At 44.0% G+C, this 71848-nt stretch overlaps 3 protein-coding genes across 5 annotated transcripts; 1 reads left to right on the top strand and 2 right to left on the bottom strand.

The window, feature by feature from the left end:
- Positions 1–586: 586 nt before the first annotated feature.
- On the top strand, positions 587–21280 carry LOC146174912 (uncharacterized). Of its 3 annotated transcripts, XR_014702017.1 has the most exons (4): positions 650–1361; positions 3645–3708; positions 7386–7519; positions 21092–21280. XR_014702017.1 is itself a non-coding variant. In XM_084584141.1 (3 exons), the coding sequence occupies exons 1-3, from the start codon at positions 1098–1100 to the stop codon at positions 5148–5150; spliced, it is 384 nt and encodes a 127-aa protein (XP_084440267.1). In that variant the 5' UTR covers positions 587–1097; the 3' UTR covers positions 5151–5214. The 3 variants fall into 3 exon arrangements, 2 of the variants coding, with proteins under 2 accessions (XP_084440267.1, XP_084440266.1); XM_084584141.1 differs by lacking the exons at positions 7386–7519; positions 21092–21280 and adding an exon at positions 5095–5214 and having other exon boundaries at positions 587–1361; XM_084584140.1 differs by lacking the exon at positions 7386–7519 and having other exon boundaries at positions 695–1361.
- Positions 21281–22053: 773 nt separating this feature from the next.
- Positions 22054–25665, bottom strand: LOC146174913 (uncharacterized). The gene is made up of 2 exons (XM_084584142.1): positions 25313–25665; positions 22054–22391 (listed from the first exon to the last, which is right to left on the bottom strand). The coding sequence occupies exons 1-2, from the start codon at positions 25345–25347 to the stop codon at positions 22073–22075; spliced, it is 354 nt and encodes a 117-aa protein (XP_084440268.1). The 5' UTR covers positions 25348–25665; the 3' UTR covers positions 22054–22072.
- A 98-nt stretch (positions 25666–25763) lies between these two features.
- LOC146174914 (uncharacterized) lies at positions 25764–27754 on the bottom strand. Its single transcript, XM_084584143.1, has 2 exons — positions 26168–27754; positions 25764–26103 (listed from the first exon to the last, which is right to left on the bottom strand). The coding sequence occupies exons 1-2, from the start codon at positions 26479–26481 to the stop codon at positions 25812–25814; spliced, it is 606 nt and encodes a 201-aa protein (XP_084440269.1). The 5' UTR covers positions 26482–27754; the 3' UTR covers positions 25764–25811.
- Between the last annotated feature and the right edge of the window lie 44094 nt (positions 27755–71848).

The raw sequence follows: 71848 nt of genomic DNA on the forward strand, positions 1-71848 counted from the left end.
AGAGGAAACCTATGGTAAAAAATGTGTGCTAATATAATCGGGCATACAGGGCTTGATATGGCTTCAAACTTTCATTTTTGTGCAGCTGTATGAATCAAGTCATATATCAAGTGGCAGTCTGCAAGTCGGACTTGAACATAGCAGCATTGCATGCAAATAAAGCTATATATTAAAGGCATGAAACGCGACAACTCTTCGTCTCCGCGCCTCGTTACAGTTTGCGCCATTCTGTGACCATGCTGGGGACCAACCCTTCGATTTTAGCTGTGATGGTATTGGACTGTGCATTTAATGCAGGGATACTGAACTTAACATATGCTGGGGCACTTAGATTTACTGCAAAATTACGCTGGTAACGACGTTGGATCGACGTACTGTGCTGCTACAGTAGTACGTGGTTATTTATCATTAGATATCAAAAAGGAAGGAAAAGATGTTTGCTATCCCCTGCAGCACCTGGCTGAGGCGGCGAAAATAAAAGGATAGTGAGGAAGCGGTAGAGGAGATCAAAGAAGAGCGACAGAGAGAAAGGACAGGGTAGGCAAAAATAAGAAAATAGAGATATATACACTATATATGGTATAATATACAGTAGAATCGCGACCGCGCCTTTCGTAGTAATGTGGTGGTCACAAAAAAAAAAAAAAAAAAAATTAATAGCACAAAATTTGCATCACGTGATATAATAATACCGCGGTAGTATGTATGCTGCTATGAATGCACACGTTAATGAGCAACACGTCCTCCACCAAAGCGCATAGAAAATGGGGTAATGTGAACGCGCGGTTATGTTAACCTCCGTGATTATGAGAGTGTATATTTGTTTCCTTTGGCCATATGACCACGGTGGACATCAGTAATAAAATGATAATTTTCTTTACTTTAAATAGCAGCAAGTGCTTCCTATCTGTTAAAACTACATGACAAATATCTGACCTAACCGGTTTTCCTGTCTGAAGACGATAATTTACTAGCAGACGATATCACGTCGCAAAACGAACGAAGCCAGAGCCATCCAAAGCTTTAGGCATTCCTGTAGCCAAGAGAGTCTGGGAGGCTGCGTTAATGGCGGTGTTTGTGCGCGGTCATGGTGTGCGATGCTCTTGTTGTACGCAAGTATTCATTGTTTCATATCTGCCAGTCACTGCCTGCAGGCAGTTTGTCGCGTGGCATGGAAGCTCCACAATAGCCTATGCGGTATGCGACGACAGGGGAAAGTTTTCGTGAACGTATCGCCTGTGAAAGCATACAAGCCACAGACTACAAAGAATGCTGCGAAAGGCAGGCTTACTGGTGTTGGCATGCCAGGAGATGACCGCAAGAGAAGAAATTTTATCATGGAAATGGTGAAGAATTGGCAGGTAAGTGCTGTAACTATGTTTGCATGAGCGTACCTTTTCCCTATTCCTGTTTCTTATTGCAATGGCAGTAGGGCTAGCAGTAGCAGTAACAGCAGTTGCGCGTCACTAGAGAAACAAAACTTTATTGTCGGAAGCTGAGTTACTGGGTTCCCTAGTGGAAGAGCCAAGTAGCCGTCAGCTGGTGGCTAGCTGTTTACGGCGCCTAGTTGTATGTATCGGGACGCACGTTACGTAGCACTGGGGGGCAAGTGGCCGTCAGCTGGTGGCTTGCGGCGACTTTTTCAGAGCGGTGAGCACGGCTCCCAGTTGTATGTACCTATCAGGGTTTGTGCTAAGGCAGCAGTAGGGGGGGGGGGGGGGGAGGTTGGAGTCTCCAACAATTTACAGCCCACGGCATCATCAGATGTGCCACCAGCTTTGCATTTGATGCGGCCATCTTCAGTGAATAGAGGCTTTGTCTGTGTACATTCATATTTCATGGCTTTAATATTTAAATTGCCTGCACACCTCAAAGGGCAGTGAGACATTTCCAGTAATGCTGAGGATGACGCTTAAATCAGTTGCGCAAATTCAAGCAAGGTATGAAACTATTGCAAAGATGCATTCAAAAGACGTATTGCTTCATTGCTTCAAAGAGTACAGCCTGATTCACTCCTGTGAATGCGTTCCGAAGTTGCGTCCTGCGAGGGAAAATCAAGAGGTTCACATTCCAAAAAAAAAAAAAAAAAGCACCTAGCACGCAGGTGATAAATTCCCATTTTAGTTTTTGATCAATTCCATTTGGCATGCATGGGTTCAAGTCATTGAAAAAAAAACAACAGCAGCAGGATTGGCTGAAAATACATTTTATCCGTGTTGCGTCAACAGACGCTTTGGCAAGAAAAAAGGAAATTCGTGTCCCATAGATGTAAATACCTCAGTATTTTTTCCTAGTGACAATGAAGCAAAAAAAAAAAAAGGAATGGTGCACTTGTAAATTTCGCTGACCTTCCTGTGCTCCACTGTAACCTGGCGCTGACAATCCATGCAGCCGATAGTAATGCAATATTATAAATAATTCAAAGGGATGTAAGCTCTCAATAAGTGTGCTCATGTGCGTTAATCTGACTGAAAACTAAGCCGACAGGCGAGAGCACAGTGAGCTGCTTCCAGGGACGTTACTCTTGATGGTGAGTTTTTGAGAAAAGAACAGCAGTGAAAACATTGCAAACTCTATTATGTACGAACATCGATAGGCTCCGATCGGAACGAGCTTTCACTGCTCAGCTAATGCGCACGATAGTTACTTTTTTCAATCGATGTTTTGTGTGAGTGCCTGCCACCGCCAGCACCGCGTCGCATCGTTGCCGCCGTTGCTTGTAGCCAGCGAATGCCAAATCTTTGGTGAACCTTCAAAGTAGTTTCGAGGGCGTGCTCGGGTGAAATGTGCCGAGCACACCCGCCGCGTCAGGCTCGTGAATGCCAAGAGCTTCCATCCATATTTTTTTCACTCATTCTGAGAGTGAAATATATGAAAAGATATTTTTCCACTGCCTTCGCTGCTCGATTAGCATGGTGCTGCCTAGTTTTCGTTCTCATGGCAGCGCAGAATTCAGCAAGATATCACCTGCGAGAAACCAGCTGTTTAGGCAAGAGTTTGCATGTGCATAGAGGGTAGCTATACTTGCCAAAGCCATTTATGTAGAGAGACGCAAAGTTCCCCAAGGCAGAATAGCCAGAGCCTGTAGCAATGATTACTTTTTTGTAATACTTTGGAGTACTTTGACGAAAGCAAGCATGCTGGTTTTGTAGATACTATAGAAAATACAAAAATATGACAGAACATATATTTACTTATGAGCCCTTTTAGCTGTGAATTTATTGTTCGTCCAATCATCAAACCCCTACCCAATGATAACACATCCGCTGCCAAAAACGGCCATTGTGTGCCAGCACCCTCAGTGGCCCAAACTCATTTTTCGGGAGCAACTTAAAGCATTAAACGCTGGATAATACACAAAACAACCACCAGTTATAGTGTCACTATCTACGTAACCAAGAGGCAGAACAATGTGCTTAACAAGCATTTTGAAGCTCTTTTAAGGCTTTCTCTTTGCTGTAAACAATGTTTTTCATTGTAGCTTGCATGCAAGGAGTTGTCAAATGTGGGTCACTTGTAAAAAGTGTTTGGCAGTGATGCAGTGCAGTGCATGACGTAAGCTTGCAAACATCAGCTTCTTGTTAATTACCTATAACGAGGTTGCAAACTCTACTTGAATTGTTTCTGTTTGCATGTGTTCACAGAGAATATTGAATTGGAATTGGATACCCACCTTGCACATGGCGGAAGGGCAGGGAGAAGCAAGAGGTAAGTGCACTGAGGATTGAAACCCCTGTGTTTATCTCTGAATATTGCCTTCTGCTTTTGCTGTTATGTAAGAAGTGGTACCTGCAGCAGTCCCAAAGTGAGCTGCTTGGCAGCTGGCTTAGCCATGATGTTGTACAGCTGGAATACCTCTTTTGAAGGGCTTTTGGGGCCCCAGTGTTGAGTTTTACCTGTCTCTAAAGATTAGAAAAACATTGTTGCAGGATGGGAAGCTAGTGAAGAAAGAGCATGACCAATGGTGATGGGATGGGATGTTTTTTAATAATGGGAGCAGGCCTGGAGCAAGTGCTTATGCCTGTGCCACAGCTCGCTTCATCTTCATTGTCCTTAGCAATATTTAGTGTCGAAAAGAAATTGAAGATGTTGGTTACTTTCCTAAACTTTACTTGCTGCTCATTAATTAGATGTCTGCACATACTCTAACAGTGAGACGCCTTGTGACAAGGCCAATGTTGGGAGCATGGCCAATCCTTCCCTTAAAGCATACCAATTTTCATGCTTCGGGTTGCTTCTTATTGGTCGTCAAGAATGTGCTTCTAGGTTCTTGTTGCACTACTGGCACCCCGCTGACTAATTGGCATGGTCAGGCGCGTCTCATGCACTTACCCGGGAGCTTTTATGCAATTATGATTATGCTTGCCTTCAGCACTTTTAACCGCATCTTATTAAAAGGCCATATTAGGAAAATAAAACAACAAATGCAGTGCTGTAAACAGCGCATTTCTGAAATGGTAATTTACTGTCTCCTTACATTTTAAGGGCCAGGTGAGAACTGTGGTCTCGATTTAGTACTTGGGATCTATATACAAGCAGAAACCATAAGTTAGTGTAACGTTGAGAACAATAGGAAATTCTCTGAACATTGCACCCACATTCCTTTCCCCGCTCTCCCCTTCCGGTTGGTCTGTTTTGTCTGTTGTATTCTGTTGTATAAGACCCCCGAAAAATATTTCTGGCTAGGCCACTGGTACCAAGAATACTGTCACCAACTTGCCCAAGCTTCCTTATCTGCTAATTTGATTCAAATGTCGCAAAAAGCAGTTGTGCCTCTATGAGCCACCACACTCCATGCGTATCAATATGAATGGACACTGCCACAGTTCTCATGAATGTAGTTTTGCAATAGAGCTACATATTAAATGATCTACCAACAAGGAAAATGGTTGGTATTTTTATTGCATCAGTTAAGGGGTCGTCACCAAACATACAGCACCTTAGAGAATTCGGCACCAGGTGTTTGCATAAGTGATAACTCATGGACAGATGCAATTGATATCTTGAGCAATTATGAGCAATACCCACACAGCTAGTTTTCTATATTTTGTTTTTATCTACAATATTACCCTGATTCATTGGTATTGTGTATAGGTGCTCCCCAGTGCATGCTCAAGTTTGCAACATCTTGTCTGCCTGTGCAAATATAAAGAAGCAGCGACGTGCAGACTGGAACTTTTTGTAATGAATGCGTTGCATGCGGCAGTGTATTTATGCTAATACACAGTACCGAAGATGTGCATTATCACAATGGTGTGCAAGTGGCCAAGCAAGGGAACAATAGGCACCTGCTCGCACTGGTGAGTCAGCAGAATGCCACTGCTGCAACAGTGCCTTGCAGCATGCCCCTGGCAATCAATAAGCAGCTACTCAGTGACAGAAAAAAAGCATGCTTGTTGGTAACGAAGGACATGCATGGTCCTAGAGCCAGTCTCGTCACCTGGTGTGTTACCATGAGTGTGTGCATGATATGCTGCTGTGGAGTGGTCCAGTAAATTTTGTCCTTGATGGCAGACTTCTGTCCATAACACTTAAAAAGCCAGAAGGTAGACATGGACAGTATCTTTGTACATAGTGTAGGCACATGAAGTAAACATTCCACTGCATATTTTGTGCACAGTCTGCTACGCATAAGCATAGGGCATTTCCTTCACTTCCTTTTATTACATGTTTATATAGCTTGTGGTCATGGAAGTAAAAATATCATTACCAAGAGTATTTTCTTTTGCATTGCACGGCCAAATAAACCAACAGAAATAGGAAATGAGAGCTTCACTTCTTAATTCCAGTGTTGTAAATAGCGGCTAGTGACTCTATTTGCTAAAAATGCATTCTTAGTGTGCCATTTGCATGGCTGATTTTTGGGGTGCTCAGCTCTTGATCTGAAGTTTTTCTAACTGCATTCAACTTTCTGGTTGGCTGTTAACTATTTGTATAACAATGTTCAAGTAACTGTGTTCTAGTGCTTCTTTTTGCACCCCAGATTTTTATGTAACCCCCCCTCACATAATACTCCAGTTGGAGCCTGTGAGGTATGTGAGCAAAAAAAAATACAGTACACCCTCGTTAACACGAACTCGCTTATCTCGAAAAATCGGTTAAGTTAAAATTTTCCACGTTGCGCTTTCACCTCCCATAGGTACTATGTATTAACTCCCGTTTATCTCGAAGCATTTTTCGGGCATAATGCGGATATGTCGAAATTTTGACCGCAAAGATCGAAGACAGAGGTCATTACCGAAAAGTGATAGGGGCTCCAAGCGAGCACTTTGTTCTTATATTAAGTGCCGAACGCAGTCACGTTCAAAGAGCGAATACAAAACTCCCGCAGACGCAGCCGTTTTTCACCTTGTAAGCAATCACGTAAGCACCGATCGCACGCGGGGGCTGATGGGTCTTATTGGGCGTGGTTCGGTCAGCTGCCCTCCGCACGTACATACCGGCAAGAGCAATTTAGTGATTGTGTGGTTCTGTTTGGTCGCGCCATATTCACGAAGCGTTGACTGATTTTTGTTGACTGATTTTTGTTGTGTATGTGGTGTCTGCAACAAAGTTGAATGCACCAGTGGCGACCAATGGCTTATGCGATGCGTTTAGCAGCTAGAGGACGCTTTTGTCGGGCAGAATGCCAACGCGAAGCGGGCAAGCATTACTCAGTTCTTCCTTCAAAAATCAAAGTTTAGTTTTTCCTGAGAGTTCTTTTCCGTTTATTACAAAAGCTCCCTTAGTGCAGTGGAGCGTTGACAGGCGTGACGGGCCGAGGGCCGCCAAAGAATTCCGCTCGGCGCTGTCGCGCTCAGGTTCTGGGTTTGTAGAAAATTTTGCATATCACCCAGAAGCAGCTCGCTAGGCAGCCAATCACAGAAGGCTTTGGGCTGCTCAATTTCTGTCCTAGGTTTTGACCGATTTGAGCAAAGAACCTGCAGACGCTCACTTCGTCTGATCCGTGCATATATGAGCGCATCGAGACAATTTAGTAAAAGCTTGGTAGGGTAGTAAAGCAAAATAAATACGCTAGTGTGGGTAGATATTACTTTTCTAGTCATTGCTTCCATCGCAGTGTAGTAGCGCACCGCTGAGCTGTGACCTTTTTTTTTTTTTTTTTTTTTTTTTTTACACGCGATGCGTTACAAAAACATTCATCACCGTTTTACCATACGTCATGCTGTTTAGTGTTGAAAGCTGGATATAGCATAATTGTACTCCCCCTGACTGGCCCAATTGACCTTCATTTTCCCAGCTAGGGAACTGGAGATTGCGGACGCTTTATTAATGTGTGGAGCTTTCCACGGTAGCTAAGGAGTTCAGCTCGGCTCTGCTCTCCTTGTCCGAGTTTTTCTTCCTGTTTTGACATGTTAATAGTGTATATAAAACTTCTTTGCCAGCTCTACCTGCTGCTCCTCGTCCGATGTCTTGTCCGCCTGGTCACGCTACCCAGAAGCCTTGGCCCCGAACCTGATCGCATCAAGTGGATGGCTGCGGTGTAATGGTCTCCGCCTCCAGTCCTGACTCTGGTACAGTAAGTGCACGGTCCTTCTCTTGGAACATTGCCAGGTTTTACAACTTGTAGATATTTGTAAGCTTCGGCAAGTGAAGGGTGGTTTTAGAGGCAGATTGGTTTCCTTTAACCACATAGTGCAGGGACTTGCCATTGCTGCAGTAGTCATAGACTGAAAAAAGTTGCACAAACCGGAGCTGGTTTTATTCTTTGGGGAATTGGGCATTGACTGTGGGCCCATCCGCAGAAAATCGGAACTTATTAGGGCAATTCAAGACATCGGTGCGGACGCGGAGGAGATAACAGAATGTTGGGAGCTTATTCAAGAAGAGTTAAAGAAGGCTGAGGAACAGGAGAAGCTCAAAAAGAATCTTGAAGACGAATAGAATGAAAGGGGGATCGAGAAAAAAACAGCTTGATCTGCAGTTAGCACAGGCAGAACACACTGGGAGACACACCAAGCTCCGTTGTGAGTCAGGAAGCATCAAGTGTTAAAATAAAAAAACCTCTTGCTAGGAGAAGACAGGGCTTTTTCTCGTAAAGTTTGAGTGGGCGTGTGAAAATGTTGAGTTATCATCCGAGTTTTGGCCCCAGAAACTGCTGACCATCCTCCCATGTGAGGCAGCCCAAGTGCTTGCTCGGCTGACAAAAGACAGAGCGGCCGTTTATGCTAAAACAAAGGCAGCGCTTCTCAAAAAGTTCTGCCTATCCCTCAGATGCGTTATGCCGCCGTTTCAGGGAAACCAGGTAACATGGAATCAGTCGTTTCCGTATTTCGCTTACAATCTGAAGGCAGACCTGACAGAATGGTAAAAGAGGAGAACAGGCTTTCGGAACTCATGACAAAGTATTAGAAGTGGTCTGCCTGGAACAATTCTATAGCTGTCTAGGAGCGGAAACGTGTGTGTGGGTGCAAGACAGGCCGGGAAAAAAAAGCTTAGAATGTGCAGCAGAGCTGGCCGAAGAATGTCATTCTAGGTGGGAAACAGAGTGATCGTGTTCTCGAGGAAACCCTAAACAAACTAAAAGTTTCTGCGAACCCAGACAGGAAACCTAGCAAGCGGCACCTTGGAGCGAGACGAAAGCCACAGGGCAGAGTCGAGTAACTACCCTAAAGTGACAGCCGACAAAGGGAAGGAAGCCGAGAGAAAAATCAGTCTGTGTCCTATGCAACGAGCCCGTTCACTTTGCCAACACATGCAGGAAGTTGAAGGTTTTGTTCTCTTTGGCAGATATGAAAAAAACATGCGCCTGCTAGAGCCATGCCTAAAAGATGCAGGTTAATGGGATGTGTTGTCGGGTTCTGAGAAATTCCGCGGCCATCATGGACGTAATCCACCCCACATACTTGAAGGCAGCTGGCTTAACGGGGGATTGTGCATGTATTAAATAGGTTCCCGTAGAGAATAGCACATGTGTGCCGGTCGCACGTGTCAGAATAGGCCCATTTGGCATGCTGGAAATCAAGGCAGCGGTATCAAGGAACCTGCGAGAGAAGTTTCCATACCTCTTTTCGAACAGGTCAGAGCAGATGCTGTAGGAGGAAGGTCGTAGCTTCGGTGACCGAGCCGTCTAAGCGCTCACTTGATTGAAAGCCCGCGAAATTGCAGCTGAACTAAGCCGAAAGAAGAATGAGCTTTCTCTCGTGATGGGCCAGGCAGTGGTGGCTCAGGTCAGTGACAGAGAGGACTTAGAAGGCAGGGAATCGGGCACCGTGTCCCCGAATGAATCAAGGGAGATAGCGTCTATTGTAGTGCAGCCACGTGTGGAACCTTTGTTAGCTCTGGCAAAAGTCGATAGACGATAGCAGCCGAGCCGTAAAAGACATGGTAAATGAAGATAAATACAAAAAACATTTGTGGCGAACATCCTTCCTCCCAAGCGTGGCACAGATTCACAAAGGCCAACCTAGAACGCCCCAAGCTAGGGTGGCTGCGGGAAAAAAAAAAAAAAAAAAGCTGCGGGGAATTGAGCGGCCGAGAAGGATAGAATGAGTATGGGCGAAGAATAGGAATTAATGAACATACTGTAGGCATGAAGTGCACGTCATAGCCATCGTACAAAAATTTGAAACCGAAGCAGCAGTCTACGTATTCTAATTCTATAGGAAATCATTTGGGAGTAGAAAAGAGCAACTTAATAAGATGTGCGTGGTTCTTAAATGAACAATATGTATACAAATGGACGGTTGAATAGTCACAGTAATGGTGTGTTGTGCTAGAATTCTTTACAGCCGTGAGACCACAATAAATATTACTCATATTGCTCTTAGCTTTAAGCTCAGGCATTGACAACTCTATCCAAAGAACCGACTGGTAGTGACAGGTTGTTTACAGCTGTTGATGAAAACATAGGCCATCATGATATTATTGCAAGCATATTTGCTCCTTTTTGTACTTGTTTATTGCAAGCAAAACTTAATTTTGGTCCCTATTCCTAGGGACGCTGCACCTCTTACAACACCCACTGTTCAGTCGCTTTCATTTAAGGCACAAACGCGCCACTGCTGCTCGGTACCTTGGATGAGGTTTTCAATGGGGTTACCTCTGATATCTAGCAATTGCTGTAATATTTATACCAACTACTGCAGTGAAAAAAAAAGGTAACACTGCATCACTGTAACTGCTGCATGCACCTTTAAACGTGCCTTAATTTTATTTCCTATTCTTATAGACACATGACCTCTTGCTATTGCTTTGTTCAGTAAGCGATCATCTTTCATTGCTTCAATTTCTATCTCTCCAACCCTTTCTTGTTGCTCCGGGTGTGATCATTTGATTTCATTCTTCAAATCATACTGGTTTATCACATGTGAAGGATTTAGCCTATACATAGATGCTTTTTTTTTAGATGCGCATCGGGACTGTTTTCTACATAGAAATGAATCGATTGAGTTGTATGACTGGCGCGAAAACCGACAGTTTGGCACCCCCAAAAGATCTGTGTCCTGTGGTTGGAAGGGGAATAAAGAGGAGGATAATCAGCGGAAAAGCCTGCCTAACAAAAGGTAGCACTGCATCACTGTAACTGCTGCATGCACCTTTAAATGTGCCTTGTATTTGTTGCCTATTCTTATAGACGGTGGACCTCTTGCTATTGTTGCAGTAGGCAACCGCCTTTCATTGCTTTAATTCCTATCTCTCCACTACTTTCTTGTTGTTTTGGGTGTGTTCATTCGATTTTATTGTTCAAATCATATTTTATCACGGGTGAATGATTTCGCCTACACATGCATGCTTTCATTTTTTTTAGGTGCGCATCGAGAGTGTTGTCTACGTAGAAGTGGATCGATTGAGTTGTATCACTGATGCGGAAACCAACAGTTCGCTACCCCCAGAAGATTTGTATCCTGTGGTTAGAAGGGGAATAAAGAAGAGGATAATCAGTGGAAAAGCCTGCTTAAAAACTTACAAAGATGGTGCAAAAGCGAAATGCGGATCAGGGTGAGGGTCTGATTACTTCTGTTATCCCACTTCACTAGCTAGGTGATGTGACTGTATGTGAAGTACCTTAGTGTATTTTGTGGTATGCTCGCTGAAAATTGTGTATACACTAAATTTTTCCTCGTTCGATTATTTTGAGTGATGCACGAATTGGAATAAAACGGAGTCATCCACACATCTAATGCCCATAGACATTAGATGCGTGGATGAGCTCATTTATTGTGTTCCGATGTAAACATGCCATAGTTTGTCTAATATATTAACATGCTAAAGTCGACTTTTTTACTGTTAATGGAGTAATACATATGCTCTATATCATAGCATTATTTGCCTATAGTTTGTAACTGCTCTTTCTTAAATTGTATTCTACAGAGTATGCATGTGTCATCTCGTACGTCTGTTTAACTAGCGAAAAATTTGTCCCTTTTGTGATGTTGTTTCAGCTGCAAATAACTAATGAGTTGTGACAATATAGGTGGCTTTAGGTATAACGCGTAGCGCAGAAATCTTTAATATATGCTATATTTTTATTCACCGCATTGCCTAAACGAGCCTGTTTAAAGAGACGAAATGAAAACAAATATGCATGTCTTCGGACAGGAACAGTAATTGTGGTGCCATCACCATTTTATTTTAAATAAATTTTCCAATGTCGTCGGCTAATGTCTCGACACAAAGGAAAGGCCCTTAGGTTTGCAAGATGCGGCGTAGTTTTCCCGAAAAAAAAAAAAAGAAACACGCCTATCACTTAAGAAAACACAGTTTTTTGTCATCTCAAAAAGTTGCACGTTTGGAGGCCTGCTGCTTGCGCACTAATTTTTGTCTTCCATTGTTTTTTACTCACCAAATCAACGTAACTTTTATTTGTATAAGAAGTATTAAAAGCTTGTTTCATTAATTCAATTGATTTAGTAAAAAATCGTAAACTTTGCTTCAGGAACAACGCGCTACAAAAATGTTAATTTTCAACCTTACATACTGGCGTAATGCGTTATGTTATTTGCACTAAAACATTCTGTGTTTATTACGCAGGTTATACTGTTAATTTAAGGCAGAATCTGGAGCTCTATGCTGGTATGTGTGTTCTCCGTAACACCACCAAAATTATTATGATGAAAAGCGATTTGCTTATGATTATAATTATAAAAAATTACAATTACACAGTCTTGAAGCCATAGGTAGCGTAAGAGGGTTCTAGCACAGCTTTCGTCCTCGCTCTTGATCACGTTCTACGTGACGCTGGCAGTAACAAAGGACGTTCCACGTCCGCCGCTATGGTTGAGGGTGGCGCTGGTGAACAGTCTCAAGGTTCGTATACAGAAAACATAAATACCCAAGAAAGTAGCAGGGGGGACAGCGGCCGATGTAGCTCAGTTGGAAGAGCACCGGACGCGATATTCGGAGGTCGTGGGTTCGGTTCCCACCATCGGCCCATTGTTTTTGCTTCTACTTTGCATTTAATAACCTTTCCCCTAATCAGATTACATTAATAATTTCTGTGATTATCTAAGTAAACAATAAAAAAAAGACGTAAAAGTGCCATCCTCAACGCTTTCCTCGGCCTCGCCGACTGTTGGCTTCTTTCCTTTATAAATTACGTTGATTTGGTGAGTAAAAAACAATGGATGACAAAAATTAGTGCGCAAGCAGCAGGCCTCCAAACGTGCAACTTTTTGAGATGACAAAAAACTGCTTTCTTAAGTGATAGGCGTGTTTTTTAAAGAGCAGTTACAAACTATAGTCAAATAATGCTATGATATAGAGCATATGTATTACTCCATTTAACAGTAAAAAAGTCGACTTTAGCATATTACTATATTCGACAAACTATGGCATGTTTACATCGAAACACAATAAATGAGCTCATCCATGCATCTAATGTCTATGGGCATTAGATGTGTGGATGACTTCGTTTTATTCCAATTCGTGCATCACTCAAAATAATCGAACAAGGAAAAATTTAGTGTATACACAATTTTCAGCGAGTATACCACAAAATACACTAAGGTACTTCATATACAGTCACATTACCTAGCAAGTGAAGTGGGATAACAGAAGTAATCTGACCCTCACCCTGATCAGCATTTCGCTTTTGCACCATCTTTGTAAGTTTTTAAGCAGGCTTTTCCACTGATTATCTTCTTCTTTATTCCCCTTCTAACCACAAGATACAAATCTTCTGGAGGTAGCGAACTGTTTGTTTTCGCATCAGTGATACAACTCAATCGATCCAGTTCTACGTAGACAACACTCTCGATGCGCACCTAAAAAAAAATGTAAGCATGTATGTGTAGGTGAAATCATTCACCCGTGATAAAATATGATTTGAACAATAAAATCAAATGATCACACTCGAAACAACAAGAAAGTGGTGGAGAGATAAGAATTAAAGCAATGAAAGGCGGTTGCCTACTGCAACAATAGCAAGAGGTCCACCGTCTATAAGAATAGGCAATAAATATAAGGCACATTTAAAGTGCATGCAGCAGTTACAGTGATGCAGTGCTACCTTTTGTTAGGCAGGCTTTTCCGCTGATTATCCTCCTCTTTATTCCCCTTCCAACCACAGGACACAGATCTTTTGGGGGTGCCAAACTGTATGTTTTCGCGCCAGTCAAACAACTCAATAGATTCATTTCTATGTAGAAAACACATCCGATGCGCATCTAAAAAAAAAAAGCATCTATGTATAGGCTAAATCCTTCACATGTGATAAACCAATATGATTTGAAGAATGATATCAAATGATCACACCAGGAGCAACAAGAAAGTGGTAGAGAGATAGAAATTGAAGCAATGAAAGACGATTGCTTACTGAACAAAGCAATAGCAAGAGGTCATGTGTCTATAAGAATAGGAAATAAAATTAAGGCACGTTTAAAGGTGCATGCAGCAGTTACAGTGATGCAGTGTTGCCTTTTGTTTTCACTGCAGTAGTTGATATAAATATTACAGCAATTGCTAGGTATCAGAGGTAACCCCTTTGAAAACCTCATCCAAGGTACCGAGCAGCAGTGGCGCGTTTGTGCCTTAGATGAAAGCGACTGAACAGTGGGTGTTGTAAGAGGTGCAGCGTCCCTAGGAATAGGGACCAAATTTAAGTTTTGCTTGTAATAAACAAGTACAAAAAGGAGAAAATATGCTTGCAATAATATCATGATGGCCTATGTTTTCATCAAGAGCTGTAAACAACCTGTCACTGCCAGTCGGTTCTTTGGATAGAGTTGTCAATGCCAGAGCTTAAAGCAAAGAGCAATATGAGTAATATTTATTGCGGTCTCACGGCTGTAAAGAATTGTAGCACAACACTCAGTTACTGTGACTATTCAACCGTCCATTTGTATACATATTGTTCATTTAAGAACCATGCACATCTTATTAAGTTGCTGTTTTCTACTCCCAAATGATTTCTTATAGAATTAGAATACGTAGATTGCTGCTTCGGTTTCAAAATTTTTGTATGATGGCTATGACGTGCACTTCATGCCTACAGTATGTTCATTAATTCCTATTCTTCTCCCATACTCATTCTATCCTTCTCGGCCGCTCAATCCCCCGCAGCATTCTTATTTTTTTTTCCCGCAGCCACCCTAGCTTGGTGCGTTCTAGGTTGGCCTTTGTGAAGCTGTGCCACACTTGAGAGGAAGGGTGTTCACCACAAATGTTTTTTGTATTTATCTTCATTTTTACCATGTCTTTTACGGCTCGGCTGCTATCGTCTATCGACTTTTGCCAGAGCTAACAAAGGTTCCACACGTGGCTGCACTACAATAGACGCTATCTCCCTTGATTCATTCGGGGACATGGTGACCGATTCCCTGCCTTCTAAGTCCTCTCTGTCACTGACCTGAGCCACTTCGCCAGAACCTGACGCTACCTTGGTTTGCTACTGCCTGGCCCATCGCGAGAGAAAGCTCATTCTTCTTTCGGCTTAGTTCAGCTGCAATTTTGCGGGCTTTCAATCAAGTGAGCGCTTGGACGGCTCGGTCACCGAAGCTACGACCTTCCTCCTGCAGCATCTGTTCTGACCTGTTTGAAAAGAGGTACAGAAACTGCTCTCGCAGGTTCCGTGATACCACTGCCTCTATTTCCAGAATGCCAAATGGGCCTTATCTGACACGTGCGACCGGCACACATGCGCTACTCTTTACCGGAACCTGTTTAATACATGCACAATCCCCCGTTAAGTCAGCTGCCTTCACGTATGTGGGGTGGATTACGTCCATGATGGCCGCGGAATCTCTCAGAACCCTACAATGCTTCCCATTAACCTGCATCTTTTAGGTATGGCTCTAGCAGGCGCATGTTTTTTTCATCTGAGAACAAAAGAGAACACATGCAGGAGCATGTGTTGGCAAAGTGAACGGGCTCGTTGCATAGGACACAGACTGATTTTTCTATCGGCTTCCTTCCCTTTGTCGGCTGTCACTTTAGGGTAGTTACTCGACTCTGCCCTGTGGCTTTCGTCTCGTTCCAAGGTGCCGCTTGCTAGGTTTCCTGTCTGGGTTCGCAGAAACTTTTAGTTTGCTTTAGGGTTTCCTCGAGAACGCGATCACTCTGTTTCCCACCTAGCATGACATTCTTCGGCCAGCTCTGCTGCACATTCTAAGCTTTTTTTCCCGGCCTGTCTTGCACCCACACACACGTTTCTGCTCCTAGACAGCTATAGAATTGTTCCAGGCAGACCACTTCTAATACTTTGTCATGAGTTCCGAAAGCCTGTTCTCCTCTCTTACCATTCTGTCAGGTCTGCCTTCAGATTGTAAGCGAAATACGAAAACGACTGATTCCATGTTACCTGGTTTCCCTGAAACGGCGGCAAAACGCATCTGAGGGATAGGCGGAACTTTTTGAGAAGCGCTGCCTTTGTTTTAGCATAAACGGCCGCTCGGTCTTTTGTCAGCCGAGCAAGCACTTGGGCTGCCTCACATGGGAGGATGGTCAGCAATTTCTGGGGCCAAAACTCGGATGATAACTCAACATTTTCACACGCCCACTCAAACTTTACGAGAAAAAGCCCTGTCTTCTCCTAGCAAGAGGTTTTTTTATTTTAACACTTGATGCTTCCTGACTCACAACGGAGCTTGGTGTGTCTCCCAGTGTGTTCTGCCTGTGCTAACTGCAGATCAAGCTGTTTTTTTCTCGATCCCCCTTTCATTCTATTCGTCTTCAAGATTCTTTTTGAGCTTCTCCTGTTCCTCAGCCTTCTTTAACTCTTCTTGAATAAGCTCCCAACATTCTGTTATCTCCTCCGCGTCCGCACCGATGTCTTCAATTGCCCTAATAAGTTCCGATTTTCTGCGGATGGGCCCACAGTCAATGCCCAATTCCCCAAAGAATAAAACCAGCTCCGGTTTGTGCAACTTTTTTCAGTCTATGACTACTGCAGCAATGGCAAGTCCCTGCACTATGTGGTTAAAGGAAACCAATCTGCCTCTAAAACCACCCTTTACTTGCCGAAGCTTACAAATATCTACAAGTTGTAAAACCTGGCAATGTTCCAAGAGAAGGACCGTGCACTTACTGTACCAGAGTCAGGACTGGAGGCGGAGACCATTACACCGCAGCCATCCACTTGATGCGATCAGGTTCGGGGCCAAGGCTTCTGGGTAGCGTGACCAGGCGGACAAGACATCGGACGAGGAGCAGCAGGTAGAGCTGGCAAAGAAGTTTTATATACACTATTTACATGTCAAAACAGGAAGAAAAACTCGGACAAGGAGAGCAGAGCCGAGCTGAACTCCTTAGCTACCGTGGAAAGCTCCACACATTAATAAAGCGTCCGCAATCTCCAGTTCCCTAGCTGGGAAAATGAAGGTCAATTGGGCCAGTCAGGGGGAGTACAATTATGCTATATCCAGCTTTCAACACTAAACAGCATGACGTATGGTAAAACGGTGATGAATGTTTTTGTAACGCATCGCGTGTAAAAAAAAAAAAAAGGTCACAGCTCAGCGGTGCGCTACTACATTGCGATGGAAGCAATGACTTCCTCTTGCTCCTTTAGAAAATTAATATCTACCCACACTAGCATATTTATTTTTCTTTACTACCCTACCAAGCTTTGCGCTCATATATGCACGGATCAGAAGAAGTGAACGTCTGCAGGTTCTTCACTCAAATCGGACTAGGAAAACCAACTTCGCTCACGAAAAAAAAAAAAAAAACTAGGACGGCAAGCTGCTTCTGGGTGATATGCAAAATTTTCTACAAACCCAGAACCTGAGCGCGACAGCGCCGAGCGGAATGCTTTGGCGGCCCTCGGCCCGTTACGCCCGTTAACGCTCCACTGCACTAAGGGAGCTTTTGTAATAAACGTGAAAGAACTCTCAGAAAACACTAAACTTTGATTTTTGAAGGAAGAACTGGGTAATGCTTGCCCGCTTCGCGTTGGCATTCTGCCCGACAAAAGCGTCCTCTAGCTGCTAAACGCATCGCATAAGCCGTTGGTCACTGCTTCTGCATTCAACTTTGTTGCGGACACCACATACACAACAAAAATCAGTCAACGCTTCGTGAATATGGCGAGACAAAACAGAACCACACAATCACTAAATTGCTCTTGCCCCGGTATGCACATGTGGAGGGCAGCTGACCGAACCACGCCCAATAAGACCCATCAGCCTCCGTGTGCGATCGGTGCTTACGTGACTGCTCACAGAAATTAATGGAATCTGATTAGGGGAAACATGATTAAACACAAAGTAGAAGAAAAAAACGTGGCGATGGTGGGAACCGAACCCACGACCTCGGAATATCGCGATTATCCAAGTAAACATTAAAAAAAAGACATAAAAGTGCCATCCCCAACGCTTTCCTCGGCCTCGCCGACTGGTGGCTTCTTTTCTTCATGTATTATAACGAGCACCCTGATTTCCCCTTAATTGATCTGCTTGTAGCGTACGGGGGTCTCGGTTCTGGCAGTCTTGAAGCCATAGGTAGCATAAGAGGGTTCTAGCACAGCTTTCGCCCTCGCTCTTGATTGATCACGTTCTACGTGACGCTGGCGGTAACAAAGGACGTTCCACGTCCGCCGCTATAGTTGAGGGTGGCACTGGTGAACACTCTCAAGGTTCGTATACAGACAACATAAATACCCAAGAAAGTAGCGGGGGGACAGCGGCCGATGTAGCTCAGTTGTAAGAGCACCGGACGCGATATACGGAGGTCGTGGGATCGGTTTCCACCATCAGCACGTTTTTTCTTCTACTTTGTGTTTAATTATCTTTCCCCTAATCAGATTACATTAATAATTTCTGTGATTATCCAAGTAAACGTTAAAAAAAAGACATAAAAGTACCATCCCCAACGCTTTCCTCGGCCTCGCCGACTGTTGGCTTCTTTCATGTATTATAACGAGCACCCTCATTTCCCCTTCAAATTTATAGTATTGTTAGTTATGGTCAAAGCTGAGGAATGGAATACAATATTAATAAACTTGATTGAATACTACTGCACCTAGCAATAAAAAAGTGCAGAACAGAGAAAAAGTTCAGTTCACTTGCGTTCTGTCATGAAATTGACAGAAATAGCGAATTCCATTTTAAGCTATATTCAGTCTTTGCCGACAAGCAGAAAAAGGGTTTATAAGCTCTGACAAGGCTTTAAATTTTACTTAAGGTAAAATGTAACTAAATTCAGCAAATACTAAATTGAAGATTTGATGCCTACTCCATAAGGTGGAGCCATATAGCACATCTATAGAATAAAAACAGGCATTTTTATGTTTCTAATATTTCATTTTGCAGAATTGAATATATTTACTGACTCGTATTAACAAAGTACTTCGCATTGTTTCCAGAGATTTTGATACAAATCGATGTTGCGGCAGTTTCTTTAATTCTAATCAGTTTTCCTTATTTTACCATTTTTTAAAATTTTGCCCGATTTCAATATAATATACAGAAGAAAAACATCTAGAGCTTGAAATTTTTTTTAGAAATAAAGAATGGAACTTAGATAATCTAGAGATAGTTTCAGTGCCACAATATTATTGGATCTTGCAAGAATGCAGGCTGAGTTTGGCCATTATCAGGACAAGCACTCGGTTTAATATTCAACGTTATATTTTTAAACAATATAACGCAACACATTTTAGTCTGTAATATTTTTGAGGCACTGAAGATTCTTGACCGGGATTTGAATGAAAATCGAAGATGATCCTTTTTTTATTTGCAGCAAATTTACCGTTTACTGCTGTTTTCGAATTTTGGGCAATTTTGATGAGTTGTGGAGAACACACCTAGCGGTCTGGAGCTACAAAAATTGCTTGGAATTAAGAACATGCATTAGGAAGTGAAAACATATTTAGTGCAACCAACCTAAGCATCATATTCCAGCATATAAGATTAAAAATGTATATTTCTGCAGCCCATTGCTCTTGAAGCAAAGTTGGCAATTTTTTAATAACTCAACTACAAAAACATAACGGTTTCTAATAGTGTTTGTAAATGTAAAACTGCATATATTTAGTGAGTAAAACATAGATGACAAAATAGTGGTATCCAAACTTGCAACGTTTTGAAATGGCAAAAACAGCGTTTAATTTCTACCTCTAAAGATATACCGTACAATTTTTTTTGTTTTCAAGGAAACTGCACCTTATCTTGCAAAGCTAAGGTTAATTCCTTTGTTTGTAGATATTTGCCCATCACATACAAAAATTTAATTGGAAACTAAAGATGGTCATGGGACCTCGATTATAATTCTTATCTAAGGCACCCATATATACGCTGTGGGAAAGCCACTATCAAGGGCTTATTTTTAAAATTACATATTTCGAACGGTTGTGCCATCTAAGAAAATTTGAAAGCTAGGCGCACCTTCAGTGTCTCCAGCCCTCACTTTCTGTTACAGCTGCACTTGCGAAGCTGAATTAATACGTTGAGTACTTTATTTTAGCCACATATATTGCGCTGTTACGTATCAATTTTAAAGAAAGGCCGCAATGACGCGATTCTCGTAGTATTTGTAAGTGAAATCTAAAGCTTACAAATCTACCCATTAATATGCTCTCATGCAGGTTTTATGCAAGGTACATTACACCTGCTGTGCCCGATAGCTTGAGACAAGGGTTAGAAATAAACCATTGGTGGCGCATTGCTGGCAGCCACTTCGCACAGCGCAGTAAATTTTTATTTTGTACATAAGAAAGTGAGGTTATTCGCTCCAAGTACTAAATATTCACTTTAGACAATAAACAGGACTTACAGAGTCGGTGAGCACATTCGGAAACCCGTTTCAATATTTGCGGTTAGAAACCTCATGTGTACCTTTTTTCCGTCTGCAGAAAAATTCAGGGTTATGTAGATACCGAAACCGTTACCAGCCCATTCGCGCACCTCAATTGCGCTACTCTCAACATGATTTTGAGTGGACGAAACAACCTGCCGCTATGATGGCTGGCCCCATGCATGAGTAAGGGTGATATGCGGGTAATGGTTGCTTCATGTCGGCCCTTTGGCGCACATGAAGGCGCGAGTTACAGTGAGCGTGTTGAACTTTGCAATGCGGATAATGACTACAAAGCGGTAAGGATATAAATGAGTGGAACATTATTTTTAAGCTGTAAAATACAAATACGGTCTTGTTGAATGGTTGTGCTGGCACGCATGAAGAAACCATAGGCAACTTATAGGTCTACCGCTACACAGGGCTGTCGAGCCAAGCCAAGGCCGCAATTGTATTGTCCGGCAATCTGATTTTGTATTTTCGTGGTCTCCTATTGTACTGGGGAACAAAATGCAGACGTGAGGGTTCTTTATCACAAATAATGAAACGTGGTTTGTGCCGGTACTCTTCACAGTAGCAGCACCATTTAATGTGTAAGTCATTAATCAGTAATTTAGGTAAATAATGTCAATTAAGGATTCCAAACAAAACCTTTTCTGTGGCACTCAAGGTAGCTTTCAGCGATATATATGTATCTGATTTCCTTCCCCTGCCTCGGAAATGTCTTTTTTCCCCCTTGGATCAAATTTGCTTACACAAGCAGTATATGTGTAAAAATATATCCGATGACTACATCACCACTGATCCCACTGAAGGTCCTTATAATTGCTTGAGTGGCAGCCTTTTATCTCTCTAACAGGCTAGAAAATTCACATGAATACGGAATGAAGGCTGATATTTTCTTTCGCATATTTTCTAGGATGCCTGAGGAGAGGCAGCATGTACCTGAGTGACGTCCTCTCCAGGAAGACCGCGGCAGCAATCAAGCGATGGCTCGTAACAGTGAAGTAATGGGACGGCAGGCACAACGAGCAGGGAACCGTGACATCTTCAACTCAGCCTAGAAGCTGAATGCCAGAATAAATTGCTGTGAAGCCTCACAAACTTAGTAAGCTGTAAGTGCCATTTTTTATTAGGAGGGCTTTGAGCCTTTGGAATATTTAAGAAAGACCAATAAAAAGTGCTGTTTAAACCTACATTTGTCGATGTGCAGGCTTTTTTAAGCTACATGTACGTATGGGTTGCTTTTCACCTGCCCGGAGAACAGCATTGCTGATGCCACAAAGAGCCCGCTTGGAGGAGAAGATGCGCATCTCAAAATGCTGCCGCAGCACTAATTTTCAGCAACAATAGCACTGCAGACGTTTTAATGGGTAAACAATAGGCCATGGATGAGTAGATCACTAATTACACATGGATAGGCCACCGGGCAGTGTGTACTGCCGAAGTAGTTGGGCCATGTGTGGGTAAGCCATTGCCCATGCCTGACCCTAGTGCGGCACTAGGCTGGCCAAGTCGGCAATACTCGTTGGCCCGAGGTCTACTGCCGATGGTAGATAAACCACCGGCCAGCGAGTACCACCGATGTGGTTGGGCCATGTGTGGGTAAGCCATGGCCCATGCTTGACCCAAGCGCGGCAGTAGGCTGGCCAAGTCGGCAAGCCATGGCCCATGCAGGACCCTAGCGCGGCGGTAGGCTGGCCAAGTCGGCCATACTCGTCGGCCCGAGGTCGATTGCCGATGATCGGCCATTCTTAGGCCATTGTCAATCCCCGACCTCGGGCTGAGGTTGGTCGCCTAGGTTGGCCCGGTGAGTTTCAGTCGGCCATTTTGGCAAGGGCCGAGCGCGGGCCGACCATAGGCTTGCCGCTTGGGGTAGTGCCTGGTAGGTCAAGTGGTTCTATGTGGCTAGTGGACGGCCGTGGTAAGCTCGGAGATCGGCCACGTTGACTGGTCCGGCTTCTCGACCACCCTGCACATGGCGAATAAAGTAAGAAAGCCGAGACGCGCGCTTTGTTATCGTGTAAGGGCCAGTCCATCGTGGAGCGAGAGAAGCAGCAAACCCTTTTGCTGCATCACTTAGTGGGTGCGTGCGGCGAAGGACTTTGTCGCCGACTGTGAATTCCAAAGGTCGCCTTCCCTTGTTGTACTGGTTACAGTGTTCCAGGCGGGCAAGGTCCAGGTTTTCCCTTGCCTCCTTCAGAGTCTCGGCCAAGCGGCTGGAAAGATCATGAGCAAATTTAGAATGGCTAAGACCCGGTAAATCAGAGCCATTCAGAGCATGCTCAATAGGGAACCTGAGCTCACGACCAAGGAGAATGGCCGCTGGCGTAAAACCTGTTGACCGGTTTACCGTGGTTCTTGTGGCGAAGGCCATCTCCTGGATACGAGCGTCCCAGTCCTTGTGTCGCTCCGTGAATGCCACCATCATAGTCTTGAGATTTCGATTCACTCGCTCTGTAATGTTTGCTTGAGGATGGTAGGGCGTAGTCTTTTTGTGCTGCACGCCAAGAACTTTGCAAGTGGCAGTGAATATCCTACCGGTGAAATACGTGGCATTATCAGTGATAAGCTGAGCTGGGAAACCAAAGCGAGTGAATGTTTCTAGTAGCTTATCCCAAATTATTTTCGAGTCTAGCCTACTCAGGGGATACAGTTCTACCCATTTCGAGAAATGATCAGTAATTACTAACAAGTAGCGATTCCCTTTCACTGATCTGGGATAGGGACCCATTATGTCGCAAGCTACAATTTCCCATGGGTATCGGCTCTCTACAGATTGCATGAGGCCCGGTGGTTTTCCTCCCCTTGGCTTCGCGGTCTGGCAGGTATGACAAGTGCGGACGAATGTCAGGACATCCCTTCTCATGCGGGGCCATGTTGCAACGCGACACAATTTGTCATATGTTTTCTTGCCATCGCTGTGACCTGCGAGGCGTGTATCGTGGAAGTACTCTAGAAAATGCTTACGTAGGCCCTTAGGAACGACCACACGAAATGCGGACTCACCACTGTCGGTGTCCGCAGCAGGTATATACCGCAGGATCAAACCATCTTCTGCTTCCACGTAGCAGTCATAGCTTCCGTTAAGCTCCCGGCTCCCTGCAGGGCTGGCGCTGTTCAGGCTTTGGCGTATCTGGTTGCACTGGTCGTCTGAAAGCTGAGCGTCAAGGAGCTGTTGACGGGACACCAGTGTGCCCCAGGTGTCGGCAGGAGCTGTCACAGCATGGACCGCGGGCGCTCGCTCTCCCTCGCCCGGGAGTGGAGCTCGTGACAGGGCGTCGGCCACTTTGTTGAAAGTGCCTCTTCTGTATTCTATCCTGTAATTATACTTTTGGAGAGCGAGTGACCAGCGGGCCAGACGGCCAGCTGGATTTTGCAACCTCGAAAGCCACGATAGGGCCTGGTGGTCGGTCTGAATAGTGAATTCTGCACCATCCAAATACATGTCAAATTTCTTGAGGGCAAACACAATCGCGAGACACTCTTTCTCTGTCACAGTATAGTTCCTTTCCGGTGCCGTCAGTGTATGACTAGCAAATGCCAATGGGCAAAGCTTTCCTTGATGTTCTTGAAGCAATACCGCCCCAATTCCGTACTCACTTGCATCCGTTTGTACCGTGAATGGCCGGTTAAGGTCTGGAAGCCGCAGGCGTGCAGTATCCGCGATGGCTGCAGACAGTGAACGGAATGATCCCTGCTCGGCTTCTGTCCATGACCAGCGGGCACCCTTCCGGAGGAGCTGATGGAGGGGTCGCGCCAGGTCAGCGCAGTTCGGGATGAAGTGGCGGTAGAATCCCACCATGCCCAAGAAACGCTGGAGGCTCTTTATGTTGTTTGGTGGGGGGAGCTGCAGAATGGCTTGAAGCTTCTCTTCATCCGGGCGAACTGTGCCCTGTTCCACCATGAACCCAAGAAGATTGATTGTGCTTGTCACCAACTGAACTTTGCCGGGGTTAATGGTGATGCCCGCCTTCTGCATTCGTTGAAGGACATTCGTTAGATGACGGAGGTGCTCTTCTAAGCTTTCTGAGAACACTACTACGTCATCCATGTAGGCCATAGCGTAGTTAAATTTAGCGTCTCCAAGCACAATATCCATCACCCGTTGAAAAGTAGCTGGTGAATTGCACAACCCGAAAGGCAAGCGCACAAATTCGAACAGTCCCCGGTGGCAAGTGAAAGCCGTTTTCTCAATGTCGCAGTGGTCAATCGGGATTTGCAGAAATCCCCTACTGCAGTCGAGAGTTGTAAAAAATTTTGCTGACCCAAGTGAGTACATGACAGAGTCAACAGACGGGAAAGGGTAAGAGTCTCGCACTGTCACAGCATTCAGACGTCGATAATGGACACACAAACGTGCTGTTCCATCCTTCTTAGGCGCGAGAACAACAGGAAACGCCCAGGGGCTTTTTGATGGTCTCACCGCACCGGTAGCCACCATTTCGTCGAGAGCCCCATCCAGCAGCGCTCGCTTGTGGACACTCAAGGGCCTTGGATTGAATCTGATAGGACGAGCATCGCCGGTGTCAATCCTGTGGGTTAGTACGTTGGCCTTCCCCGGAGCCTCCGTGAACATTGCTGCAAAGGGCCTGAGCATTGTCTCGATTCTGCTTTTTTCCGCTGGTGACCCCGTGAAGGAATTCAAAACGGTTAGAATACCACAGCCTGTGATATTGGCCGAATGGCCGTTCGTGGCAAGCAACTGTGACTGTGGCTCAGCGGCCTTAGTCTTGAACTGAAATGCTTCTGTACCGGTGCCATACCGATAGGTTCCCTTACTGAGATCTATCACGATTCCTGCCTTCACTATGAAGTTACGGCCTAGTATGACTGGCCAGGATAGTCCGGGGAGGTGTAAGAAACGCTGTCTAATCTTTCGACCATTTATAGCAACTGTTAGGCGGGCTGCTGAGGTTGCGGGTACTATGTGAGTCGACGCCATACGAAGGTTAGTGTTTACACTCCGCAACCGGACACATTTTGTCTCGCAGGAATTTTTCACCTGATCGCCGAAGACTGACACTGTAGACCCTGTGTCTAAAAGGGCTGGAAGCTCCAGTCCGGCCATTTTGACCAAGACCAGCGGGGTCTTGTCTGGTTGGCATTCCTCAAAAGAAGTTGACGGGACTGCACTCACCGAGTGTTTGTAGGGCTTCTCGGGGTCCGCCTCATGCGCAGGTGGTGACAATGGTACCTGTGTCGAAGACACCTGGGTCTGTGGCACCTGGTTCGATTCAGGCAGGAAAGGTAGCGACTGGATCAGCTCTCCCGGTGGTTGGCCACGTCTGTGCGGCCTGGCCGCTGGATGGTGCGATGACCAAAACACCCTCCCCTGTGTTGTCCTGGATCTGCGAATCGGAGGACAAGTTGTGCCCGGAGGCGACGCCCGCTTCTCACCTGATGGCGACACCGTTGCACCCGGTGGTGACACCCACGTTGCACCCGGTGGTGACACCCACGTTGCACCCGGTGGTGACACCCACGTTGCACCCGGTGGTGACACCCACGTTGCACTGGTAGGAGACGTCCGCCTTGCACCCGGTGGTGACACCCACGCTGCACCCGGTGGTGACACCCACGTTGCACTGGTAGGAGACGTCCGCGTTGCACCCGGTGGTGACACCCACGCTGCACCCCTAGGTGACGTCCACGTTGCACCCGGTGGTGACACCCACGCTGCACCCGTAGGTGACGTCCACGTTGCACCCGGTGGTGACACCCACGCTGCACCCGTAGGTGACGTCCACGTTGCACCCGGTGGTGACACCCACGCTGCACCCGTAGGTGACGTCCACGTTGCACCCGATGGTGACACCCACGTTGCACCCGATGGTGAATGGTAGCCGGCAGCCGCTGTAGGAGATCTCCGGGATTTGCGCGCTCTGACGTGGGGTGTCCCAACTGCTGCCACACAAGGGGTACCCGCGCCTGCGTATGGCAAGAAGACACGGGGCCCCGTCTGACCTGTCGCCCCATGAAATCGGCTTGTCACCTGAGTAGACGCTTCAGGGCTTGTGACTCCGTGCAAGTCGCCAGCCTCCGTACGGCAGCCTGGCGTCTCCAGGCTGCGTGCTGCCGATGATCCAGGCCACGCACAGGACGGCTCAAGGCAAGTCTCTGCAGGGGGAGGTGGTTTGTACTGGAGCTCCGCCAGGAAAGATGCCTCGATGCGGGATGCTTCTCTAGCCATGTCATCGAAGTCCGCGAACTGGCGACGCCGGAGATATGGCTGGTACCTTGGATGGCACCGATGTATAGCATGAGCCACCTTCTCTGGTTCCGGAACTGCAGGATCTGCCCGCTCATGCAGCTCTTGAAAACTGCGCAAAAACTCTAGCAAACCCTCGCTTTCGCCTTGCGTCCTGGTGCAAAGCTCGTCTTTCATACGGATGTCATAGTCAGGCGGCAAAAACTCTTCTCGAAAACGGTCTATAAAATCCTGCTTTGTTGCGAACGGCCGCTGTCTACGCCTCCAGGTTGCTGCGGAACCTACCAAAGCTACGGGAAGCACACGCGTGACCAGAGCGCTGTCCGAAATTGCCATTGCCATCTGATAATCGTCGATTTCATAGAGAAAATCGCACACAGATTTCTTATCGGCGTATCCTTCAAACCTTGGCACGGCCAAATTCAGCCGCAGCTGATTATCGCGATACAAGGGAGTGGGCGTTAACGAAACTGCCTCGCTTCCTACCATTTCTCTGAAATGTGCCTTTGATTCCAGTAGCTCGTTCAGGAGGCCAAGAATTCCGCTACAAATGTCCGACGGTTTGCTTTTCCCGTCTTCTGAGTGCTCATGCTCGGAACCCGCCCGTGTGGGAGGCCGAACTGTCTCCGTTAACTGGGCGCTTGCACACGGTAAGTCCGACATCGCTACGCACGAAACTGCATGAACCTCAAATTGGTACACTCGCGGGGCAAGCCAAAGCTCGAGTAGAAATCACGTTGGGCGCCAAATGAAGGCTCCGCCTTCTAGAATACGGGTTCGCGAGCGATGGTCTCGCCCGACGAGTGAAAACCAAGTCTTTCTTAAAAACACCGGTTTATTCCGGATCAACAGAAAAGTATAAAATAGAAAAGAAACAGCATTGGTCAAAACTGCGCTGGAAACATGCCGTCGAAGTTCGCGACAATGGACTACGATGATAAAACGGAACAAGGGTCAGGGCTTCACCGCGACAACACAAAGCACACTGCGGCGCGATGGGCGAGTAATAGGGCCAAAGCGTTGATCACGGTACAAGAACATTGCTACTCGCGTGGCAGCACTCACGCTAACACTCCTAAGGCTTCCTTGAAGGCGCCGCTTCCGTCTTCGCCTCGCAGGACTCCGCTCCGTCGTCCGTGTACATCCCGCCGGCTTGGGACGCTGCCACGCCGCCCTTCTGTGGCCGGCCTCCCGGCGAAAAAGCCCCGAACCTTGCTTCCAACGCGCTTATCTACCCTCTGTCTCGCGCCGATAACATGCCGCCCCCGCTCCGGGCAGCTCGCTCATGCGTACTCGCGCTGCCCGGGCGGACACCAACACAAACAGAAAAAAGCGCGCGCGGTTCGAAACGCTAAAAGGGGCTGTGGGGCCCCACACTGTGTACTGCAATATCTCGGAGAACAAGGGCTCGCATGTTAGACCGAGAAATCGGAACTTCTTCGAGTGTGGAGAGGCAAACAAAAACCGGACCGTCCCAACCGGTGAGGACTCGATACTAAACATCTACCTGGAAGGAATGCCAATATCAGAAAGGACAAAAATAAGAATTTTGCGCATGTGAGTTTAGTCCAACCAACGCAGTACTGACACCTTTACACTGCTCAAAGCAACAACGATATAATAAGCACATATGATCACCCGAATGACCAACAGGCGGCATGGCGTGCGCGAAGAGGACACGCTAAAAGTTGTCTGAAACATTCTAGTTAGCCGAAGTATTTACAAACTACCTTACCAGTGCCTCAACAACAGTGAAATAAAATAAGCGGATACCCTGCAACGCAAAGCGTATAAGAAAGCGCTCCGACTACCTTTCAACACGTCTACAAAAAAACTACGCCAGGCGCAGCTTGAGTAAAAAACACTCCAGCTTCTGCAGGCAACGACTGGAAGAGCGCTTTTACAGACTCAGTGCGAGCAGATGCCAGAAATGGTGAGGATGAAACGATTCCCGACGAATCTCGCAAGTTCATCAAGGTAGATCCAATCCTGAAGAATATTGCGCGAAACCTTCAAAAGTGTACTTGTTTTTTTTTTTTTAACAGCCAGCGGCATACGGCATTATCACTCTGATTCTGGATCGCGTATCAGTTCTGTATTCTTTGTTTGTTAATGCTCGATTTCGACAGTCCCACCCTTATCAGTTCGGTTGTAGCCCAAGACGCACCCAGATCTGTCTCGAATTTCGGCCACTCGTGTGTATTTCTACTATGTTCCAGCTTGTGCTGGTAGCAGTTTGCGACGTTATCTAGATTGTTCTGAGCAGCCTTTAAATTGAGCGTTGACGAGTGTGACGAGTGTTCTTTGTTCGACGATGGAAGAGCAGGTTTGTTGCTATCGCCGCCGCCGAGTTGCTTAGTTTTTTTGCGGACGCAAGTCAGCCCAATAAAGAGTTTCTTCAGTGCAGTCACCGACTCTTCATATGTGTCATCGACCTTGTCACCACCACGTGACATCTGGTGGAGGTGCTGTCATTGATTCTTCAAGCGATGACCTCAGCCTTTTTCATTCGATCTGAAAGACCAGCCTAAAGGTCACCGAGCCAGCCGCCGACTCCAAGGCCTACAACCCGAACAAGGTCTGCTGCCTTCACGCGTGTGACTCCGGAAGGCATCAACGTTAGAAATGGCCCAGTCAATAGCACCAGTTGTCTTCGTGCAGCCCAGGGAGCCCCCCATCTTCCAAGGATTGCACAGTGATGAGGCGGAAGACTGGATGGACCTTTTCAACCGTGTGCCAGAATTCAACGGCTGGAACGACGCCGCGAAACTCCGGCAAGTCTACTTTGCTCTTCAAGGACATGACCAAGTTTGGTTCGAAAATCATGAGGAAGCTATGAAGGATTGGGTGATTTTCAAAAAAGCGTTTTTGACCACCTTTGCACGTTCTGTTCGAAAGGAAAGAGCTCAGACCCTTCTCCAATCAAGAGTTCAACTTCCTAACGAGCCGGACCTGGCGTACGTTGAGGAGATGAAGCGCCTCTTTCGCCGTGCCGACCCTAACATGACCAAAGTGAGAGAGTCAAATGTTTACTGCGAGGTGTTAAAAAATCGCTTTTTGCAGGCCTTGTCCGAAATCCGCCAAAAACCGTGGCGGAAATTGAGATGGAAGCGTCTACTATCGAGAAGACGTTACACACCCGCATTCGCCACTAGGGGCGAGCACTTCAGCCGGACTACTCAAGCCCCTACCCCAGCGCATCTGCATGCGGACAGAACCTTCGGGACCTCATCAGGGAGATCGTGCTAAAGGGGCTCCGCCAATTGATGCATCATCGCAACAACCCCAGGTGGCGACGCTCGCGGACGTCGTCCGTGAAGAAATAAGTCCAGCAGGCGCTGGGCGTTCCTCAAACGACGGCTGCGACTATTCCAGCACAAGAGGCAACAGCGATGAACTACGCTGCTGCATTACGTCGACCTGCGCCCCGAAGTGATGACTTTCCGAGCCCTCGCCGCTACCGTTCTGTTCCTGAAAACCGCCCTTGGCCCCCACCCACCAAACCTACCAACGACCCCCAAGCCCTAGGAAGCGCGACGCCTGGAGGACAGAAAACAACCGGTTATTATGCTTCCACTGCGATTTCCTTTTCTATTAGGAAAAGGAAAGCTCCGAAGCACATTATGCGTTACCTTAAGAGTTCGAATGTAGAGCATCGCGTGCCTGTTTTGAAATGCGTTTTTGCTTTTGATTTCTGCACATTCCGAGGTCGATAAACTACGTTCAGTCATCGTCTGATTGCAAAGCCTTGTTTTATAGATTTCACTAAACATTGAGTGTCTGCCAGTTTTCTTTATACTATCTCGTCAAGTGTCAGCGTCTTGTGCTTTTTTTTACTTTCTGATTTGGGCCCTCTCTTTCAAAATACGTATTCTCACTGAGACGTTTATGCCAAAATCGTGCCGGTGGTGTTGCTTGGAATACGCAACACTGCATATTATCACATGAAGTATTCTGGCGAAGTGGCTAATGGACCACACTCAAACGCCTTCTCCACATTTTGGCATAAAACGATTTGCATGACTGTGTAGTATGCCTTATGGTAATTTAGCGAAATAAATAAAGCATTGTGCCGAGCGTCGCATTGGGAATGGGCCTTATACAAAGAAGAGGAAGAAAACGTCTGGGGAAATGGCAGCAGCAGGCGAACAGAGGGAAGAACCTTCGGAATCTACGGGTACTAGCGCGAGGACGAGCTCACGCAAAAGCACTACCGAAATCGTAAACGGTGGGCAATTAAGCACCGAGTCAAGCATAGTGGCTAAACAACTCTCTGGAACAAGAGACAAGACAACTACGGCAACTAGTCGACCCGGACACGACAGCAAGGAGCCAGCGCACCGAGCAGCTCCACAAGATGAAAGCTCCGCAGTGAATGGCTTCTACAGTACGGGAGGTGTTGGCGCCAACAGCAGCGTTCCTGAGCCGTCAGCGGTTGCACAAGCTTCACTGCGTGCGCAGGTGCAACCGAAAAAATGTGAGTCACAAAACGTATACTACACATTTACCTTGAGCAAGACTTGGAATTTGCGGCATCACCTCGATGCGATTGAAGCTTGGAAAGTTCAGTTCTGTAAACTTCGCTTGCAAGTTTATGACGTGCGATTGTTATTCCCTCCCGTTATCTGGCTAACGCTTTTCGGATGCCAGAGCAATTGCATGAACTTTGCTGGCCGGCTAATCAGTAACCTTTCACTTCGTACGTATGTTATGCAACAGATCGCTATGGTTATTTATGGGACAAGGAGCGTTCCTAGTTATTAAATGTTCCTAGTGGGCACGGCGGAGGCGTTGGAACCATGCAGCTAACAAATCCGTTCCTGTTTTTTGTCCAGGCCGTGTTTTTCGTGAACGTGGAACCCGCATCACAGGGGGCGTACCACGACAGCACTGGAAATTGGACCGAACATCGTGTTTCCGGCGTGATTTCTTCATCGGAATGCATCGCGAAGACCAAACTGATAGGACTGCGCAACTGGACACCACTACTGCATGCGCATCGCAAGCCACCATCGACTACGTCACCAGTCACAGCACATAAAAGAGAAGCTTCTGCCCGGTTCGCGACCAGTGGGCACGGCGGAGGCGTTGGAACCATGCGGCTAACAAATCCGTTCCTGTTTTTTGTCCAGGTAAGAGACAAACAGCCTGTTTACTCTTACCGCAGTGACAATGTGTGCCTACTGCTTCTGCCGTGCCCACGGCCGTTAGTTACGCTCCTTACAGCAATGTATCATTGTTTTGTTGACGTGCTTGCTATGTCTGGTGACGTTGAACCAAACCCAGGTCCTTCGACACAGGAAATGCTGCAAATAATAATAATAATCATCATCATCAGCAGCAGCAGCAGCAGCCTGATTATACCCACTGCAGGGCGAAGGCCTCTCCCATATCTCTCCACTTAACCCGGTTCTGTGCTAGCTGCATCCACTTGACCCCTGCGAACTTCTTAATCTCATCCGCCCACCTAACTTTCTGCCGCCCCCTGCTACGCTTTCCTTCCCTTGGAATCCAGTTTGTTACCCTCAGCGACCATCGGTTATCCTCTCTTCGCACTACATGTCCTGCCCATGTCCATTTCTTCTTCTTAATTTCCACTAGAATGTCGTTAACTAGAATGTGCAAATAATAATGGAAGATCTTAAACAGCTGAAACAAAATACAAGCTCTACTAACACGAGACTGTCTGCTATCGAAAAAAAGCTAGACGATATTTCCTCAACGGTTACTGACTACACCTCTAAAGTCGAATCACTGGAAAAAACTGTCGACAGGCTAATGAAAGTAGACGACCTAGAGAATAGAAGCAGGCGGAGCAACCTAATTGTGTTTGGCGTTAAGGAAACCGAGGACGAAACGCCCCAAGGCCTTGAGAACACGGTCTGCAAGGATGTTCTTCTGGACCGGTTGAATATTTCGGATGTGGCTATTGAGCGTATCCACAGAATAGGGAAGCCAGCAGAGGACAAATGCAGACCAGTTATCTTTAAGCTAGTTGACGGGAGGGTCAAAGAGAGAATTCTCAAAAGCTGTAGAAATATGAAAAACTCAGGCTATAGTATATCCGAGGACTTCTCCCCTCGCGTTCAGTCAATACGAAAGAAGCTTTGGGAAAGTGCGAAAGAGCAAAGGCTGAAAGAAGAGAAGGTCATGCTCAAGTTTGACAAAATTAAAATAAACGGCAAACTGTATCGATGGGACGACGCCCGCAATGAAAGAGTTCCCTGCGCTCCAAAGTGATGGTCTTTTTCCAAACTCGTGTCCGCACAAAGTAGCACACAGAGCTCAGGAGCACTAAGAACACAGCCATCCTTGAATTCCTTTTCCGTGCTTAATATTAATGCTAGAAGCATAGTAAATAAATTCGACGAACTTGAAAGCCTCCTCTTCACACACGATCCTGACGCTGCTGTTCTGACAGAAACATGGCTTCATGATGCAATTCCGAATGATGCATTTATCACATCCGATCAGTACGAAATCGTTCGTCGCGACCGCACTTCAAGAGGGGGCGGTGTCGCTATTCTGATAAAGAAAGGCATTGACTATACGCTGATATCGCATCACACCAACACTGAAATGGCTTGGGTTGTTCTCTGTCTTCTTCAGCTTAGTCTTTTAATAGGTGTTATTTATCGACCACCGAATGCTGATACTTCTGTACTGGACAACTTGCACGACTTTTTAAATGAACATACAAAGCGCTATAGCCATGTTATTGTTTGCGGCGATTTTAACTTGCCAAACATCAACTGGGATTCTCTGTGCGATCAAAATTTGTGTGCTAACTCGGATGCTTTGCTCACCATTGCTTTCAACTATAACTTAAACCAGGTTGTTCAGAAACCTACGCGCATTACAGAAAATACCAGTTCTCTTCTTGACCTAGTGTTTATATCGGACCCTGTTAGTCAATTGGGCTTTTCGACAGATGTCTTTCCCGGAATATCAGACCATGAAGCGGTGCTCTTTAAAAGCGAATTGCTGCAACCAGTAATTGTTAATCAGGCAGGAAAAGTGTTTCGCGACTTTAACAATGCTCAGGATGAAAGCGTTCTAGACCAGCTTGAACTTACGTATGAATCCTTTGCAAAAAAATACACTGATGGGCGTACAAGTGTGAACGACTTGTGGTTAGAATTCAAAAGTACGGTTCATCAATGTATCAACAAGTACGTGCCGCTTAAACATAAGAAGCTGAAAATGGCATGTCCCTGGATAACACGCGAGATCATACAGTTAAAACGTCGCGTGAAGCGCTTATCAAGGTCAAGCAATAAAGTTGGTGGTGCTTTGCCGGCTCTTCGGGCTGAACTGCGTTCAAAAATAAAATATTCACGGTACCACTTTTTTAATGTCAAGATGCACAATTTTCTAAAAACTGACCCCCAAAAGTTCTGGAGGCATCTGTCACAGAAAAAAGACCCGGTTAACAAACTTCTCCTTAACAACACAGTTGTTACCGACTCCCTCTGCTTAGCGACTGCCTTCAATGAGCACTTTTCTTCTGCATTCCTGAGTAACAGCAACTCAGTCTCCGAATCTCGAACTAGCCATTTCAATCTGCCAGACCTAATTATTAACGAGGAGGGTATTGTTTCGGCTCTATTGGAGTTGAACAGAAAAAAATCCTCTGGACCAGATGATATCCCTAACGCTTTTCTGTACAGATATGCTGAGTGGTGCGCTAAATACCATTTCATTATTTTTACTGAAAGTCTCAGGACAGGAGAAATTCCAAACGATTGGAAAACAGCAAAGGTGATACCCATTCACAAATCAGGAGACAAGCTTTGCGTGAAGAATTACAGGCCAATTTCTTTGTTATGTACGTCCAGTAAGGTATTAGAACATTTTATTTTCATGCACATAAGTTCATTCCTAGAGGGAAGCGGTTTTTTTATTGAAAGCCAGCACGGGTTTCGGCAAGGCTTGTCGACAGTGACGCAGCTTATTCATATTACAAATGAAATTATGATGTCACTAGACAATAATGGACAGGTAGATTTAATTTTCATTGACTTCGAAAAAGCGTTTGACCGGGTTTCGCATGGCAATCTTGTTAAAAATAAGGTGGTGGTTAAATAACCGGCAAGTAGTACAATGGTTAGATTCCTACCTTAAACAGCGGCATCAGTTTGTTCAGATATCTGAATCTCATTCCACAAAAGCGCCAGTACTTTCAGGAGTTCCCCAGGGCTCAGTCCTTGGGCCGCTTCTCTTCCTTATTTATTTGAACGACCTGTCCTTCAACTCGCGCATACGCTGTCGGTTCTTCGCCGACGACTGTGTTATATACCATAGTATCACATCAGTCGAAGACCAGACACTCCTAGCCGACTACTTAACAGCAGTTTCTAGCTGGTGTTGTACTTGGCAAATGGGTATAAACAGTTCAAAATGCGGAAAAATGACAGTAACACGAAAGAAACAACCGCTCCAATGCACATACAAAATCAATGGCCTTCCGATCAACTCAGTGACTCAGGTGAAATATCTTGGGGTAACCATGACATCCAACCTGAACTGGAGCGCACACATCCAGTCCATTGTCTCAGCAGCGTCCAAAAAACTTCGGTTTTTAAAGCACCGCCTAAAGCATTGCACGAACAAAACTAAACTGACAGCATACACATCACTTGTGCGTCCAGTGCTCGAATACGCCGACGCTGTATGGGATCCGCACACAAAAACGGATATAAAAATTCTTGAAGGCGTCCAGAGGAAAGCACTCCGGTTTATTTACCACGCTTATGGTCGGCAGGTCTCGGTATCTGATTTGCTCAACAGATCTGGGCTTCCCACGCTTGAATCCCGTCGAAAGCAGCACCGACTAAAAATGTTGTTCAATATCATACATAATAAAACAAAACTGAATTTTCAGAGTTACATGCAATACAACACAACACGCCCCACCCGTAGCAAACACGAACGGACTATCTTGATGCCACGATGCCGAACAAAAGCATATTCTTGTTCCTTCTTTCCCCGCACCATTTCCGAATGGAACCGACTGCCAAGCGATATCACCAACCTGGTATCTTCAGAATCTTTCTTGTCTGCTGTTTCGGCTCATGTATCGCAGTAGCGCGTCTAGTACACAGTGTATTTCGATTTCCTTGTTTTTATTCTGTTCACTTTGTTTGTTGTCGGATGATTTGCCTGTACTTTTTTGCTTCCCGTTGGTCTTAGTGAATTTTGTTCCCGTACTGTAATCGCCCTGCCGTAGTTTGGTTGTTACTACTTTGTAATTTTTTTTTCTTTTTTTCTTTGTGCACTCCTGCCTTGACCGCCAAAGGGCAGTCGGCAGTATTTATGAAATAAATAAATCATCGCACGTGTGCGAAACTGCATAGCGATGCGCTTCTTTGACTAAAAAAGCACATGGTATCTGTAGTTGGCTTTAAAAGTTTAGCCACTAAGCATACCGCTAATATATTATGAATGACATCATGAGAAGGTACTTTATTTGTACATATACATCCATTAATGCTTTTTATTTATTTATTTTCACATACTGCAACTTCATCCGGAGCTACAGCAGGATTGGGAGGTGAATATGATATAAATAAAATGATTATACAAAGCAGACAGTAGAGCAGTAACAAGGCAGAGTTTAAACAGAGCAACAACACTAATAACGACTAGAGGTTATTTAAACAGCGTGAAGTAGTCAGTGTGCGATGGCGTAAATAAAAGTTATTAAAGGAAGGGAGCGAAGTGAGCCAGGAGCTTATTCTAAGCTGCGATGGTGCGAGGGAAGAAGCTGTTTTTAAATGGATTATGTCGAACAAAGTAGGGGATAATAATAAGGTCATGGTACTATCTGGAGGTAGTAGGTCAGGCTGGAGTAATGTAACTGTTAGATGAAAGTCGATAATGAGCATGAATTATTCAATAGAAGAATTTCAACGATTCCAAATACCGGCGACGTGGTAGTGTAGTAAGCTGTAAGGAAAGGAGGGCAGAGTAGGCGAAAATTCACGGTGATACTAATGACAAATGAAATGAATGGCTCTCGTTTCTATTCTGTCGATCTTGGTAATATCAGTTAGTTTTTGAGGGTCACTGCATAGTCTGGTACGGAACGGATTAATGGTTTATACATTAGTAACTTCACATCACTCTCATCTTGAGCTAGAGTACATCTTAAATATACTAATTTCATGAGGGCTTTGCTACAAATGTAATCAATTTGCTTGGACCAAGACAAATTGGTAGTGAAGATAACTCCCAAATATTTATAATTAATGACCTTTTCCAGTGACATGCTATTACATGAGCAGGCGAAAAAAATGTTCATTCTTTAGGAGTGATATGCGATAAGATTTGGGTATGTTTGGTCAGAGCATAGAACCCTGGTTTTCACTTCACGTTCGTACTTTGCCATTATGACTCATAGCGTTTTACTTGCTTACGTATGCAATACCATCACGATAAAGAGGCTAATAAAGAAGGCAATTTTGCGAGGCTGCTTTGAGGTTAGCAACAACAATCTGTTTATAAGTATTGTGAGACTGATATTAGGCACTTTTGTCATATGTTTATTAAACACTCTTTGTGGTTGTAAAACTAATGAGGTAAACCAGGATGTCATTTCTCTCAGAAAGCCCACAATTTAGTACCCTCTGGTTTACACCTGTATTATTCGCTAATATACACAAATTCTGGTGGTAAATTTATTTATATTCACAGCACAGGGTATGAAAACTGTGAGGTCTTTCAAATAATATTGGTCAGTGTTTTCCAGGTGGCAAGAAATCTTATGATACAGCGAAAAATTCATGCGTCCGAAAAAGACATGAATGACATCGCTCTCTCCGCAGGGGTCGCATCAAGCACTGGCGCTGCATTCTGCGACGATGTCGCCCGCAGGCGAACCATCTTTGGCATGTCCCCAGTCACATTCGCCGTGGTGTCGGCAATTATCATCGTCCTCGTGGCAGCGCTTACTTACGCCCTCGTCGTCTCTAGTGCGGGGCGTCTTCCTCCCGGCTCAAGAATGGGCGCCCTTGTGGCCAACATTACCAAAGGACTAATTCCAGCCTTCAATTTTGTATAGGATATATATGGGTGCTTCTGTCCGTAGGGAATACATAACAAATTGAAGTGAAGCTATTTGAAGTTTCTAGGTGGAGGTTCTGAGCCCATCAAGAGAACCGCGCATGCGCATTGAAGTGCACAGCGAAGTGATGAAACGCAGCGAGGCGGAGACCAGCGGTATGAACCGGTACGAATTAAGTTTCCCGAGGGTGTGAAGATGAAGCTGGTGTGCGATGTAGAAGGCGAAGCGAAGCAGTACACGTGAAGCGGGCGGAGTGCAGGACGTGAGACTCGTCATGCGGCTGCAGGTCTAGCTCTGGCTAAGCGTGACGTGCCGCAGCTACCCAGTGAAGCTTTTTTTTTCAAGAACGCGACACAATTGAAGACTTTCCCCCGTAGCAGTTACTAGGCTCCTTGTCGTGCACCTAGTGTAGTGTTGGTATGACTTCTGAGCAACAAAATGTACAAACACATCTTAACGGGTAAGACACTTCTATCGGCCACTTGTAAAAGCGTCAAAAACTGCCTGAACTTACATTATGACGCTATGAAGCTTGTCCAACGGAGCCAAGTGTGCATTTCCCAGGAGATACTATGGCGACGGCAAAAAAAAGTGAGTCTTCAATACTTGTCAATAAAAAAGACACGTTGTAGAATAAAAAAAAATATGACGCAGTTAAAAGTGCATGAAAAGAGATGGTATTATGGTGAATATTGTATTCTTGCGGCATTCATATTCTCACTCCTCTGACTACGCATTCCTCAACTATACTTTCACACGTTACGTAATTATGACCGTACCTCTCACCGTGGAGTGCCGTTTTGGCAACAGTGACAATACAGGACCGGAACACATGATGCCGTGGCTAATATTGTCGAACCACGTGCATTAATGTTATTCACAGCGCACTTTCAAAGAAACCATGTTCGAACAATTTTACCTACACTCCGTAAACCCTCCCGTAGTCTGATAACAAATACTATCCACAAGATGATTCCATCTAGTACACCCGCACATGTTGTGGATCACTGTGTAAGGGATAAGAGGGGGGGGGGGGTTGGCGCACACACCCCTTTCGTACAACCGGTGTCCGAAAACTTGCTCTCTCTGACTTTTACCACGCTAAAACAGCCGAATGAGTTTGTTCTTTTCTCGTTGATTTCTTCCGCTTTGGTGCATATTTGGTGAAATTCGATCTGTCGGGCATCGGGGCAGTTCAGGTAGTTATATTGTGTTTCTTTTTTGGCGCATAAGCAAATAAGGGGCAGTTATTTAAAGAATGCTCCATCACTGCCGTTCGACAAGCCACGGAGCAGTTGCATAGAAGTTTGGTTATATTTACATCAATCACCTGTCGCCTTTTCATTTATGGTCTGCCATATAAAGTTATCCCTAGCATTCATTTATTTGTTTTAGAGTGTGTAATTTACCACCCAATTTCTAACAGTCCTCACGTCCACATCCTTCAAAACGATCTTTAAAAAATTGAGACCAGGTGCAGATTTGTTTTGGTCACTTTATATTACCAAACCACGTTTGGATACTTTCCATCGCCATTAATATTGTTACGCCCTTAACAATATGTTCTTTTCATAACGTTGTGCCTTTCTATTCAATATCTAAGTATTTGGCCGCTACCCTCACTCATAACCTAACATGGTCATTTGATACTACGAACATCGCTAATGACGCTAACCCAGGCAGCACACCAACATCGCACCAACCCCGGCCCAACGTCGACAAAAATTGGTACCAACATTGGCGTAACACTGGTTTTTTGAGAAATTACAACGTTTTTATATATTGGTCCGGCTTATATGCCAACATTGCACCAGTCTTGGCACTACCAACATAGGCTATCAGCTGGCCGTGCCCCTAGTGTCACGTATTGGCATGCCACTAGTATTCAATGGCTAACGAGGCATTGGCACTGCCACTGTTAAGCCACTTTTAGCCATGCAGTTATTTCACCCTTGCCCTTACTGCGGCCATTTGCTTAACTGTCACTCTGACAAGTGTAGTTTTCTTATGCAGTCATTTTCCAATACCACCTTGCATGTCATCTCCATAAGGAGCCATAAAAAGCATGTAATTAAATAAGGCAAGCAAAATATTTTCCGAAACTTTTTATTGAGAGCTCATATACAGTACATGCCACAAGGACATCAGAGGGCCAAAATGCGGTGCAGGAGGCATTGGGTACATGGTTAATATGGGAGAGGCTAGCAGGTGTAATTGGAAACAGGGCACTAAGCAGCACATGACCAGGTAGTGCAGGTAGAGGTGATGGGGTGCAGTGTGCATTGGTCATGATGGAAGGGGCTGGACATGTTGAGCAGGGTTGATGCACTTGTAGTGCGAGAGGTGTTGCAGGAATAGGAGGCTGAGCATGGGTGCACTCCAGGGCAGTGTCCACCATGGATTGAAAATGGCAGTGGACTATGTTGAGCATGATATTTGGCAGTGAAGGGTCAATGGATCAAGTGCTGAGGTTGACGGGGCGGGGGAAGCGCATGGCCCAGGTAGTAAGCTGGGCACCCCGCAGGAAACAACCATTCAGGAACAGTTTGTTGAGGAGATTGGCCCGTGGGTCTTACAAATGACATCTGCACAGAAGACAAGCATATATCACCATAAGATCTAAACTCACCTTCTCAACACTTATCCAAACACATATGAAGTCTGGGTGCTCTATACGATTGAGTACAAAAAACAGAACCCCGCTATAGTAAAACCTGTGATATAACTGAAAATGAAGTCCCAGTTCGTCTTCCATAGGCAACTGCACATTTTCCCCCTTTGTAGTAAATATGTTTTTGGTAAAAATCAGTTAAAGTGCTTCTGGCCATGGCGACAACTCCCACGCACTACCTAGAGTCGCGAGGCCAAGACTTTTTGTATTTGAAAACAGAACAATAACCCAGAGTGTTCGTTTAGGTGGCTTTACTACTAGCCGCAGCAGCAGTCAGAAGAAGCCTACTTTACAAAAGCATTGGAGCAGTCAGGGAAAGCGGGCAGCGCGAAGAAGAAAAAAGTAAAGCTGTCTAAAAACATAGCAAGGAGGCGGCGTGTTCCATTCAGAAAGTAAAGGAGTAAAAGTCCAGCAAGAAATAGGGAAGGGAAAGAAATGGGTAAACATTCACTGCAATGTGCAGTACAAATCATGAGGCAGTGTTGGCAGAAAGTGGAGGTGCAGCGAGTAAGGCCTTACAGCACTTGAGTGCCATGCGAATTTATCATTTACTGCCTTTTAAAAGACGGAAAGAGCAAAAAGGAACACCATTTTCATGCAAGGCTTTAGTTTTTACATGAAATCGAACTTGGTTGCATCCATAATCAAGTCTTCAAGCTTCAAAGGTACTTCCACAAGATGTAGAGAAGTTTTATAATGAAAAAATCACACAAAGAGATGATAAAAGCGAGATGGAAGGTATTTAGGGTTTTTTTTTTCATTAAGCAACAAGACGTGTTCAGTAAGTGCCTATTTAACTAATAGACAGCACTTTCAGGACCATGTCAGTACAGACCACTGAAACAGTAAAGACCATGATATAGTAAATATTTTCGCTGGCCTCAGTGGCTTTACTATAAAGGGGTTCTACTGTATATATTGAAGGCCTATTGCCACACATTCTTCTTTTAGAGCACTTTGCGACAGGTTTCTGGGCCTGCAAGGGCATGTAGCATCTTATGACGTAGGGATGATAAACATATATGCAAAATAATATCCATTCCGGACACAAAAGAAAGATATTTGGAAGAAAAAACCTGCTTCCGGCAAACCGATAACTTCAGGTGGATGCTTAGTGTTCATTTAGAATTAGAGTTCCTGAAAATATGACGGTTCAGGCTCCAGAACTTTCAATTTTTAAAAAATTCTTGAACATTCCTGCAATAGACAATATAGATTACTAAGCATGCGAAACTGGATGATATTAAAGAACACATTAAAGAACATTTTTCTGCAGTACACCAGTTACAGGCACGCATACATTACTGCGGCCAGAATAAAGAAATAATTGCCCTGACAGAATCACTCAAGCTATGTTCAATCAGCTTACTGAGGGAGACGTGTACATCGCAGATATTCCCAAGGATGTGTACGCATATAATATTATCAAGATAACCGTACCATTTCAAGTTCAGCTTTTTAGTTTTCACAGCTTAATTGCTTGCTGCATCCTACTATAAACAATTGCCTTAGTTGTAATGTACCAAGGAATAGTTTTTATACAGTGCTCATTATAAATTAAATACACCAGAAAAACATGCACACAAACAAGAAAAGAAGAACGGGACAGAGCGCCATTCACAACTTATTTATTGTGCAGAATAAAGTACATATATATGTCACTGCCAGCATATGCGCAAGGAACCCATTCAGCATCATGTAGTTTAGGATATGTTCAAGAAGCCCATGCCTCATACCACTGCCTCTTTCTCTGAGAAAGCATTTCTTGAACACAGCTTATCTTAAACTACATGATGCTGAATGTGATGTAGCTGAATGTGTTCCTTGCGCATGTGCCGGCAGTGGGATATAGGTACTTTGTTCTGCACAATAAATCAGTTGTGAGTGGAACTCTGTCCCATTCTTTTCTTGTGTGCGTGCATTGTTTCGACGCCTTCAGTTTATAATAAATAAATACGACCAAGCCCAACAAGAAGTTCTAGTAATCATACATTGCATGCTTGTTCAGCTAAAATTATTACAGTCAGCCTGCAATGAGCAATTGAGCACGTACTAGAAATTTACTTTGCATAGGCAGGAAAATGTTATGCTAGATCTGAGTACAATGATATCGTACTGTCTTATCAGCTAGCAGCCTACCAGGTATGCATTTTCCCTCATCACAGCTAATCATATGGCCATACCATCGGCAACCTTCCACGTGCAAGATTATATTCAGTTAGGCATACATGGGTGATTTTATGTCCAGGAACCAGATGTGGTGCTCGGGCATCTGATTTCTTCAAACCAATTCATAGTAGTTGTTGGTATAGAAAATAGTAATCTGCCTGAATATCTGAGGCCAAATATTATTTTCATTGCTTAAGCACACCTTAAAATACAATGCTTGATGTGACTATGTGATCATAAAAAACGATACATCTAGCATGACAGTGATTTTTCACTTTCACCCTATCACAAGTTCCTTGAAAAACCAGTTTAATCCTTAGCTGAAAAGCTGTTTCACACACATTTTATATTTCAGTATCTATAAAATATTGCTATTTTGTGAATATATTTGAAAATCAAATTTCTTAACAGCCTCACAAATAATAATTTTTTCAAAAATGGACAATATTTTGTATTCAAATTACGAATAAGATTGTGTCTGGAGAAATAGTATTGTTTGCAGAACAAAACAGCACATACGCAAAAAAGCACCAATATCGCTCAAATTTAATGTGCAATACACGAACTGGGAGTTCACCTAAAATTACAAGTACAATAGCCCTGTGTACATGGACTCGACAGCACCGGGTTGAATCAGCGTTGAGTAAGCAAGGTCATCATTCTCGACCCGGCTATGTCTACATGAACTCGGTTTCTAGTGAGTAAGTATCGTAGCAGAACGTAGCATCGAGATTCGAAGTTATTGTGCAAGTTCTTACTCGTATTTGATCCGATTGCCTTTTACTATAGAGAGCTTCGATTATTTTTTATCGTTGATGAGCGCTAAAAAGCATTCATTTCGAGTGACGCTCGTCGCCGCTCCAGAGGCTTTTTCATATCCCAGAGTTCCCCATAACTAGACTCCCTGACTGGACAGCGTCTACATGCCTTTAGATAAGCGGGTCAAACGAATTAACCTACCCCCTGCAAGCGAGTTAACGCGACCCGCTCCGCCGCCTATTTTACTCGACCCGACTGTGTATGCATGAACCCCCCAACTGGTTTTTCACTCGACAGACGTACTCGACCCAATTCTGCCGAGTTCATGTATACAGGGGTGGAACGCACGTGTAACAAGTAACAATGCTGCTAAGAATCCAATCTGCTTTCTTCTGGCGCATCCAGTTTTTTAAAAAAAATATCTTGTCTGACAAAGGAGGATATTTGGAGTTAAGCAGATAAGCAACACAAGATCCATATGCTTGCTCTAAAGCATGACTCCTCAGTGGACTTACAGTTGCAATTTGCTTGGTCATGTGGCAGTTCACTAAACCGTCTGACTAGAAATGACGTTAAAAAAAAATCGGGGGATCATTTCTACTTTTATTAAGACATGCAAAAGCTTTTTTGTTCTTGACATAGCATTCAGAGACTGCGGGAGTTTGGCAGTTTTATACGTCTTATTTCGTTTGGCAGTTGCAAGGGGATGTAGAAAAAGAAATATGAGTAGGGAATATAAAGGGTGACAACATCCCGAAATGAAACTAATGGACCAATGATGCACACTGTGTATCTTAAATGGCATCACTGGTAACATCAAATCATCTTTGAGTATGACAAATTTGAAGCCCAGGAGGTGAGTTGGTTGTGGGCAGGTAGTACGAAAATGGCAGTCCCCCTGAGAGGTAGGCGGCAAGATCACTGCCACCCATTATGGGGAAAGTCCTGGCAAGCATGCAGGCAAAGGTGCACATATATAAGAGCAATAAATCCACAAGGAATGCACGCCTGAATGAGCAGCTGCACTAATAATTTCCTTTTGTCTTGCAGCCCACCCCTCCTGCACTGTAAGCAAGTCTGCTCTGTTTTCCGAACGCAGAAGCATATGCAAAAACAAACAGAATGTTCTCTAAAATTTACAAAATTTGAACGAGTATTGCATGATGATCTCCTTTCTGCAAAGGTCTTGCTCTAGGGTTACAGAATAAATTCATTGCAGCTGCGAATAAAGCGAGTTGGGAGCTAATGGCGAATCTCAGTGGCTTGGGGAGAGAATTATTTATAATTGTCGCTTTGAGCAAAGCAAATAGCCTGGTTTACATCAAAGTAATATTACATCTACATGGCTGAAGCCAGTGTAGGCAACCAGAAATGTACAAGCAGTCAGTAACTGCATGTCTGTATGAACAAATACATACAGTGCAGGCAGCAGTAATGAAGGGAGAGTGGAAGGCAAATACCCTGAGCAATACTGAATGGCATTCTTCTCTGCAACCTCAATACAGGCTTTCTGCGAATTCTTGTAATGCAAGCATAATCAAGTATGCTAAATATTCCACCACTTAAAGCACCTGCACTCCTATGTTACGCAAATGACTACTACTCCGTCAGTTCAACAAGCTATGTCTGTTATTGTGCTATTACACCACAGGTTCACTCAATAATGCCTCAACTTGAAATAGTCACATACTGTTGAAATAAAGCAATGAAATATAGCACCAGCTATTAAAGCACTGCCAGGGACATGAAGGATATTATTTTCTGCATACTGGTGGGCAAGACATCCGAACAAGTAAGTTTTGAGCTAGTAAAACGCCAGCAGAGCACTTAAAGCCTCTATATAATGCAAAACAAAGGAAATATGTCATACCTACTTAGGCAATGTTTCCTTACACACAGCATGTTTCATGGCAAGGCTCCCACAGTTGTTGACAGGTTTGAAAATGTTGATGATGTTGTCTGCCTCACATTCAGGCAGCACCCCTTTGATGGCAGATGAATGCTTGTGCAAAAGCATTGTGATGATACAAGTGGAGCAGCTTGCAAGGAAAGAAAGTCTCCATTAAATCGATGCCTCTAAATCATGATAACAGCATACCACGGCTCTTCTTTGTTTAGTTAATCTATAATTTCAACTGAAAACTGTCTCAAAAAATGGACTAATTGCAACTCTATGTTACACATGGTATAACATAGCTGTGCCAGGGCGGTGGGGCGATCAGTTAGCATAACGAGCGGAAAATGCATACTATGTTTCATGCAGTCTTGATGCTGGAGCAAAGTGTCATGGTGCGAAGAACAAAATTAAAAGCAGGCACGGGCGCCAAACGTGTGCTACACAACCGACGCGACTAGAAGTGTGCACGGTCATAAAATTTGAGCCCGACCTGGGCCTCATGCTACAAACCCGAACCCTGCCTGGAACAAAAATTGCCTGAGGCCACCCATCACTCACACTGAAGGCTCCGGCCCTGCTGGACATGCTATAACAGACCAGTTATAAAACCTACAAGTCGGCTTCCCTGTGAGGCAGGAATTCGTGCACAGTGGCGACAGAACCTGATTCAGGAATAATAGTTAGGTGCAGTACATGCATCTACCACAGTCCACGCTGCTTGGGATGCAGTTCCCCACGCACAGGCCATTGTTATAGAAAGGTTTTCGGCCATTCTTAACACTGGAATAAATGGGGGAGCACTGTCACCCTAGGGGTGAAGAAAGAAAATTTAGAAAAGGGACACTAACCGGAGAGGGTAATAGTGGGGCGACAATGCACACGCGAATAATACTGTGACGAATGGGCAAGAGGTGCGGCAATTGCCCTACCCGTCAGGCGATGTGCTAGCACTGTACCCAACTATTAAGGTCTATGCCGCCATTGTGCAGGAATGTCTGCCGCACAGGGAAGCTGACTTGTAGGTTTTGCAACTGATCTATTGCAGCGGAAGCAACGATACAGAAAGAAAAAAATAGGCGACAATCCCTGGCGATGCATCGCGCGACGACGACGCCAACCCCTGTCGCTGCCGCTGGTGCACATCGCACAGAGCGAATGACCTCAGCGACAGAGACGCGTTTTCAACATTGCTTTGTTAGCGCCGCCTCTTCGTTTCGGAAATGAGTACAGTTACGCTATATCCAGTTTCTTGCACTAAACAGCAACACTGATGGAATTTCTCGAAAAACGTCGAGTCCCCCCCCCAAAAAAAAAAATGGTCCCAGCGCAGCGGCGCGCTACTATACTGCGATGCAGACATGATTGAAAGCAGTGGCGTTTTTCTGCAACTTTCGAAAATTAGCAATATCTAGCCACACTAGCCTTTTTTCTTTTGCAATACTACCCTACCAAGCTTTTACTAAACCGTCTCGATGCGCTCACATATGCACGGATCAGATGAAATGAGCGTCTGCAGGATTTTCACTCATACCGGACTAGGGAAACAAAGTTTGCATGCAAAAAAAAACGAAGGTGAGTACCCCAAAGATTTGCGATTGGCTGCCTCGCGAGCTGGTTCCAGCACCATGAGCGATTTACTAAAAACCCAGAACCTGGGCGACAGCGCCGAGCGGCAATGCTTTAGCGGTCCTCAGCGCACTGCGCATCGTGCTGCCGCGCGACTCATGCGGTTAGCGTTTTATCGCACCAGACACGAGAAAATATGCTTTTGACCGTAATCCGCAGACTCCGCCCCAGGTCACCGGAGCGGCCGAGCCACGCGACGGCTATACGCCGTTCCAGCCACTGTAAAGGCCATTTCACATGGTGCGACGCGCACGAAAAATTTCGGTCCAGTCGCAGTGTCGTTGCGGCGCAAATCGCAACAGCCCTTTAGGCCGTTTCACATGATGCGATTCTCGCCGCAGCAGAGTGCGATTTCAGCCGCACAGCGACAGAAGGGCACGCCACTTCCGTCGCAGAGCGGCTGCGGCAGACTTCCAACATTTTGGTCGCACGCCGCTCCAGTCGCAGCGATCGTTGCGAACGAGACAGCCGCCATCCTATGGAATTTAGCCTGATGTGACTGTTGTACGTAGTTGCGTACAAAACGAAAAAGTTAAAAATGTCTATTTTGCATAAAGTGTTTTATATTTTGATAAAAAACATAAATTAAATACTACATTTATTCTTACGCGTGTTCTACCCTTATTGTTCGTAAAATATGATGGTGCCGCCGCTCGTGCCGCATCGACAGAAATCGCTGGTGCCGCAAGCATGTGAAAGGGCTGTTGCGATTTGCGCCGCAACGACACTGCGACTGTACCGAAATTTTTCGTGCGCGTCGCACCATGTGAAACGGCCTTTTCACATGCTTGCGGCACCAGCGATTTCTGTCGATGCGGCACGAGCGGCGGCACCATCATATTTTACGAACAATAAAGGTAGAACACGCGTAAGATTAAATGTAGTATTTAATTTGTTTTTTTTTTATCAAAATATAAAACACTTTATGCAAAATAGACATTTTTAACTTTTTCGTTTTGTACGCAACTACGTACAACAGTCACATCAGGCTGAATTTCATAGGCTGGCGGCATAGAGTTAATACAAAGACTCTAGAGGGAAAGCTGGGCAGGGAAACGAGCTTCTCACTGTTCGCCGCCATCATCAAATTTATCATTGTGGCCAGCACAGTTTCTGCTCACTGCGTCAAAAATGAACAAAGGTTTGAACAAAAGTTTTAAAAACCGCTGCCGATAACACAACTGTAGGAAATTTATATACATTGTTTTCAAGTTTCAAGCATATTATATAATCTTTCAGGCACCTTCTTGGCCATAAAGGAATGATGTAGAACAATTGAAACCATGTTTGCGAGCAGACGTAGCAGATCAACAGTAAACACACACGAGCACCCTTTGACATTTACTGTATGCAGCACTAGCTATATCCCGGATACACCAAGGGCCGTTGCTGTGGAATTCGTCACTGTTTTTTTTTAGTATACTGTGGTCGTCGTCTTGCGCCAAAGCAAATTTCTGACATATTTTCAGGTGATCGGGCACAGAGGAGATGCATGCGCGCTCGACGGACGAAATGCATGCGAAGCGCGGAACAATCGCAGGGATAGCCGGCCTTGCGATAACAACTCAGAAGAATCAGGACACCTATCTGATGTTACAGTAGGTGCGCGACGCAACATATCACAAGAAATGCTCCACACGCGACGATTCTGCCGTTGTTTACAGCACCTACTGAACAGTAGCCTCCCGCCGTCGGTTAACTGCACGCCGCAATCTTCCCACGATCTAAGTTGCCAGCTTCAAACCATGTTTACGTGCCAGATTTAGCAAGTAAAATTCATCTGGCAACCAATGAACAGTGGGATAATGGCGGCAATCACGCGGTCACCCCTCGAATGCATTGGGTGAACGGGCAGCTTTCCCTCTAGAGTCTGTATTAACTCTATGGCTGGCGGCTGTCTCGTTCGCAACGATCGCTGCGACGGGAGCGGCGTGCGACCAACATGTTGGAAGTCTGCCGCAGCCGCTCTGCGACGGAAGTGGCGTGCCCTTCTGTCGCTGTGCGGCTGAAATCGCACTCTGCTGCGGCGAGAATCGCATCATGTGAAACGGCCTTAACGCCGTGAATATCCGAGGTTGGCTATTAGGGCTACGATGTCACGCAGTTGTTTACTTTAGGAAATTAGTACTCTGCAAAATGGTAACGGTTTAACTAGAAATAAGCTGCAAAATGATCGGGATCAAGTCGCGCACACTTATGAACCACTTTTGAAAAGTTAACAACGTAAGAAATATGCTAAAAGAAGACAAATCTCCCTAGCATGGGCTTACGCAACCTGCAGCAACAATGAAATGTTAGAGAACGCTTGTAATTTAAAAAATACTCAATCTAAGAGGCTAATATTTTGCTCCAATATACACAAACGCTTTATGAAATCCGAAGGAAAAAATTTGAAAACTTACATGGCATATTTCTTGAAGAAAGAAGCATTTTCCGTGCACGGTGCCACCGAACGTCGAGCCGAGCGAACGAGTGGCCGTTGGATGGACGAAAGAACGGAGCGCCCTCTTTGAAACAAAATACAACTGTCGCCGTCGTGCCGGCTAAGCGATTGTCGCGTCATCCTTTGAGCTTTTTAGTAATCGCTTTTTCAGCAGCTGGATGGTCTCGGTTCAGTACCCTCCGTTTAGCAAGCGTTTCCTAGATGACAGGACCTGAACCAATCTTGAACGATCCGCTGCTGCTGCTGCTCATCTATGTAGGGCTCTGTGCCAGCAGCGAAGCTCATCGTCGCCGCACGCGAGTAAATAGTCAGCCAAACCCAACTCCAAGCCGTCCCTATGCCTTCCCTAGTAGAATCAAACCTAGTGCTGTTTGGTCCCTAGCTTTCTGGATGTCCCCAACCGTCCCCAACCACTGTACCCAACCAAGGTTTGTTGTATGCGTTGTGCACGTGTACCTTCACTGCGCGCGAACTTTAGTTTGTTGCAGCCCACAGCGTCCATCATCCGCCATGGCATTGCGAGGCGTACTGGTTGGCGATAGCCAGCTGAAGCGTTTGTGCAGGGCTCGTCTGCGGCTAATTCCATCTGTAGAGACCTGCACATTCAGCTTCGGAAGCTACGACGCCTTGCGTCTCGCAAACGCCGTGCGGCGCTTTGATCTGCGGCGCGCAGACTTTGCGATTGTATACGTCGGCGGCAACGACCTGTGCAACCCGGATTTCAGACCGCAAGATATTTGCGAGAACATTAAGGTACGTGATCTTACAAATCGTCGACGCTTTTTAATTGCAGTAATAAAGTCTCATTTATCATTTCATATCATTGGCTCTCGTCCTGCAGCTTCTGGGTGGCTTGGGCATTGTTTTTGTCACGAACATTTTGCCACGCTGCTTCGGAGCAGACAATGAAGCAAGCCGCCGCTGGCTCAACGGCCGTCGATTACTCAACAAAAAGATCAAGAGGACTTTTCAGCTGATGAACTATGTTGTGATACTGAACCCGGAAGTGAGTATGCACGCTGTTTCGATCGTGCAACGTTTGATCTCGTGTGTGTCTTGATCTACGCATTACCAGCGGACAGAGCACAGAAGAAGCAAGCAGACCATACTATGATCTGAGGGCTGACTTGCAGCAACATTTATTCATTGTACGTATAATCTATAAACGCGTTCTATATATCTATATCTATAATCTATATAAACGGTCTAGCAGAAATTTAGCGCCTGCATTTCGCCATGAACTGGCGAGCTCTTTTGGTAAAAAATAGGCTACTAGCATAGTATTCGCCCTCTCTCCCCATTTCGATAATCTCAGCTTGGCTGTGTCAGTTTACCTAATTTTTTTTGTTCACATGCCTAACATGCTCCAGCAACTGTGAGGAGGCTGTATTAGAAACTGGGGTGACAATAGAACAGCATTATTTCAACGTCATTTTACCATAGTAAATGACCAATTCGAAAATAGAGCTCATGATGGAAAACACTTCATAACAAAATGCAGCACATTTTTGCTTTGAAAGTAATGAGGTCAGAGACATGAACAACAATGTCTTGAAAAACACGACAATACACAATAGCACATGACTGACAGTGCTGATTAATAAAAAGCAGTGGTTCTTTCCAAGGAACACTTGAAACTTTGGTAATCATGTGGAATGTGCAGCTCAGTTGTGCTCGAGGTAGGGTAAAACGGTGCCCGCTGTAAGCAATTTTATGGAAGAGGCAAATAAGTGCTGTTCTGTGAGATTCTAAGGACAAGAGGAATGGCAGTCTCTTAATCTTAGCAAAATTTCAGCTGTCATGTTGAACAATGAAACAAGCTGCAGCACTTTTTATGTGCTCTGTGGAGTCAAGTAAGTAGTGTTGATGAAGGACAATGAAAGATGCATATTCAAGTTAAGGCAGAACAAACATTTGATAGGCAAGCTGCTGGGTGGAAGTGAGCGTGCCTCTGAGGTGATATTTTATATAGATGGACGGTTGTCTTTAGCAAAAGCTTTTTCTGTATTGGCTTTTCGTGAAAGAAAACAAAATGAACGCTAGGCACTTGTATGATGACACAACAGTGCCTGGACTTATGCAGTTAATAAGTAAAGAGAATCGGATTATTTGTGACTAAATGACATTATCAGGCTTTTATAGCGTAAGGGGATTTTTCATAATGAACACCAGCTAGTACTGAACTTCCTGAAAAGCATTGTTGTCAATAGACAGGATTTTTCTATAAATAATGTAATACGTTCGGCAAATAGTCCGATGGCTGAGGCAATATTTAATGGCACGACATTTATGCAGGAATGGATTTGCTGCTCCATTCTGCTCCAAACTGCTTTCCTTGCTCCATCCTATTCGAAAATACAATATTGCACCATAACTTCTCCAAACTGGCTGCCTTGGTGTTTTGCCATTAAATTTAGCAGAACATGGGAGTCAGGCAGGTTCCTTATTCCGTCTTTCAGGCATTCTCCAACAAAGCCCAACAGCAGTTGACAATTCCAGATTACAAGGAATTGATTTCCATAATTGTGAACAATAAATTGCACTCAGAGTGTGGCTTCTCTGTTCGACACCAGAGTTCAATCTCTACTGTCTCTTGCGTCGATCTGCTCTCCTCGAATTTGCCCTCTCCCTTGAAGTTTTTTTCACCTGATTGTTGGAAGATCCTTCTTCGTTGTTTTCTTTTTCCAAATTTCTGAACGCCACAGTCGTGGTGGCTCCTTTGACCCCAGACCCCAATGGCCGTTACAGCCGTAAGTCATAGCTTCGAAGCACAGACTGCGGTCAGTTTGGAGTACACCCCTCCATAGAGTGGCATGCCTCTCTTCCAGCCTGTGTTTCATTTGCTTCTTACCGCCTTTCAGGCACTAGTCTTCCGGTCCCCATTACTGTTCTGCATCCCTCGTTTTGGGGATGTCTTTCGTCCATCACCACTTGTTAGGACGCAGAGCTCACACATAAATACGTAATAAGACTACTGTTTGTTCTTTCAGTATTCGGTGCAAAACACATCGTACACGACAATGGTCTTTTGTCAAACGATGGGCCATTAATGCTGCCTACAGGAAAATATGATTCGATCCAATTCAATTAAGCAAATGTCAGAAGTGCAGCAGGTTGGTTGCATGTCAAGAGTTGCATGTCCATGCTATAAGGACTGTCTTAGTTCAAGCAATGGCAGCACACTGGTACCACAGTTATAAGTGTTCTTGCAATGGTAATACGAATAAAATTTTCATAAACTAAGAGATACAGGATGCATGATAAATATTTTTTCGCGAGGAAATTTGAAACGAGAAACTAGTTTTTCTTTAGTTCCCCACTTCTTTCTATTCGCCACAATTCCTACCAGAGCTTGTTGCACCAACTTTCCAATATCTGTATACTAACACGCCTAGTGCATTTCGATGGAGCGGTCTTGATGCTGCACAAGTGATTGGAGGGAATTTCAAAAAATGTTCTTTGTGTATGAACTAGCACCACCTCCTAGCCTTTTGAGTCACTGGTAGTAAGAGAAGCGAGAAAAGCAAACACTACAAACTACCACGAGATGTCGGCCAACTTGTCCAGCTACAAAGATCTACATGAGTTGTTCTGATGCTTCTGCTGCTAAAGCAAGAAGGTATTTCACCACTGAGCCTCTCTATTAACAACCATCTCAAGCCTACAAAAACGTAGTTGAAGCATTATGGGGGTGGCACCTTGAAGGTGCCAATTGCTACAAATGTTCTAACAAGTGTTGCAAAGCCATACAGGGCCTAATTCTAGTGTGTTGAAATTAAGGAAGCCCCAGCGTCTCTCAGGTGAAAACATGAGGATGTACTGCCAAAAAGAAGTGAAGTAAACCAGCTAAAAGAGGAAAAGGCTGCTCTTTAGTTTTATCTATCCACCCTGAATGCACTACTGACGAATTCCCGGGAATTTTATAGGCACAAGCATAGGATGAAACAGGATATGCACAAGATAGGGAGCAGAAATATACTGCTCATTGATGTGCACTCCAAGCTAGTGGGAGTGCTTCAATGCATCAATGTGCTACACTCCACATTTGAATCAGTGAAACCAAAATAGTCCAAAACTTTTAGTCAAACTTGATATTCAGTATTGTAGTGAAGCAGGCATTCTGTTTGCTGCTAGTCTGTTCTAAATTGTTGTTTAGGGCAGCTGTATTATTTTAATCTTCTGTACATGGTTTGGGCTGTTTGTCCTGACTCGACAGGGAGGCATGCATAGCCAGCGAAGCACTGAATGTTCAATTAAAATTGACCAAATGAAATTTCTATGTATTTCAGGGATAAAAAAATGCAATCAATAAAAATGTTTGGCCCTATAAAACGTGCTCCAATACATAATTGTTCAAAAATTCTCTTTTTATTGCTCCAAAGCTGCTCCATAATAGCATCATTACTGCCCCCTGGGCTACTCCAAAATGCCTGAGCGTGCTTCCAGCCCTTATTTTGCAGACCAAAAATAATAGCGGGCCTATTATACTACCTTGTAGTATGCTAGGTGTTGTACTGTTTAAATAGGATCAATTATTCACAAAAGTGATGATGATGATGATGATTGGCAAAAGTGAGCTGCTTACAAATTGAGAAAAAGTTTCTTATTCAAGCAATTGCTAAGGAATCATGGCCCAAAGATGATAGGTCAGCTATCAGACAACAATGTGGAAATGGAATGAAGGCTTTAGTATAGTCGAGGAATACATAGTTATTTTGAGGGGTCTTGTCTTCTGTGTAGCAGCTCATTAGTAAGGCCCAGAGTTGCATGGCTCATGATAGTATAGTTTTCTAAATCCGTGCTGTATTGGAAAGAAGGAACCTTCAGAAGCCTCCTAAAAATTGTGCCATGTTAGATGCAATGACGTGTTCGAGAAGTTTCATGACACATGCCAGTGATATCAGGTGATAGCAATGAAAAGCCGTTCACACAATTACCAACATGCGCATTCTTGTTTTTTTAAACAGTCAGTGGTGGTCATCAATGGTGTCTGGAGCATTTCACTTGGAATGACTGTTTCAGTACAGATGGTAGTGATAATTGCTCGCACGATTGTGAGCTTTTGAAAATGCAATGATTTTTGTCGCTTGGTGATCCAGAGCTCGATGAAGTGTCTTGTTCAAAAAAAAAGTAAAACTCAGCAACACCTGTATCCTCAAACTCCTGTCATATGCTGTGGTTGCTGAAATTCGGTGTCATTTGCAACTTGGGCTTGACATTGTTGATCTGCACAAGAAATAGATAAAAAATAACTTTTTGAATTCTTTGGAGAGGCATGCATGTCTTGGAACAAAATTTCAAAATTTTCCTCCCTATCGTTGAGCAAATCTGCAAAAACATCACAAGATTCTAGCAATAGTTGTAAAGTGGTCCTGTGGACTTGCTCTTATTTGGTGCTGCTAGAGTTATAATCTCACCTGAAAGGCACAAACATCCTTGCCTATTTTTTTCCTGAAGTTCTGCATTCAAGATGTTCAGGGGATCACATAACTATGTGAGAAATACAAGGGGAACAAAGCCACTTCTTATCTTACACATCAGCACTCTACCTAGTTTTCTCCTCAAGAAGGGGTTAGTTTCCTTTCTGAGGTACAAAAAATCTCTTCAGCACTTTTCCGCCAGCCATCCACAAGTCGCATCTCTGCTACTGCTGGATGATTTCCCAGTATTAGTATATTCTACCTCTTATTGCACAGATAGAGATTGTGAATGTGAACTCCCAATGGAGTGCACTGCACCAAATACAACGTTCATGACAGATTTTATGCTCAGTGACTTGCTGCATAGTACTTCTTGGTGGAAGGCGCAATGCACTGTAAAACACTATCTGTTGACACTGAAACCTTCGTTCTCAAATGTCCCACAAGACTGCTCCTGGTTTCAACCATTAAAGGATATCTGTCATTTGCAACACACACAATCCCTTCCTAGTGCTAACTGGTGTGTTGAACAACCCCTTCAAGAATATTAATGTCTTCTGCTGTAGTCATACCTTTTATTGCGATAAAGTTTAGTAGTTCTCCTGTCACCTTGAGATCTTTGCACTCCTAATGAAAATGGCACACCAGGTGTAATCTCGAATGTCAATGTTTGTTGGCGAAAGAAGAAAATGCTTCAAAGTCCTCACACTGGTTCATCAAGGCATGTTCAAGTTGTGACTCAGTAATTTTTTACACAACCTCGAACAGGCAGCTTTTCACTGTAATACCTATCAGCAAAACACTTTCCAGATTTGACAGATATGGGGATTGATGCTTACTGTCACGATTTCTTACGGTTCTTTGGCTAGATTTTGGAAAAATTCCTACTGCTTTTCAAGTAACGCTTTCAGTTGAGGCATATTTTCATTAGTGATATTTATTTATGATTTCTTACAGGGCCCAGAAAGACAGTGAGTGAAGAGGACAAAAAATGACATATGTACAAAAAAACCAATTAATACATGAAATACAAAGCACAAATGAACAGAAAGTATTGTGCATTACAAAACTTAAGGGTGCAAATTTTACATAGATTAAAGGTGTTTAGTAGCGGCGTGAATGCAAAATATGGTAAGTACATGTCTAGAAAAAAAAAGGTAGTGGTCATATTACTAATGTCAGTCCTTGAAAAATTAAAGCGCACAAGAAACCCAAATAAAATTCCGTAACAATGAAAAAAAAATCACAAACTGCAGAACAAAGATAAAGAATTGTTAAGATATCGCTACCCGTCGGGGTGGTGCAGTCGTTACAGCGCTCGACTAGTGTTCCCAAGAATGCGGGATCGAATCCCAGCCTCGCCAGTCGCCTTTCGGTGGAGGCGAAGAGCAAGGCGCCCGTCTGCTGTGTGATGTCAGTGCACGTTAAGGAACCCCAGGAGGTCAAAATTCCGGAGTTCTCCACTACAGCTTCTCTCATAGCCTGAGTTGCTTTGGGACGTTAAACCCCTCAAACCAAACCAAACCTAAGATATCGCAGGAGAAAATGTTTGCCTAGCTAGTCATGGAATGATTAATGGTTGCACATACACGCAATAATGGCAGGAAGATAATTCCAAACTACAGCACATGGAAGTGCGGATGAATGAAAAGCTTGAGTTCTTCCGTGAGTGTGTTTTATGCTGCACTGGTTATGTAGGCAATGTGAAATGCATGAAAGAGCTTCCAGAGGTAATGGAGGTGGCCTGGTGCTGTAAGAATATTTATGAAGTAACCATAAAAGAGCGATGGAGCAATGAATGTATAATGGCTGAAGGCAGGTATTATGCTTGATCTGTGTTAACCTGCATAGCAACTGTAGTGTCATGGAGTACTTGTGTGCCATGAGACAAGCAGCTCTATTTTGGATGGATTCTAGTGTGTTAATTAAGTAGCTTTGATATGGACCTATGCGGGTGATGCAAATTCTAGTTGTGGCTGTACGAATGCTAGGCATGCCTGTTTTCTTATGCTGTCAAAAGAGGTATGGAAGTTTCGATGCAGGTACTCGAGTGATGTGGAAGCTTTCGCACAAATGGCATGAATGTGCGTGGGCCATGAAATATTGTGCATCAGATGAATGCCTAGATACTTGTGCATGATGAAGCCCGAGAGACTGTGATGCTCTCTGTGAGGTACGAAAAGTTATGATTAATACACTTTTGGCTTAAAATCTTGCATTTAGGAGAGTTAATATTCGTTTTTCATTTATTGCACCAGTCTGAGATTAGGTTCAGGTCATTTCGGAGAGCAAGGTGATCAACTATGAATGCGGTCATCTGCGAAAAATTGAAGGGAAGATAAATCCAGTAGATAAATCATTTACAAATATTGAAAACAATAAAGGACCAAGAACACTGCCTTGAGGCATACCAGGTGCTGCATAACAGAGTGAAGAGGTGAAACTGCTGTCGAAAGTAAGAAAGGTGTGAAGCCATGTCAGTGTTGAAGAATCTAGACAAAGAGCATCTAATTTAAAAACAAACGGGAGTGTGCAACACGGTTGAAAGCATTAGGAAAATATTGAAAAATGCACTCTGTTTGTAGGTTGCCATATATGTTGAAATGCAAGTCGGTCGTAATTACAAATAGTTCACCAAATTTCTCAGGATGGCAGGACATAAAATGGTATTGCATACTGTGCTCCTTTGGCGGATAAAAAACTTTGGTTTGCTCTGCAATTCACTAAAGAAATACGACTGTTCCATTTGCGGCTGAAATCTAATTTTCATTTTCAACTTTATGCTTTGTTCATGTCTTCAACAGCGACCTTCCAACACTAAACTTTCAGAGCATAAAGGCAATATTTTTACTGTATTTTACTGACTTTAAAAAAACATTAAAATATATATTTTAAATGTGCAACGCAAATTAGAGCATGCAATCCTTAAGTAGCATTTGGCGTGGCGACGCATCCTAATGCAGCTTTCCGAAGAGTATCACAAAGAATGACTTAGAAGCAGACAAAAATTATTACAAATCATCCCACAACAAGGAAAGGCAGGGGCCAGCTTAATTTTGTCTTCATCCTGGAAGCCCTAATGTTTGCCTGGAATTCCTAATCTCTGCTTGCAATAATTTGTAGATGTAAGCACGAATATTTTCAAACTTGTAGCCTTTCTCACATTGCATATTGCGGCAATTGTAGCGGTAGTTTTTCAGTCTATACCTAAGGGTAAGAATGAGGTTTTTGAAATGAAGGAGGAATAAGAACAAAGTTTTCAGCATGCTGCTGGCAATCAGGAAGGCCACACCTTGAAGGGAAAGAAATATGTGGCAGATGGAAATCCTTGCTTCCTCATTCAATACGGAAACAAGGACTTGGAAAGGGCTGCAGGCACTGCATGCTACCCCACATGACAAAACAAAGCCCTTACAGTCTGCTCACAGAGGCATACTCTGTATGTAATGCGATTTGTGCCCTTAGTGCCTTGAGAACTTGCTTTAGTTGCGAATCCCATTTTCTTCACAGCACTGAAAAAACATAATGCGATTGTTAATGCAGTGCCCCACAAGGCAAGTAATGGGCTAATTCACGGATTTAGTTTGCCCTCGGCTACTGGGAACTGCATTTTCCATGCCCTTTATCGTCACCTCAGCGGGTTCTCCTCATACAAGATAAAAGTTAATCAGTGACTCACAGTGATCTGGATAGGGGCAAGGCAGGATTTTACTGCCCTTCAGTTCTTTTTTTTTTATATATTTATTTATACAAGTACCTGCAGCGCCCAGGGGCATTATAGCAGGGGGGGCAATAACGCTAAAAAAATACCTAAAATGAGCATGTTACAATACTGAAAGTATAGAGTAAAGCACATTTGTTTAACAATAAAAGAACAACACTGAAAATGTGAGTGCGAGAAAAAGGTTTAAAAGGGTGGAAAGCTACTACGACAAATTGGACGCCAGGAAAGACTGAAAATGTTTACCTGTTTTACATTGTTCTATGCTCTTAGGAAGACTATTCCAAAGTGAAGAAGTGTGAGGAAAAAAGGAATTACGGAACACATCAGTTCGACATCGCGTTACAAGAACTTTCAGCTTATGGTCGCGGCGTTCAGAGATAAAATGTGGAGGTAGAATGTACAGGCTCTTGTTTACTCCCGTAAGATCAGAGAATATTTGGTAAAAAAGTTCTAATTTTGCGGTTAGTCTCCGGTGAGCCAATGTTTTCCATCTAAGGTTTTCTTTAATTAATGTGATGCTACTACGGAAGTTATAGTTGCCGGAAACAAACCTGGCAGCGCGGTTTTGGATGCGTTCAAGTTTTTCCACAAGGTAAGAGCTTTGAGGGTCCCATGCCGCACAAGCATACTCGAGTATTGGACGGACGTTAGTTACGTATAGCTGTTCTTTTACTTTTGTGGGGGCTTTATAAAAATTTTGTCTAATGAGATTTAGCGTTCTAGATGACTTTAAGGTTAAATATTCTATGTGTCGGTTCCATTTCAAATTTTCTGAAAAATAGACCCCTAGATACTTGTAATGTTGTACCTTTTCAATTGGTAGCCCGTCCAAATTATAGACTGATCTCACGGGAAGACGTTTACGGGAAAATGACACATACTGGCAATTAGCTTTAGTGCACCAACAATAAATTTTGTTCAGATCACTCTGTATACTACTTATATCAAGATCATTTCGTATATTCCTGTAAATGGCACAATCGTCAGCATATAATCTCACTTTACATTCAAGCCCTTCAACAATGTCATTTATAAAGACTAGAAATAGCAAAGGCCCCAAGACAGACCCTTGGGGCACGCCAGAGGTTACGGTGACATTCGTTGAATTAGTACCACTGATTACAACATTTTGAGTTCGCCCAGATAAGTAATCTCTAATCCAGTCTACTACTTCAGGGTGTATACAGAGAGAAGATAATTTGTATAACAATAAAGCATGAGGAACGGTATCAAAGACTTTGCGGAAATCCAAAAAGATGCAGTCTACCTGAAAACCAAGATCAAAATAATAAAAGAGATCATGAGAAAATTCTACCAGTTGAGTCGTGCACGACAAGCCAGGCCTGAAGCCGTGTTGAGCATTTGAGAAGAAATTATTGTTTTGGTGATGTTTCATCACAGAGCTGTAAATAATGTGTTTTATAGTTTTGCAGCATATGCATGTAAGAGAGATTGGTCTGTAGTTTTGCAATGCCTTTTTGGGACCACTTTTGTGGACTGGGATGACATTTGCTGCCTTCCAGTCTGCAGGTAAAGAAATGCTGTATAGTGATTTATTAAACAAGGCTACTAAGAAATGCGCAATTTCTTGTGAGCAAGATTTCCGTACATGCGACGGGATGGCATCAGGCCCACTGGCTGATTTGTTTTTTAGGCTAGAAAGTAACTTGAGGACACCGTTATATGTGACAGTAACCGCGGGCATGTCCTTGTAGGCTTTTTCTTCTCACACCTCACACCAAATTATAGCTACCTGCTGACACAGAGCAACAGTTAGCTGTGAGTGAGATCGCCTGGAAAGAGATAGACGCAATTAAAGATCAGTTTAGTGTTGTTAGGCTAAATGTGAATTAGGTGCTCTAACACTTCACATTTTCACTTTATTTTCAGGGCGCAAATATTAGCATACTGTCTTACTTTCCTGAAAGACCACTCTTTATAGTTATGTTGCTGCTACAAGTATACTAAGCCATACAAACATATCCGCATGGCCTAGGTATAGTATGTGTGCCTGACTCAGGATTCAGTGGTCCCATTCGCACCTCAAAGGAGCTACACAAATTGGCTTCGGCTGCCAACTTGGCCATGTCATTTCGTCTCATGACATCACATAGCCCTTGAAACGGTCAGTGGCCAGCCATGTCACCTGCCAACTTCCACTTTCCACAAGCATGCTCGTGAGAAGGCCAGACAAACAGACATTGGAGAAATGCTGAAGTAGGATTCTTATGGGCGGCTGTTTAAATAAAAACATTCAACAGAACATTTGTTGATGACTCAGCTTCTCTTCAATGAAAAGATGGCTTAGACAGTTTTTGAAATGGTACGAATTATACCATTGTCACTTATTGTGAAGGGAGGAAATTTAGACTGATGAAAAATAGAAGGGGTTCTCTATCTTTCTCTATATGCACTTTTGAATACAGTTAATGTTCATCCTGACTGCGCTTACATTAACGGGGTCCTACCTTTTTGTTTCCATGAAGTGACTGTCATTCATAGCAATATGTTTTTGGTTGATCTCAGTTTAGAAACAAAGTTGGTGGTGAAGCTGAATCATGAGCTGACTTGTGAAGCCAACACATAATTCTGGATCAAAGGCTGAAATTTGAGGACCCAGCTCAACACATTCCTTCCCTCTGCAAGCCACATACTTGAGACTTTTATTATACCTTTCCAATAAATAGTCACTAGGCATCGTCATATTGTTCACTTGACTGCTTTTTGCACTTGGCACTAGCACAGTGGACGCTGCAGTGGAACTGGTTTTTCAGCAGCCTAGACACGAGAAGTGAACAATATGGTGATGACCATACATGCTTTCTAATTTGTCTCAATCTGCCTTGGTTCTGAAGAAAGTGTATTTTTTTTCAGCATCGCTTCCTGGATTCATCAAAAGCGCCCAAGAGACACTTTTTTGCTGACGACGGTTACCATCTGTCAGCTGGTGAGGGTATTCGGGAGGTGGCCGAGATCGTTGTCAGGGCCTTGGCTAAAGTGTACGGAGCAGGCATCCTTGGACCTTTCTCTAGAGCACCAGCCAGGCACATCATTTTTCGGCGCAGTCTCTGCGGTTCGAAGGGCCACGAGTACGGGGAGTGCTATGAGTACTGCAGGCTGTAGGACCTGCACTGTCACCTACAGGACTCATAGCAGTGGGTATTGCCGTGAAAGTGAGACCTGGGCCCGCATTCCAAGTTTACGTCGTTATCAAAGTGTCGCTATCTCATGTGACCTCGAGCCATCTGATTGGTGGAAACACCGGAACATTATCTTCCAGTTTCGTGGTGGCAACACCCGGTTCTGGCATTTCCACCAATCAGATGACTCGAGGTCACGTGAGATAGCAACACTTCGATAACAACGCAAACTCGAAATATGGGCCCTGTTCGGTTTGATGCATAAGCTGTGCCCGCTGCTTGAAGACTGGGTACATCACCTGTGATCCTTTAATGTGCACTGACATGATAAATGGATGCCTTGTGCATGGCCTTAATTGAAACGCAGCTGCCATGGATGCGATTGAAGGCATCACTTCAAAATCATCACTTAAGCACCTTAACCGCTGAGTGGTTCCTGTTATTTATTTATTTTATTTATTTAGAATACTGCCAACCCCAAAGAGGTCATTACAGGAGTGGGTTCACAAATGAGGGCAATAGGAGAAAACAAATGCACATGAAGAAGCACGAAAGTTATAGAACCAGTGCAAATAGTGGCTGCAACAATTTATGGGTCTGGATGGCGTACAGTTTGCTTCAGCAAAAAAGAAGAAAAACACAATAACAAGCCAAATTCTTTTTTTTTCCAATTTATGGTCAACGAAAAAAGGCCAGTAGCCTTGAAATATCAACCACAGCATGCTAACTGCGCTAACACAGCCTCAAGAGAAAATGAAGTATCAGAACGAGAAGCATGGTGGGATCGGTAAACTAAACAGTGCTACTACTTGATTTGAGGCATTTCTGCACTACCTGAAACATATGGCAGTACAGATGCATAGCACCACCTGTTCATAATTGGCAATACCCAATTAGAGCCATTGCATTGTTAAGGGGATTATGGCACTGTATGTACTGACACCGCAACTTGTAACCATATTAGGCCACAGTCAGTGCAAACCGTGCAGAAGCATAGCGAACAAGTGTCACATCATAGCTTCCACGGTTGTTTAGTCATCTCTGAATTTCTCATTTTGGACGCCTTTCTCTACAGCATGCAATTTTATTTATGTGAGGCATTCAGTGGTTTCACATTTGTCCATGACTGAAGCATTAACCAGCAAGTTGCAAGCTGTAGTCATGAACTGATAACAGTTTTAATTTATCTTTTTGCCTCATCATGTAACTCATTAATACAATCCCTCTGGTAACGGCATTTTATTTTGTTAGCAATGCTCTGGACATAAAGACACTAATACAGTTCAATGAATTTAACAAACAAGTCATCATTACATTACATTTGACTGCACAGAGGTGCCTCATATGTTGCTGGAAAAAAAATTCTTTCAGAAGTTACAGTCACAAAAAGATGAGAAAAGAGTTCTGAAATAATCTTCAGAAAATCTCTACTGAACCTTCACGAAATCTCTACTGAACAGCTTCAGCAGAATCTGCAGTGGAGAAATGCGAAAGCCTGAGTGTCGCTACTGCACACGGTACATAGAGCACCCCTTGTCGAACACAGCCACCATTCCGTTGAACGCATCAAAGCTCACCGGCAATCTATAATTGTTTTACAGGAAAGGAAAGACACCGTATATGTCACTCGCAGAATCTCGCAGACAAATCTCGCTGACACGAGATTTTCACCATGAGCCTAGAAAGGCTTAAGCCTTAATAAAAAAGAAACTGAACACTTCAGCCCCCAGATATGACACGGTGCTTTCTTTTTTTGAGACTGCACAGTAAACGTTGAGTATTCTGGTGTGACTAGCCTAATAAGTGTTTAAAGCACTAAAGATGAACAGTATTCACGATTTGTTGCTTTTAGTTATCTATGTTATGATCTACCTGCTGACATTTTATTGTGCATGTTACTTTCTGTGGACAATTCTGTCATCTTTTGCTATCCTTGATCACCGTGGCGCCCCTAGTGTGACATGCCATGTTAACATGTTTGAAGGAAAGAAGCCAACAGTCGGCGAGGCCAAGGAAAGCGTTGGGGATGTTACTTTATGTCCTTTTTTTTAATGTTTACTTTGATAATCACAGAAATTAGTAATGTAATCTTGTTTAGGGGAAAGATAATTAAACATGAAGTAGCAGAAAAAACAACGTGCCGATGGTTGGAACCGAACCCACGACCTCCGAATATCGTGTCCGGTGCTCTTCCAACTGAGCTACATCGGCCACTGTCCCCCCTGCTACTTGCTTGGGTATTTATGTTGTCTGTATACGAACCTTGAGAGTGTTCACCAGCGCCACCCTCAACCATAGCGGCGGACGTAGAACGTCCTTTGTTACCGCCAGCGTCACGTAGCACCCTCATTTCCCCTTAATTGATCTGCATGTTAACATGTTGGAATGCTTGGAAAAAGTGGCTCAATACACATCTAAATGAAAAACAGGTGGTTTTTTCTGTGACAGCACGAGCCCTAATTTCTCATACAGTGTCTATAACACCAGAGTAGTGAGGCACAAAACATTTTTAACTGTTTGTACTTGAATTTCATTCATGTTTTTTGGTTTTGCCCGTACTTGTTCAGTCTGCAGGCATGTTCGGATGAGGTCGTTGTTCTGAATTCGTGCTCGTGACACTGTTAACACTCAAGCAAGTTGATTTGTGGTCTGTACTTGTGCTCCAGATTGGGGGCTGTGAAATGGGCACCTACACAAAACTACCCATAATGTTTTCTTCGTCAAGATAGTAGGTGATTATAGTATTGGCTAAAGAAATAGTAAGAGACAGTTATTAGGCTAGTGTGCAGCATGCAATAGCTTGAGTAATGGATACCTTCTTCAGAAAAATTCAGCAAACTGAAGCATTGGATTTGAGCCCGGAAAAGCCAGAATGGGGAGACAAAATATTAAATTGAGTTCATATTGTGCTCAAACCCTGGCATTGTGCAGGATGTAGAAGTAATCGGAAATATGAAATGCAGTGACTGGGACAGTAAGGTCGCAAATTAGTCTGTATTGTAAGAAGGAATGGAACTAAAAAGTAAGGCAGAAGTCCATCAATGGACTAGCGGTGAGAGAGAAAGTAGAGGAATTTTGGGTCCCGCTACAGAACAAATATGCTTTAAGCCGAGGAAGACGACCTTAGCTTTCAAGCAGTGAAAGATAATTTGAGAGATATCATTACTTTTATTTTTATTTGTTTATTTTAACCTCAAGGGTCCCCAGGTGGGACATTATTTGTAAGGTGATTCATTATCATCAGCCTGATTATACCCACTGCAGGGCGAAGGCCTCTCCCATATTTCTCCACTTTACCCGGTTCTGTGCTAGCTGCATCCACTTGACCCCTGCGAACTTCTTAATCTCATCCGCCCACCTAACCTCTGCCGCCCCCTGCTACGCTTTCCTTCCCTTGGAATCCAGTTTGTTACCCTCAGCGACCATCGGTTATCCTCTCTTCGTACTACATGTCCTGCCCATGTCCATTTCTTCTTCTTGATTTCTACTAGAATGTCGGTAACTTGAGTTATTTCTCTCACCCACTCTGCACGCTTTCCATCTCTTAATGTTACCCCTACCATTTTTCGTTCCATAGCCCTCTGGGTTGTCCTCAACTTGGCGATTACAAAATGATTACAAAGATGATAAAGCCTCTGCAGTCTTGAAATGAGCAGGGTCGTAGATTAGCACAAGACTGCTGGGAAGGTCATTCCAGTCTAGAATGCAGTAGTGCGGACAGGACGCGGGATGACCCTGTTAGAATGGCCTGTGTGGGATGTTCGACGTACCGGTTGGGTAAGTTGGCTTTCACGAGGAGAACTATAAAAAAACTTGTGATAAAGGAAGAGGCATGAAATTTGGCGACGGAAAGCGAGAGAAGAAAATTGAAGCTTTAAGGTGGATATGATAAAGTATCGTCACCAGTTTGAAAGGATAAAGCCAGTAGCATGGTTACGTACAGATTCAAGAGCTGTGATAAGGTTAGCTTTGTGCAGATTAAAGATTGCGCTAGTGTGGTAAAAGTTAGATAGCACAAGTGTTTTGTAAGTTAATAATTTTAATGGAAAAGGAGCCATGCGTAGGTTACGACTAAGGTAGCCAATTGTTCGATGAGATAAATTTATTAATATGGTTAACATGGTAAGTTCATGATAAATCACTAGTTAGGGTAATACCAAGGCAATTAAAGGAGTTAGTGGAAGTAATGGCAGAATCGTTAATTTTATCAGCAGGCGGAGTACAATTTTGGCGGCGGTGGAAAGTAGTACTGTCTTTGTGTTATTTAAAGAGATCAGCCATGCTGAGCACCATTTATGTATGCCATTGAGGTAATTTTGAAGCAGATGCGTCGCTAGGGTCATCCGCACCCGGTGCAAACCCCCCCATTCTCGCGCATTTTTAAGCACAGAATCGCAACTTCCTTTCTACCTCTTCTGTTCTCATGGTTTGCTTTGAAGTCAAGTTCGCTCTGCACCCAACCCCGCAGTGCGAGTGAATTGGCTTTTTTTTTCTTTGTAACACTTAGACGCAGTGATGGTGCCCCACGACAAATAATTCAGCAAAACATCACATTAAAAGCACATATTTTTGTAAAATGTAGAAAAACTAGCACTTATAAGTTGCGAGGAAATTCAGTGAGCAAGCAACTTAAGACAGGTGATTGCCCAGTATCAGACCATAAGAAAAAATGGGCCTTATGCATTACGCATTGTGTAAACATTCCGTGCTTTTCGGTGTTTTGAAAGTGTAAGGCCGAGGAGCGAGAAAGGCACAGGAGATAAATGAAAAAACAAAGACTTCCGGAAAGATACTGCCAGTGGTCCTCGCTTGAGAAAGGAGAATGAACTACACGTACAAAAAAGAGGCGATGCGACGGAGCGGCTGCTGACAGTTGCCGTCTAATGCTCCCGCGCACAGGGGTTTCCAATGGGTGTCGGGTACCTTAGCTGATGTTTACAGGGGATACACGCACATACACAGGCCGCTGCAACGTTAAAATGGTGTGGAGTCTCTGGCATAAACTAAGGCATGTGTTCAAGCACTCTCACAACAGACTAATTCGGTCTACGAGAAGATCCAGTCAGTGCCTCAGCGAGACCAATGAGTGCATTTTTGTGCCTTCACACAATAATTCATTTCGTTCCCCCCCCCCCCCCGCTCCGCCCCTTCAAACGCTGCACCCGGTGCGGACAGCACCCGCCTTGCGACGCCACTGTTTTGAAGGACAGAAGTATCGTCGGTGTTGGTTATAGGGCGGTAGAGTACACAGTCATCTACGAAGAGGCAGATGGTAGGTATTAGCATGGAAGGCAGGTCGTTCATGTATATTAAAGAGATTAAGGGGCCCAGGATTGTGCCTTGAGGCACTCCTGAAAGAACATGCGAGTAAGTCAATGAGAAGTTGTTAGCAAAACCAAATTACATGCAATCTGTTAAACAACTTCGGATCCGGTTGAAGAAAAGTGAATGAAGATTTAAAAGGGACAGTTTGAGTAAGAGGCGGGAGTGAGGTACTTTATGGAATGCTTTCTCAAAATCCTAGAATAATGCATCGGTTGGGTATTGTGGTCAAGATTGGAATGAATATCATGCAGGAACAAAGCTGATTGGGTTTCACATGAATGACCTTTCTTTAAGATTGGATGGAAAAAGCTGACCGACGCTAGAAATGTAGCAACATTGTCGTGTTCCATGATTTTAGAGCATACACTAGTTAGCGAAATGGGTCGATAATTACCTGAAGATGATTGATCACCTTTTTTGGCTGCGATGACCTTCTCAATTTGCCAGTCAAGTGTAACAGAGCCAGTATCAAAAGACTGCTGAAAAATTAGTGAAAGAATAAGACTTGAAACATATTGTTACGGAGCACAGTATCGAGACGACGACGATGTGCTGGTGTGAAGTAGGGAAGAAGACGACGCTCAGGTTTAGCTGGCTTCGTTCTTTGGTGTGTGGTATGCATCTAACAGTGAACTAGCGTTTACCGTTGTGTACTTTTCCTTAACAATATTGTTACTTAGCTGTATTCGCTGTTCGTGATGAGGATGAAGAAGTGCAACAGACTCCGAGAAGACGACGACGCTGAGTGTCGTGAAATCTGTGCCCTCATCAACGTTAGCTGTGCGGAGCTTTCAGACTGTAGATCTTCCACGTAACAATATTTACTGTTTTTTAAAGCTTTGGAATTAATTCCGCCGATACCGCAGGAAGATGAACATTTAAGTGAATTGATAATATTGTTACGTGGCGGCAAGCGATGACAACAGGAGAACAGAGGACAGAGAGAAGATGCTCGATGACAGTGAGATGACATTTAATGAATCTGTGTGCGGGCCTAGCGTGCGCGCTCTTGCCCGCGCCACTGCCTTCTTCCTCCTTCGTCCGTAACAATATTAACAACTTCATACAGTTGAATGTGATGCTGTCCATTGGCGGATGTGGCAATGGTGGAAGGTTGGAAATATCATGAGTGCACCTCAGAAATAGATGGTAGGATGGTTAGACAGGATACTGGTAAACTGTCTGAGGGGATGAAATATTTGGTAAAAAAAAACAAAAGGTGGGACCCTCCTACCAAAAAGACAGGATAGAACTGGCAGAGCTATAATAGCTAATCAACAGGCGTAAAGTGCCCAATGCAAAGCGCTATACGGAGAAAATTGAGCATAGAAAGAATGGCAGTAGCCTAAACGCAAGAGAACACTATGCGAGGCACAAATTTGACCTATACGCTCTATACGGAGAAAATTGAGCATAGAAAGAATGGCAGTAGCCTAAACGCAAGAGAACACTATGCGAGGCAAAAATTTGACCTATACGCTCATTGATAAGGTGGGCAACGCCATTACCAATATGGATGACATAGTCATAGCAGGCGAACAGTTCTGCATTCATCTATACAGTAGCCGAAGTAATCGGGACAATGATGAGAATAACATAAGTGCAGGACAAGCAGATGTTCAATCAATAACAAAGGACGGGTTTAAGACAGCTTTAGAAAATGTGATAAGAGGGAAAGAAACTGGGTAAGATTAGGTAACTGCTTATTTTTGAAAGAGGGTAGGGATATTGCAGTACAAATATGTGTGCCATGACTTGAACAGCACCGAAATCTGTGAAGGACGCTAACTATACATAAATTTGCTAAAATAATCACTAATAGAATCAGGGCAACCTTCGACTTCAATTGACCACAGGATCAAGCAGGTTTTCGGTAAAGGTTCTCTTCATGATAGTATCCATACTGTGAAACAGGTGATAGAAAAATGCTCTGGATAGAATTAATATAACCAGCCCTTTGATTACGCGAAAGCATTTGACTGGGTCGAAAGCTCAGCAGTCATGCTGACATTGTAAAACTAGGGTGTAGGTGAGCCACATGTGAAATTGCTGGAAGTTATCTATAGTGGCTGCACAGCAACTGCAGTCTTCAAATCATGTATACAGTGGAAAAAATACTTTTATATTGGAGCAGTTTATGAGATAGGATCGGGTAAAATGACCTGCCAGAACCCGGTTCCAATATACAGATTTCGCCCTGCTTTACTTTCCTATTCCTTTCCTAATGCGATATTAGCATTATCAGTATGGTCATTTTCTCAATACTTGATACATTTGACTAAATGAAATATGCAAATTATGTACAATTGCTTGATGTAATTGGCAGCAAACAGTACAGAATCATGCATGTTCCTGAATGGCCATTTTAAATCATAACATATTTTTTCATTTTCTTAGCATATCAACTGTTCAAGCTCATCATCACTACTACTAGGAAGCAGCTTTGTATATGCCTAACCTGTAATTAAATTCGATGCAGCTTCATGCCCCTCTTTGGCAAGCATGCTTTTGACTAAGTTGTGATACTTCATTTCGTAAGAATTTCAGCCTTTCTCAAAGTTATTGCTTCTCATTCTCAGTATGTACGCGCATGACGAGGGAAACTGTCTGTGACCATTTTCCAGGGAGCACATTCTTGTGAGAAGTCGTGTTCATGCATATGCCATATGTATGCTTTGAGTGCATAGTTGTGCCCTCACATCCTGCTTGTATGTGCGTTTTATGAGAAGTTGTAAATGTATATTGTTGCGAACCATATTGTGTTACTGTGTAGTGTTTTCCATTTGCACCATTTATACTAAGCATGTGCCAAGCACCTCCGTGACCAGAAATGTATGCGACACAAAATAGTGCAACAAAAACGTTACATTTTACAGTTATTTATGTGGTCAGATAGGTAATGATTACATTTTTCCTTAATCATGCATTCTCCAGAGTCACCCGACCTGTCAAGGCATTTGACTATGAGGTTTCATTTTTTTTTTCCTGCTGAGCACACCCACCAACCTGTTACTTTCTTTGCGTTATATGGGTTATAAAAGGCGCTGTGGTTTATCAGCCTTATGCTTTGTAAGTGCCTGCTGTTTTGTCCACTGGTGTTTTATTTTGCTAAAGTGTGACGTCAATTGTGGGAAAATTAAGCGGGCTACTAAACATTACCTAAATACTACCTTAAATTCATGAAATTTTGAAGTGAATGGCATATTAATATACGATATTGGGAATGAATGTCTGTTCAAAAATAACAGGTAAAGAGAAAGGTTAAACTATGGGTGCTCTTACAAATACCTCCACAGCCAACTTCGAGGTAGGAGAAAACGGGAAGACGAAAAGGCCGTGAGAAGTGCATTCAATTAAAAAAAAACTACGTGTAACACAGTGTCTTCCCGGTGTGGTCACTGCAAATGTCGGTCAGCGAGTGTACCGCAGGATGACGGCTTCACTGCACTGTGTTTCTTGCAATGCCGTGAAGCTGCTCATATTGACAACATCGCCGTTTATCAAGAAGTATCGGTTAACTTTTAAGCATATTTCACTCACGACAAGCGGAATACAGTGCCTACATGCGGTAAGTTTGAAAAGTTGTGCTTAGACGACATAGGCACGCCATGGGCACGCCGCGCGGGCTCATCTTGAACAGCGCGTGCTTTCTTTCGAACGGTGAGTAGTTTTTTTATTGCTTGAGGTTTAGCGAACGCGTACTAAATAATTTGAAATTGTTATTGAATTTTTCTTATCATAGAGTTCCGTATGCTTGCACAACCTGCACAGAAATATATATATTTTTTTTTGCAGTTACTAACAGGCTCTTTAAAATCGAAACCAGAACATATAGAAGTTCAGTATTCATTATTCGGTACATGTAAGAGTAATACACCTGTTGTAGTTAATATTTACTAATGTCAGAAGTAATGCACGACCAGAGTACGCAGATTAGCATAGAGTTAATATACAAACTCGGCAGCTTAGGCCTCTTTTTCAATGCGTACATTTTTAGATGCACGGCATTTCGTCTGCACGTTATTCCATGCTGGGGGCACTGAAACGTTCTTAGTTATGAAATGTTGGTGTGCGTTTTGAAAAGCATTTAAAGCGCACAACTAAGGTTGATAACATTAGATAAGGTTTTCTTTTTCGTAATGTGCTTGCATTCGCCGCTAGGAGTCTCAACAGCGCTTAGTAAAATGGCCGCGTCCGTGCTGCTTGAGTTACGTATCAAAACATGAAGGAAAGATTAATGAAAACATCGCAAAGAGTTGTAAAGACGTCAGCCTTGCTAAAGGTAATTAAGCTCTATGTAATAGCAACTCATGCACTGTGTGTTATAACCACACAATTGTTCGTTACCGGCCTTGGCTGATTTCAAGGCATGGCAGGGTAGCTGTAGTCTGGTGCGTGGGGAGGCGGGCGAATGCTGTTTTTACTTCAACATTATGTACCAGAGGCTGTTTCAGAAATAGTGGAAAGTGAGCAGTTGACTGTAAATGTTTCGCGTGATGTGAAGGCTTCGATTTTCAGCACACGGTCATTAATATCAAACGTCAGGCAAGTCCATTTACGTCGAGCATTTATGTTTCAGTAACAAGTGTGCATTGGCTCTGCTGTCTCTATGTTACTTAACGCTGGGGGCTATGCGGACATGAACGTCCAGCATCTAGTTGGGCTACGCATCACAGCGAAACAGTATATGAGAGCAATGGAAAGCGGTAAGCCTAACAATTATAGGCATACGTCGTACTAATACCGCAATCTAAAGCTCCCCAACCATTGTGGCACTCAGCATTTGTGGTCTTTGATCTATTGCGCTGAGCCAGTAGGTAAACGACAAATCACCCAACCAAGGTATCGCGGAGAGTTTCAGACTTTAATGATACTACTATTTCCCGTTTGAATTCCGTTTTTCTGTTTCATTGACCAAGCCAAAATGCAGGTGATCCAAGCTTAAGGCCCCGCGACCCATTCAGTTCTCAGCAGCAGATGAGATTTGTAGTCGGGTACCGAGATAGGGGTGTGCAGATTGTCTGGTTCCGGTAAAAACGTCCTCGGAAAGAAGGTTCCCGGAATAAATGTTCCCGGAACTAACGCCCCCGGAAAGAAAGTCCTTTTTTTTTGCGAAATAGGGGAACATATCCCCAAATGAGTGCAATCAAAGTAACGTATCGTAATCTCAGTCTTTCGCCTGCCCTGGAGATTGGCTTCTCTGGGATTAAATGCTCGGAAAATGGG

This window comes from Amblyomma maculatum, chromosome 11 (assembly GCF_055883805.1).
Source record: "Amblyomma maculatum isolate TAMU_Amacu chromosome 11, ASM5588380v1, whole genome shotgun sequence".
NCBI lineage: Eukaryota > Metazoa > Arthropoda > Arachnida > Ixodida > Ixodidae > Amblyomma > Amblyomma maculatum.

Excerpts from the sequence above, each read along its gene's own strand:
- LOC146174914 (XM_084584143.1), bottom strand. The coding sequence starts at position 26,481 with ATGAGCGGGCAGATCCTGCAGTTCCGGAACCAGAGAAGGTGGCTCATG. Across the intron at positions 26,104-26,167 it reads GCCCTGAAGCGTCTACTCAG|GCGCGGGTACCCCTTGTGTG; the intron begins GTGACAAGCCGA and ends TGCCATACGCAG.
- LOC146174913 (XM_084584142.1), bottom strand. The coding sequence starts at position 25,347 with ATGAGGCGGACCCCGAGAAGCCCTACAAACACTCG. Across the intron at positions 22,392-25,312 it reads AGAAGCCCTACAAACACTCG|CCGCTTGGCCGAGACTCTGA; the intron begins GTGAGTGCAGTC and ends TGATCTTTCCAG.
- LOC146174912 (XM_084584140.1), top strand. The coding sequence starts at position 1,098 with ATGCTCTTGTTGTACGCAAGTATTCATTGTTTCATATCTGCCAGTCAC. Across the intron at positions 1,362-3,644 it reads AAATGGTGAAGAATTGGCAG|AGAATATTGAATTGGAATTG; the intron begins GTAAGTGCTGTA and ends ATGTGTTCACAG. Across the intron at positions 3,709-21,091 it reads AGGGCAGGGAGAAGCAAGAG|GATGCCTGAGGAGAGGCAGC; the intron begins GTAAGTGCACTG and ends CATATTTTCTAG.